Source organism: Patiria miniata, unplaced genomic scaffold (assembly GCF_015706575.1).
Source record: "Patiria miniata isolate m_02_andy unplaced genomic scaffold, ASM1570657v1 HiC_scaffold_8, whole genome shotgun sequence".
Lineage (NCBI taxonomy): Eukaryota > Metazoa > Echinodermata > Asteroidea > Valvatida > Asterinidae > Patiria > Patiria miniata.
The window spans coordinates 9,155,626-9,223,130 of record NW_024037075.1 but is presented as its reverse complement, the minus strand read 5'-3'; the positions used below and the strand labels follow the sequence as shown (position 1 = coordinate 9,223,130).

Sequence of the window (67,505 nt, the reverse complement as noted above, 5' to 3'; positions counted from 1 at the left end):
CACCCCAACCAACCAACAAACAAACAAACAACCTCAACACCCCAAACAGACAAACACCCCAACAACCTAACAAACAACTGTTGACCTATAGTAATTAAGGTTGGGAATACGTGTACGGTCGAACACCCTTATAACAAGGTCTCTGTATGGGACTGCACAAATCACCTTGCTACAACGGGTACCCTGCATCAACAGCAATGGAAAGCAAGGAAAACAAAAGACCCGGGACCTAAAAGCTTGCAGGATGCCGTGCCAACAGTGCTCTTCACATGCATCATGATTCGACTGTAGGGCACATGTAAATAAGGAATCAAGAAAGCATGGGAGAAAGGGTCTAAAGAGGCAAAGAATGAAGTCCTTTGGAGAGGGTTCTAGACAGAGATTTTGGAGGTCACACGGAAGTGAATAAAAAAATCTTGGAAAGAGGGTAAATGAAGAACATGTCACACAGTTGGTTCGGCAATATTGATGTTTGAAAAGCAGGTTGTCCGTCTTCCGTGTGTTTGGCTGTGGGAGAAAATGTGATGGGATGTGAATATACACGTATTTATAAAGGCATTTGATAACCTAAAGAAATACTAAGTAGATGAGTCTGTTGTAGAGAGGGTGAAGTTGAAGTTTAGATAAGCGTTCTTCATAATAAGGGACTGAGTAGCAACATTGTAAGGAAGGCAAGATTTTGTGAAGCGCCGTTGAATTGTCTCAATACATCGGATGTGGTTTTTCTGATGACGTGTACATGTACGTACGTACATGTACACGTACGTACTGGTGATCCATATTCTAAAACAATGGTGTTCCATATGTGCCAACGGCCTCGCATTTTATTATTTGTTTGGCGTCGCATTTTTTTTTTTTGGTCGCATTTTTTTGGTTGGTCGCATTTTTTTTTTTTTTTTGGCGTCGCATTTTTTTTTTGGCGTCGCAATTTTTTTTTGGCGGCGCTTTTTTTTTGGCGGCGCATTTTGTTTTTTTGGTCGCATTTTTTTGGGGGTCGCATTTTTTTTTTGGCGTCGCACTTTTTTTTGGGCTGCGCATTTTTTTTGGGGCGGCGCATTGTTTTTTTTTTGGCGTCCCCTGAAGAAAATATAACAAGCAACTGTTTCAGCTCGGCTCAGCTTACTTCAACAAAACTAATGAAAGTAGACAAAATAATACTGAAGCTTTCAAAAAGTATTACTGTAACTGTTGCTTTACAGAAAATAGCCTGCTGAGCTAAATGTTGCAGTATTCTAATGGAAAGTGATTGTACACAGGGGCAGGTACATAGTTTGCATAGTGGCTGGTTTTGAATAGTGCCCCTATTTTGAAAGATGGTACCAGCCTCCCCCCCCCCCCCCCCCCCCCCCCCACTATTTGATTTTACGGAGGCAAGGTGTACGGTGAAAAAAAAGTGCCAACATCAACAGAAAATGTAGCCCCCCCCAAAAAAAAAGTGTCCCTTTTGGTGATGCCCCCACCCCCTTTTCAATTACGAGAGCCTTAGAATTTTGAATTCCTCCCCCGCACCTGAGTTAAACATTTTGCAAGTGGTTACAGCTGCTTTCATGATCATTCCAACCTCTAATTCTTCTAAAGCATAGCAGGCTCTGTCTGTGGGCACAGGCGTATTAATAATTGTTTTGGGGTGTCAGAGTAGGGGGGGGCGGAGTTAGCGTTATTTTTTTTTCAGGCATTTCTTTGGAAATGGACATATAGCCCCACTGGTGTGGCATCCGTATTGCTGAGCTGTACGTTTAGGCCAAACGTCTGGTTTTCCAACCTACTGAGGAGTTTAGTCCGAACACCGGCGCACCCTTTTTTGGCTTTTTTTTTTGCATACCACTTTATATAGTTGTATTCTATGATTTCTCAGCTTTTGCCCTCCGGGTAGATTAGGTAATCTTTGTGCCAATTTTTCTGGAAATTTGGGCATCTTTCTGGAGTCCATATGCGCCAGTTTGGACTAAACTCCTCAGTAGGTTGGGAAACCAGACGTGTGGCCTAACGTACATCGCAGCAATACCAAGGCCACACAAGTGGGGCTAGAAATGGACAGAGATGTGGAGTTTGTTACCCCCCCCCCCCCCAGCCACGCCTTGAACAAAAGGAAATAATGTTGCAACCTGACGCTGCTTTTTTTTTTATTCATAATCATCTCAATGAAGGCCACTCATTGCAAAATAAATGATGATATGACATGAATCTGGGACTGAGAAATATTTCCAATTTTGTTAGGAAATAATTAAAACAAATTCTTGACTCTCCAAACACTTTGTACACAATAACTGCTGAAGTAGCGTCACTGCAGGTTGCAGCAGTCTTTCCCATTGCGCGAGTCTGCGGTTCTGCGCGATCAGTCGATAGACGCGATATTATCAGTGGATCCATCGCATCACCGGCTGTCGATTGATCATGATGTATCAGTCGAACCCGCTGCCTCAAGCCGAATACAACCACAACCCACCACTACCTGCTCTCTCATTCAAATGAGCTTCGTGTTGATATGCGTGATTGGATTTCTATCATTTTCGCACAAGATGGGCAGAAGAGTGTCCTCTGTCATTTGCATTATGGATATTGTTGAAATCGTGCATTTCTATTTCATTAGTTAAGAATAATTTTTTGGGGAACTTAGGACTTGTGATACATGTATAGTGTGAATGAGTTTAGGATTTTATTGGCGCTCCCCATTGAAAATATGGCAAAATATGCCCCCCCCCCCGACGCCCCCCAAAAAATGCGCCCCCCAAAAAATGCGCCGCCAAAAAAAAACAATGCGACGCCAAAACAAAAATGCGACGCCAAAACAAAAATGCGACGCCCCCCCCAAAAAATGCGACGCCAAAACAAAAATGCGACCAAAAAAAAAAAATGCGCCGCCAAAAAAAAAATGCGACGCCCAAAAAAAATGCGACCAAATAAAAAAATGCGACCCAAAAAAAAAATGCGACCCAAAAAAAAAATGCGACCAAAAAAAAAAATGCGACGCAAAAAAAATTAATGCGACGCCAAAAAAAATTAATGCGCCGCAAAAAAAAAATGCGACCAAAAAAAAAAAAATGCGACCAAAAAAAAAAACATGCGACGCCAAAAAAAATAATAAAATGCGAGGCCGTTGGCACATATGGAACACCATATAAAACAGGTCTTGAAAGCGATTGGAACAGTTTCAGTAGTACTCCTGTACGTCGAATGAAACCTGCCGCAAGTTTTGAACATTTAGAACAAATCATGTTTACATGTTTTGTCCAGGTAAGATCTCTAGAAAAAAAATAACACCTGTATGTACTGGTAAGAGCTGACAACTTGTAGAGGTTCGTGGTCCTGGAGTAGTAAGTAATAATTTATTTACACGTGGCGCCTCATACCTACTGTTGAAACACTGGATATTTCAATAAAAATGCGAAGAGGCGACGGTACGACGCGACTATGCGACGGCACGACGCGACTATGCGACGACACGACGCGACGACGCGACAATGCGACGGCCCTATACGAACAGTACAAAACTATGCGGCGGTACGACGCGACTATGCGACGGCACGACGCGACAATGCGACGGTACGACGCGACTATGCGCCGTTGACGGCGTAAACGGCTACGGCCCCAAGCACCATTGCCCCACTTGCGACGCGGAAATAGAATTCCATAACATTGTGTCCTTGCAAGGTGGCCGGGGTCAGAATTAAGGGCTGCCACACGGTCCTGGATGGACAGTCCACAGACATGTACTCATCAGGGTGAGTGGACACGGGGGAGCTCAGCTAGCCTGGTTAGAGTGTCTCTAAAGGGTCCACCGAACCGAACAAATTCAAGCCCCATTGAAAACAGTGTAAAATCAACCAAGTTCCGCAGGGCCAAATAACATGCAAGCCGACATCACTGGAGTTTCTCAATCAAAAATTAAATTATTGTCCTGTCCTTCATCGTTTCGTTTCTTTTCAATTTTGGATAGATTAGTCAATTACATTTTTAAATATTCACGCCAAAGCAAAATCACATCACAAAAAGTGATACTTCCCCAAGGCTGCATGTAGCCATTTTACAAGTGGCATCCTTCCACTTTCTCAGGCAAATAGGACCCATTATCAACCGTAAATTTATCAAGCCTGCCCTCAGATGGAAGCCCAAAACCAGGGAGTTGATCCTTGGCTATATTTACACAATTCCACCGTTTTTAAACCCAAACGGTCTCCGTTTTCAAAAGAAATTGTGGGGGGGGGGTACGTTTTATGATAATGAGCTCGCGTAAAATTCTCACTTGAATTAGTGCACTGCACCATTACCATACCAAGTTACTGAGTGTTAATGTTTCATTGGAGGCAAGGGCCAGACTTAAAACCTGTTGCTATAGAAACAGCAGTGGTGGCTAAAGGGTGCAACCCTGCAATAAAATTCCCATAGACACTAGTGCTAAATGCCCATATTTCAAAATTCTTTTAAAAATACTCTCAGAACTCGCACAGGTATTCAAGCTGCACAGAAAAATGATGATCAACATGTCATCTTTCATTTTCCTTTCATTTTTTGGTGGGTTGACTATTGACTTTTTGAGATATTCTCACCCAAAGAAGACGACCCCTGTTTTCCCCAAAGCGGAAAAGTAGCCATCTTGAAAAACGATCCCTCCACAACATGGCAAAATAGCGCTACTTTCGAGCCCAGTTGCATCCAAAATGCTCAGAATTGGAAGCCCCAAGTCTGGACAAGAGGTTCATTACCATATCTCTTCAATTCCCAAATTTTATGGCTCTCAGAACTCTCTAAAATAGAATATTTTGAGGGTAAAACTTTTATTCATGAGCTCGGCGAACGGATTTTTGGCCTACTTTAATACAGGCGTGCATCCCTTGCAAGGATTTTAAGTACTACTTCTAGTGGATTTTGTGGCCACTAAAATTCTATGTTGTTTTTCTAGTGAACTCTATATTTCTATTGTGTCTTGTCACACTTGTGGAGTACTGCACGGATTTAGTTTATTCGTTGATTGCAATGACCTGTATTTATATTATGTCAGCAAGTTGATTTATTAATTAGAGATCCATGGCAGTATATGCATTGAGTAACCAGCATATTTAACATAGTTCCCCGGCAGTGGCGTAAATCATGCCGGCGAGTGGGGGCGGGGGCGGGGGGGGGGGAATGGGGAATGATCAAAATAAAAAAATTGCCAAGTCGTGGAAATTCAAAAAGCGCGGGGGGGGGGGGGGGCTGGATACCACATTACACTAGGGGCGCGCGATGTAATGATCATACCTGCATGCGCTTACATCAAAACGGCACATTTTAAAAGCGTTTGTACGTTGTTTCCCCACTATTTAATTGAATACATTTTGGTCGGGATGTTCGACAAATACCTCGAAATCCGCATTTTTGTTGCACATCACGGAAAAGTGCTGGGGAATGATTCAATACCCCCCCCCGGTCAAAAAGTGGGGGATACCCTAAGTTCCCCCTCTACCATTCCTTTTCAGAATACAGACCAGAGTAGTCCTTATACAAAAGTCATTGTCGAGAAGGCGTTTGATTGGCCAGCTTCTGACCCCCTACCAAGGACCCATGGTTACCGTTCTTACACTGATACTGAACGCATGGGCGTCAATCGGTCTCCCCCACACTTTTTTTTTAAAGTGGGCGATATAATATCGTTTGGTCCCCCCCAAATTTTTCCGTCCACGAATATAAATTGTAGCCTCGGCCTATATTGATTATGTAGCTGAGAATAGCTGATTCAAAGACTCCAAACTCGAACCGGCGTATCTCGATTTTTGGCCAAATTGAGTTTTTGTCATTAACGTTATTATGTTATCAAAGTGCTCATTATCAGAAAGTTTTATTCCGATCGGAGTTCTTATTAACTAAGAACGCTAATTAGACTGTGTGGCGTATCTCTAAAAAAAAAAATGGAAAACGCTGCACCACGAAGTGGCGTATCCCGATACGCCACTTCACACGCTAATTCCCATAGTGCTATGATGTCACAAAGGAGCGTCGACATGAAAAATTGGAAGTTTCACGAACCGACGTACATGTATCTCCGTATCTGGCACACGGCCACTATTTCGCGCGTTGTACGACATACGATAAACATGATAAAAATCTGTTTCACGAAGTGACGAATAACTTTGGAACTGAATTTCTCAAAAACTAAGCAACTCAGATGCACACGGATTGCATACAATAAAGTTCAATCTATAATTTAATAGCAAAAGCGAAACAGTTTGAATTCTTACACAGTGAGTATATGGAATGAGCCTACAAAATAATGACTAACTTTAAATCGGTTTTTCTCGAAACACAAAAAAATGCGATACGTCGGTTCGTGGAGCAACTGACGTTTTGTTCAAAATAATTGGGTTAAAGTGGTCAAAAATCGCCACACTGAGCATCTAGAATCCAGTTTTTCGGGGACCTCAATAGCGGGCCCGAACCCCACGCCGTATATTATAAGGGCTTCGCGCTTGCCTTAGTTCTGACAAAGGTATTCCCTCCCCCCTTTTTTGAGAAGCGATTGAGGTTCTTGACCGTAAGATTATCAGGTAAAGATTCAGATACGGTATCAGGGAGAGACGTCTTTCCCGCATAGTGAGGAATCCAGAAAAGACGTCTTAAATATCTCAGCATTCCATTTTTCCGCGATAATTTATTATAATAAGGGAAACGCGGAAATGCGGATAGTCACTGTAACCTAATGACTGTTACCATTATAACAGTCTTTCCATTACCTAGATACATTTAATGTGGATTTGAAAGCTGGATGCATTTATACATGTATCACACGAAGCAAAAATTGCGGCCATTTTCAATATGGCTGCCATCGCATGTTATGATATTTTTTTCACATGACTAGTCTGCGATTGCCCTATATAGTTGAGTATGTATGGGGGACCCCCGTGCACCCCCCCCCCCAGAACTAACTTTCACCAATTGTTTTGGGTGCCTTTTAGGGTCCTAAAACACATTTTGGATGTTAACAGGAAAAAAAATCCGATGCGAAGGAGATATCCAAGATGGCGGCCAATATGGCCGCCAAAAATGGTAAAATCTTGAAAAAAGGCATAAATCAGCCAAATTATCTGATAAAAGCACAAATAAAATGGTTAGTTATATGTTTTAGACCCTCAACAACTCATTTCTGGTATCGAATTCTGCTTTTATGCTTCAAATTCAAGATGGCGGCCAATTTGTTGGCCAATATGGCCGCCATATTGGTAAAAAATGGAAAAAGTCACATATCAGCCTTATAGTATGATAAAATCATAAATAAAATTGTAAAACATGATTTTGACCCTCTCAAATTCATTTCAGGTATCTCAAATTCAAAATGGCGGCCAAAATGGCATAATCTCAACTTTCACTCATACATATCATTAACATATATGGCTTTTCTTAAATTTGACAATTTTTGGCAGCCATATTGGAAGCCATCTTGAATTTGGTTCATGGTAGCAAAACGAAAGAATGCTTGAAATGAACTTGTAAGGGTGAAGAGCATGTATCTAATGATTAAATGTATCCATTTATCATATTATTTGGCTAATATGTATCATTTTTCTCACATTTGACAGATTTTGGAGGCCATTTTTGCGGGCATCCTGGCCGCCATCTTGAATTTGAAGCATGATAGCAAAAAGTGGGATACCAGAAATGAATTTGTGAGGGTCAAAAACATAACTAATAATTTAATTGATGCTTTTATCACACTATTTGGCTAAAATATGATTTTTCTTCTTCATTTTTCCCCATTTTGGCGGCCATATTGGCCGCCATCATGCATTTGAAGCATGATAGGAAAAAAAAGATACCAGAAATGAATTTGTGAGGGTAAAACGTATAACTAACAATTTCACTTTTGATTGTATCATAATATTAGGCGGATATGTAACTTTTTCCATATTTTACCAATATGGCGGCCATTTTGGCCACCAAATTGGCCGCCATCTTGAATTTGAAGCATAATAGCAAAACAAGGATACCACAAATGAGTTGTTGAGGGTTTAAAACATAAAACTAACCATTTTATTTATGCTTTTATCACATAGTTTGACTGATTTATGCCTTTTTTCAAGATTTTACCATTTTGGGCGGCCATATTGAATATCTTCTTCGCATCGGATTTGTTTCCCCTGTTAACATCCGAAATGTGTTTTAGAACCCTAAAAGGCACCCCAAAAAATCGGCGAAAGTTAGTTCGGGGGGGGGGGGGCACGGGGGGGTCCCCCATACATACTTCCCTAATAGCCAAACATGTTTCTATATAGGACTTACTCTCTCTGACTGTGTGCAAAATGACATGCTTGTATCATCAAAGGCACAATTCTCCCAAATATTTCACCTATCCAGGCGCGGATCCCCGGGGGTCTGACATCAAAAAATAAATAGCAATATAATTACCTATACGTTCGCCTGTCCGCAACAAGCGGACATAAACAAATCTGACGGGCCTGAACCCCCCTGCAAAAATTCATGGATCCGCCCCTGCTATCTGCCACTATCAAATCTGAATCCTGACATCGAATCCAAAGCTCTGTAGAAATTCAAAGGGACATACAGAGTTTAATTTATTAAGTTATCCTGGTGCATCTTGTTCATTAATCAATTTGCATAAAAACGGCAAGCGTTTTACCACTCGGTTCAATTTGGCGAAAGTTCAAGATATTCCAGGGTGTCAGTATGCATTGCACCTTTAAATAGCGGCAGCAAGTTATAAATACGTAACTTTTGCATTTTTTTTCGTGAGCTTTGGATTTCATTCCTTCCGTGGAATTCAATTTGGTGTAAAGTTGAACACAATGCTAAGTGGAATTGGGCAGTTACGAAAGCAACATAAACAGAAACTATAAACTCTGACATGCGTTTTGAGAAAGTGAAAAAAGAGGAATGTACAGGTATTCTAAAGAAGAAAAAAAATGAAATTGCGTAACAGAACTATAAAAATGCGAAGTGTCGAAGTGATTAAAATATTATGTGTTGGGTGCAGACCATGCCGCGCACGAAGAAGTGTTACCTCGGCATAATTAATGCGTGGTGTGATTCCTGGCGTAACCCTGACCCCCATCTTCTGAGACTAATTGGTGGGGCTTAAAGAGTTGCAAGCAAAAATGGCGCTGGAAAATTTCAAGGAGGAAATTTCAGAATGGATACAGGGTGGTAAGACGTATGAAGAAGTTGCAGATATTTTGAAGGAAATTGGAGTTTGGTGCGGCTCTCCAATAGCCAATATTCGCAAATTCTGTCGTGAGAACGACATAATTGTAAGAAGGGCAACTTCCCAGGCAGTGAATCGATCACAAGGTCGACACATTAAAGGGAATATACATCATTTGCTTTTGCTGTAATTTTCCGAAATGGATGGAATTGGGGGGTTGGAAATATATAGCAAATATAGTTACACTGACTTTTTTGAGGTTTTGGGTTCGAAAATGCTATAAAACCAAGAAAAACAATCATTTTCCTGTAGTCTGGTTCCCTGACTCCATATAAGAAGAAACATAGCAGTTTACATACATTGGGGAATTGTAAGGTCAGGGAACCAGTCTAGCTGGCTTGTACCCGTTCATAGGTGTGTAATCGATTGCAAACAAGTGCGATGGTCAATTGGGGCCAGTGTTTGAAAAAAAGCCAGTTTTTTCCAACGCTGGTCGGCCGACCAGCGTTGGAAATTGATACAAAAGTACCACTTTTCTTGAAAATGACAGTAAACCAGGTGCCATGATTTTACAGGATGCTTTACACTGTCATTCACCAACAGTCCGGCAAGGTATTTCAAAATGATTTGGTGGTTTTATTTTTTGATGTTTGCAAATGTTGTATTTTCCCTTTAACATTCCAATGTGCAGTGCTTAATTGCCAAACCTGAATACAAAAATGGTCGACAAGACTATTGACCGTTTTTTCATTGTCATGTTTTTGTAAAACAACACTCTAAAAATAAAGCAACTAACCGTTTATCGCTTTTTACAATTAAAAAACAACAACACAAAAGGTCATTGTTTTTTTTGTGACTTAATACCGTCTTACCGTTTAACAAAACTGTAAAACAACAAAACGGTCAATGGTTCGTTGACTGTGTTTGTTTTTTTAGAAAATCTAAAACGGTAAAACGAACTAACAGTTTGTACCGGGATTGACAGGGCCATGCAGCCGCACCTAGTTTAGCCTTTCGTCAAGGCTATCGTGGCTTAGAGCCGCCGAGCTGCGAAAGCCCAATAGTAACTGGAGCAAAGATTAAGTCATCATGCACAAGTGGCAAAGCCACGAGGCCTTTTCGAACTTGATTTTGTAGAATTATTCATTGTTGTTATGCAAATAAGCAGAGTGCTGAAAGGTTAACCAATCACCACGCGGATTTTGCCTAGTCGCTTCCATTCGTGAAAGAAGGGTGAGTAAGGAAAACGTAAGAGCAAATAACTGTAAGTTCAGATGAAAAATAAGTTCATACACTCAAATAATTTCTTGAAATACATTTATAAGTAAAAGTAAAATAAGATGATGTAAGAACAATTGCGCGGTGACGATCTCGTGGAAAACTAGACTCTCATTTTTTAATTTTTGTGTGTGCGAGCATCCGGGCGCGTCGACGCGTCCGGGTAGTAGCCACTCAGGCACTAAAAGGCTGATGATTGGTTAGAATTTTGCTACCCTTTTGGGGAAGCAAAAAATCGGGATTGTAAAGAAAAACATAAGAAATTCTTGACAAGTTGGAAAAGGCCCTCGTGGCTTCGCCACTCGCATGTGTGGTCTCCCGCTCCAGTCGCCTGGCTTTTTCGCCGCTTTGTCTAATGCCGGCAAGTTATGCCACGATGGCCTTGGCGAAAGGCTACACCTAGTTCAGACAGCGTTGTGGACAGTTACAAATGGGTTTGCTTGCCAGTGATATGTGCGCACTGCTGTCTCGGAAAGAAATGAGACACGTTCCTTCGTTGGGGGCGCCCAACCGGCATGGACCCTTCCGTTTCCCCCTGGTCCAGTGGCGTAATTAAGGGGGTACGTGTTCGTTTCCCCCATTTAAAATCTTGGGAATTGCGTTCAGTTCACCCCTTGAAAAATTGGTGCTACCCCAGGTGTCCCCCCCCCCCCCCCCGACCATGGGCGTCGCGAGGGGGGAGGCAAGGGGGAACTTGCCCCCCCCCCCCGGAAAAAGCAAAAAAAAAAAAAAAAAAGGAAGAAAAAGAAAAGAAAAAAAAAAGAACAGAAAAAGAGGCGCGAAGACAAAGTGGTGTAAATTTAATGAGGTGGGGGGGGGGGGGGGGGGGGGCGGCAAAATGTCCCTGCCCCCCTCTAAAACTGATCAATCGAGAATGTGTTGAGAAATACAAGCATTTTTTGGCAAACAAATTTTTGCCCCCCTCTAGAAAAAATCATGCCCCCGACGTTTAACCGTAGTTTACGCTGCTGGATGTAACTGTAAGTAAGGTTTTACTTTTAAGACCGAAACATTACGCCTACATCTAATTTTGTTGATATAAAACCTCACGAAATGGAATGACATGCATGAAGTTGCGAAATTCGGCGGGAACACATTTACTGATAATGTAGTAACGCCATTTGAAGGCTTTTGGTCTTCTGTAATTCGTCTATAATTTTGGTCTTCTCGTGCGTCCAAGTGTAAACATGCTACCAGAAAATATATAACAGACCTATAGCTGTGAAACCGTGATGGCTTTGTAAACAACCGTACCCCATTTATTTCGCTCAATTGGTGTTATTACATGTGAACGACATAGTATTGTAATACAATACTATGTCGTTCACAATAACACCAATTGAGAGAAATTAAACTAGCATCTACTTTCGCTCAATATTCAAACATCTCACTTAATATACTTTCTTCCTTCTCCCAAGTCTGCAAATATTAATATCCTTTCCTTCGCTTTCATCAAACACGGCAGTCAATTATAAGCGTTCCACATACAAACATAGAATACGGTGTGAACAGAATAAATGTCTGTGCCTACATCAACCACTATTAGAAAGATTTGTGTGTATATATAACACTTGGAAATAATGCTTGTTTCCACGTGTTATACACAAAAATCTGGTCTTCGGACAAAATTGGAGAATTATTTTCGCCAATTTGATGAAATTGATGAAATTGGCGAAAGATGAAATTGACTAATCATAATTCAAATGATGCGAAAAATTATTTTCGCATTCATTTCGTTTCCTTCTTTATGAATGAATCATTAAAATTAAATTCTACCTCACTATTAAACGTCACTCCAGAGATCACGTGAGATAGCGCTCTGGTACGACTGATAATATTACAACTGATAATGTAGCAACCAACGGATAACGTATCACCAACCGATAATGTCCCACAAATTGACCGATATTGTATCACTAACTGATTATGTAAACAAAATTGACCGACATTGCAGTACAATATTATTTTTATCCGATAAATCATCACGTGTCGGCGGACAATGTAATAAACAAGTGCGATTGCACAATAAGCTGTGGCCGTCTTCCATTAAATGATAGAACGAAACACTTGGTCGTGATTGTCAATTGACAGCCCCTACCCTCGTTTTTTTTAATGGGACAAAATGAGAAAAACAAAAACAAAACCATCAATATTATTACTACCGTACCTTTTACCCTTGACTACACGCATAACGCCCCCATATGATCGGACACAAATAAAAATGATGGTTCAGAGCGTTCTTTTGATAGAGCCTTTAAGATTTTGGGTGATTTTGCAAGTATTTCTGGTCTTAAAGTAAATATTGTTAAAACCAATGCTGTGTGGATTGGTTGTAATAAGGGTCGACAGAAAGGTCTATGTGATCATATTAATGTGAATTGGGTTGGTCCTCAAGATTATTTTAGGGCACTTGGTATTGATTTTTCTACCAACCTTGATAATATTACGACTGTGAGTTATGATGTTTTTTTTAAATTCTATTTGTTTAATTGAACAGTGGCCTAGAAGAAATTTAACCGTTCTTCAAGTTGGCCACGTCGCAATAGTATGGTGGCTTTAAAGGGACATCGCACATATATATTGACGCCAATATTGACGCCAATATTCACGACATGGTCTCCAAGTCGCAAATATTGACGCCAATATTGACGCCAATATTCACTCAGGCGTGAATATTCTTCTTTTTTTTTAGCAACCTAGGTATGCAATTCAAGCAACTTGTCTGGCGCACCCTACTCTACAGCACACACGTTTTAATATTGTGTTTGTGTTAGCGCAAACTTCCTTCGCTGCAAGGACACGGATGTCCAATCAGTGTGACCGTAAGGTCGGAGCCAAATTGTGCTAAATGCACACAAAAAATCTGTCAGATATATCAAAAAACTGCCAAATTTCCCAGAATTACTCGAAATACACTATAAACACTTAAAATCACATGTAGATTGGTAGTATTACCTTAATTAAGGTTCAACTCACATTATATACAATCTATAGTCACATAAAGATGTTGTGAAATTATCCCGTAAATTTCGGGCAAAACGTGGATCCGGCCACGACGACGTTTCCAGTGAACTTCAGCACCTAGACCCAGAGTTGTAACGAGTCACTGATTTTTGTGACTCGAGTCAATTCGAGTCATTTTAAAGTGACTCGAGTAGAGTCGAGTAATTTTAAAGAAGTGACTCAAATCGAGTCGAGTCATTAGGTCAAAAGGTCGAGTCAAGTCGAGTCGAGTCAAATATTTAGCTCGAATCAGTCCGAATCAAGATTATTTGAACCCAAATTTATAAAAGGAGGCCATAACTTTAGCGAGCGTTCAAATCCAAAAGCTTTATAAGAAATCGCCCAAAACCAACGATGAAACAGCGAATTAGTAAATGTGTTTAAAAATCTGGTTCCCGGATAGCCTTGGTCATTGCTCTCGTCGTTATTCGTCCCGTACGCGGTCAATCGTCGGCATATTTATATTTCCTCACGCGCTATGCACACGCATGTAAAAATACAGCGCGAACAGCGACCTCATGCGGCCACTATTTTTTTATGCAAATCAGTTGGGGACGATCTCGAGCCTTGGTTCAATCGTCGGCAAAAGCTTATGTTTTTCTTTATTTTGCGCTGGATTTCTAGCGCACGACCCCGTATGCGAATACAGATAAGTGTAGGCGGGGCTAATATGTGGAGTGTCCAATCACACCTTGGTAAATCCGGACGTCATCAAATTATTTGCAGCTATTCGCCTTTTGCGGACGTGACAGGAACCACAGTTTTTATGCAATGGTGCCGTGTGCAGAGACACACAACGTGTACGTGTACGGATTATGTACGGTGCCACGTTTCACTATGCAGGTTTCCACGCAATGATCGTCCAATAAGAAAACGACATTTAAAATCAGCTAAGGCTATTAACATAATGAGCACCACGCGTGACCCCCAAAACCTCACATGGATGATTGAACCAAGGCTCTGGATCGTCCCCAACTGATTTGCATATAAAAATAGTGGCCGCGTGAGGTCGCTGTTCGCGCTGTATTTTTACATGCATGTGCATAGCGCGTGAGGATATACAGTCGAATCTTGTTAGTACAAACTCTGTTAATACAAAATTCTGGTTATAACAATTATAAAGCCTTAGTCCCGACTGTGCATTTATGTGCACAATGAATGGGACTGATTTTCCTCTTAATACAAAATTCTGATATAACAAACAATTTGGCTAGGTCCGAACGAGTTTGTATTAACGAGACTCGACTGTACATGTATGCCGACGATTGACTGCGTACAGGAGGAATAACAACGAGAGCATTGACCAAGGCTAGTTTCCGGATAGTATTTTGTGCATTCTAGAACCAAATTAGGTGGGATTCTGTGACACTCTTATATTTGTACATGACTGCTATTCGCAAAGTAAAGTGAGCATAAAGTTTGCACCGTCATTGCAAATACTTTTCGCAAAGTTGCGCTTTTTATTTTTGGGACTTGATCGAGTCTTATTAGCCTTCGCTTGAGTCGAGTCGAGTCTTCTGATGAGGGACTCTGAAGTGAGATGAATCAATGAAGAACTCAGAGGAGATTATTCTCAGGTTCTGTGCCACTGCAGCTTTATTCATCAGACATAATGTAAGAGTGAGCGCGGGCGAACTGTTCACCTAATGTGCTTGCGCGCATACAAAGTAGTGCTCATGAAGTATCACAACATCCCTCCCCTTTTGAAAGTACAATTTCAGGAATAATTATTGGTGTACACATAAAACTGGAATTTACTTAATTAGCAAGCATTTACATGAAATGTGTAGTGATGGCTTTTCAATTGACAGGCATATGAAACATTGGTGGTCATATCTTACTGACAACTACAACTTTTGTTTCTCTGCAATATGTGGCACACAGTCTTAGTACCTTTTTTTCGAACGGTAACAAATTTAACTTTAGTACTTTCTTTCTTTCTTTCTTTCTTTTTTTTCTTTTTTTTTTTGAACAGTAACAAAGTGAACTTTAGTACTTTCTTTTTTTTGAAATTTGACTTTGGTACTTTCTTGCTTTCTTCCTTTTTGAACGGTTAACAAATTTAACTTTAAACAACAATAAATGTACTGAAACGGGTTTAATAAACATATGAAACTTTGAGTTCTGTTTCAAATCGTGTGGGTTATTTTTTGTTTCCATATGAAATTAAATGTGAAATATCGTTTCTGAACCAAATTGTTTGAGGTATCTGCTATGTATAATCTGGGTGTGTGATATTATTCAGTGTATCTGGCTGGTTTTCGGATTGTGCGTCCAGATTTTGTTTTGCGAGTGACAGTCGGAGACTTGTTTCGATCTGTGTTGTTTCGGTCTGTTTGTTTCACAGCTTCTGTGTCTAGCTTCTTGTTGGACAGTGGAAGTGATTCATCAGCGAATCGAACCCGTTTGGGCGTAGCCAGGGATTTCATCTGGCTGGGCATTTCACGTAGGTGCGACCGGTTGCGACGTAGTCTGTGTCCATTGGGTGTGGTGACTTCATATGATCTAGGTTCTTTACAGACTGTTGTGACTTCACCAGGCAACCAAGTGTGGTTCTGCTGGTCCAGGATTTGCACTCGTTGGCCAACATAGAGTTGTGGGAGTTCTTTTACTGCTTGTTTGGCATCATGGTCGGTCTTCATCTTTTGTCGTCTTGCCTCTAGCTGGTCTCTGATATCCTCAGCTTTCTGGGGGTTTGCTTGCAGGTGGTTGTTTGGCAAGGTAGTTTGTATCGGTCTGCCGAAGAGAATTTCAGCTGGTGATTGTAGTTTGGAGTCCACAGGGGTTGCACGGAGGTTCAAGAGTGCTATGTCAACATTTTGTCCAGACTTCTGGCATTTCTTGATCACTGACTTGACAGTTCTGACTGAACGTTCCACGAAACCGTTTGAACGTGGATAACGTGGAGACGAAGTTGTGTGCTTGATGCCCCATGTGTTACACATGTCTTCGTAGTGTTTGCCTACGAATTGGGGGCTGTTGTCTGATATAACCTCAGCTGGTGCTCCAAGGAGGCTGAATGTGTGTGAGGTGATGCCAGCAACTGCTGCACTGGTTGTGCTGTTCAACTTGTGAACGACAGGGTACTTCGAATGATAGTCAACTATCAGTAGATAGTTGTCTCCGTGGATTTCAAACAGATCAGTGCCAAGTTTGGTCCAGGGGGTCGAAGGTACTTGATGTGGCTCCAATGGTTCCTTTTGCTGTTTGGGTTGGGATTCCTGGCAGTAGGAACACGCTTTGACAAGTTCATCAATATGGCGATTGATGTTGGGCCAGTAGACCGACTCTCTGGCTAGACGTCTTGTCTTCTCTATACCCATATGGCCTGTATGGAGCTGTTGTAAGATATCCGTCTGAAGTGAGTCTGGAATGATGACCTGTCTTCCTTTGAAGATTATTCCCCAGGAGATACCAAGCTCATCCCTGTATGGCCAGTAGACCCGTAGGTCTCGAGGTAGTTCCTTGACGGAGTCTGGCCAGCCACTGTATATTATCTGACACAGTGCACTTAGTACAGGGTCTCTTGCTGTTTCTCTCTGCAGTTGCTCTTGCTTAGACTGCCCAAAATGCACAAGGTCCATGCACATGGCGTCTTGGCCTTCATAGACATCAAAACTGCCGACCAGTCTGTCTAGGGGTATGTCATCACTCTTTGTCGGGTTTGGCAATCTGCTCAGGGCATCTGATAGGGTCATTGTTTTCCCTGGTCTGTACTGTACGTCAAAGTTGTATCCTTGCACCTTAATTAGCAAGCGTTGCAGACGAGGTGGTGCACTCGAGAGGGGTTTCTTCCAGATCATCTCAAGTGGCTTGTGATCAGTGTGGAGTGTAAACTCTTTCCCGAAGAGATAGCTATGGAACCTGGTGATGCCGAACACTAGGGCTAGTGTTTCTCTCTCTATGTTAGAGTAGTTGGCTTGTGCCGGGGAAAGACTCTTCGACGCAAATGCTATCGGCCTGTTGTTTTGAAGGAGGCAGGCTCCCAGACCCTTCTGTGATGCGTCGACTTCCAGCACAGTGTGTATCTCTGGGTTGTAGTACTGGAGACACGCTTCAGTGGTGATGGAATATTTCAAGGCTTCGAATGCTGCTTGATGGTCATCCTGCCACAGATATGGCACATTCTTCTTCAGGAGATCCCTGAGGGTCGCTGCTTTGTCTGCCAGGTTAGGGATATATGCAGAGACGTATGTGATCAGGCCTAGGAATTTTTGCAGGTCTTCCTTGTCCTGAGGTGTTGGAATGCTGTGGATCTCCTCAATTCTGCCTGGGTCCGGCCGGATGCCAGTGTCGGAGTACAGTGACCCAAAGAAGTTGATTTGGTTGGTCTTGATGTGGCATTTGTTGCTGTTAAAAACTAAGCCTTCACGGCTGGCTGTTTGAAGTAGATTCAGGAGGTTGGCATCGTGTTCTTCCTCAGTACGGCCATAAACAGCAACATCGTCAGCATGCCGACGCATCCTGGAACCTGTTCTATGATGTCGTCCATGCACTGCTGGAAGATGTCTTGGCTGATGGAGAGACCAAATGGAAGGCGCTGGAAACAGTACCGGCCAAATGGCGTTCGAAAGGTGGTCAGCTCTTGGGATTCTTCCTCGAGCTTGACGGCCCAATACCCAGCTTTAGCATCAAGCTTCGAGAAGAATTTGGCTTGAGAAAATGCTGGGTTGAGTTCCTCCAGTGTGGGTATTTTGTGCGGACATCTCTTGAGGCTCTGGTTCAGCCGCTTAGGATCCAGACAGACCCTAAGTGTCCCATCTTGTTTCAAGCTCGTGGTTATCGAACTACACCAGTCGGTGTGATGGGTGACCTTTCTAATTACACCTTGCTGTTCCATCTTGTTGATCTCTATTTTGAGCTTCGGCTTCAGGTGTATGCTACACTTCCTGGGTGCGTCAATGCTCGGTTTAACATCCTCCTTTAGATGAAGATTTGCTCTGGCTTTGAAGTTTCCAATTGTGTCAAATTGGTTGGGGTACAACCTCACGAGGTCGTTGACCGACTTGATGGTGTCACGTGACAGATTTTGGGGTTCACCGACTCCTGGTTGTTTGGGTGATGCAGGGGGTTGAGGTGACGATTCAGTGGAGTGGATGGTGACCACTTCAAGCTCGCAGCACATGGGCAGGCCGGCTATGGCTGGTCCAGGGACATCTACGACGTAGAATCTGTTCTTTGTCCACTTCGGTGTCTTGTAGCGGCATAAAAGCTCAATGCACCCTAGGCATACAATCTCTGTACCGTTGTACGCCGTCAGCTTGGTCTTCACAGGCTGGACGAAAGACTTCCATCGACTTCCATACATCTGTTTGATCGTACGGAGTGGCAACGTGTTTCCTCCGGCTCCAGTGTCAACTTTTGTGATTAGTCGGTGTGTGCCGACGAGGTCGGGGCAGATAACGTCAAGCGTTGTGTATGCCTCCCTGTTGTTGTCTATCGAGCTCATGCAGAGGTTCGAGGCAGTAACTGTGTGGAATACTGTTTCATATTCCTCTGAAGCTTCTGCTGAATGGATGGGTTGTTCATCTCTGTTGGTGTCATTTGGCTTCTGCTTGCCGGCATTGAATCGACTTTATGGATCTTGGTCTGCGAGTTGTATTTCCTCGCGATGGGCTGCGGCCACGTCTGGACGGAGATTTGCCCTTGCGTTTACCCTGGCTTCGGGTCTTTCTGCAGAATTTGGCCCAATGGCCCTTGGAACCACATGATTTACATGTGTCCCGGTAGGCAGGACACCGTCTTGGTGGGTGGGATAGACCACAGTTGCCACAGGTTCTGCCAGTGGGTCGGAAAGCATGGACAGCTGTATGTGACGCCTCCAACGTCTCAAGGCACTTTTTGCCAGCAAGGATGGCTTCGTACTTCCGTCCCGCTTGTAGCATGTCATCGATGCTAAAACCAATGGGTTTGCTAGAAGATCTTTCTGGAAAGATTCAGATGTGGTAGACGCAATCACTAATTCCATGATGCGTTCCGTCATTTCCTCTGGTCCGAAGTTACATTCGTGTGCCTTTGCTCGGCATCTGTTGACGAAGTTGTCCAGGGATTCATCTGGTTTCTGGCGATACCGCATAAGCTCCAGGCGATGTATGCGGAAGTTCACTTTGATGTGTAGCTGCTTCTCGAACAACTCCCATAACTGGTTGGGGATCAGTTGTTCTTCTGCTGACAGGCTTGAAGAATTTATCATTTTGAGGCCTCCAGTTCCGACTGCTATTTGTATCTTAACAGCACGCTTGGCAGGATCGGTGATTTCCTGGTCCCTGAAGCTCAGGTCCATCCGTTGTTTAAAAAGCTTTAACTCTTCTGCGATGTCTGTGGCACCCCAGTTTATTTCTGGGAACTTGCAATGGCCATGATGCAGGGCTGTGGGATAGAAATCTCTGGGATACAATTCAATATGCTACAGCAAACGAAATTGTAAACAATAGCAACTGCAATGTAGCTTAAAGGTAAGTGCTACGATTAGTGATCACAATAAATCACAACAATATAATTATTTCAATAATAATTTTGACTATTCAACAATATATTTGTCAAAACACATATTATTGTTCATATATGAAATGTCCAGAGTTCTTTTGGTGAGCAGTCCTTTCTCCAAGAATGTCCAAACACAGTTTGTCCTGCTTTTCCACAGAAATGAGCGATGTACTTTCAGATTTCCAACTTGACTTGATGTCCCGTACAGGCCTCCGTAGATATGATTGATGCACAGTTCCGGTGTCACATGAAAATCCGACTCCTATGAAAATCGGACCCCTTTTCCCTTTTATTGGTTAATCCCTCTCACGTGACCGGTCACTTTCCTAATTATCATACTTACGCATGCGCAGTATTACCAATGAGTCCGATTTTCATAGAAACGTAAATTCACACTACACCTGCACTGGCGGATGAATACGGCGAATGTTCACTGTGATGAGCGGGAAGCGCACAGTTCCGGCGATGATGCGGAGTGATAGGGTCAAAGGTCACACTTGACGTAAAGATGCGTGATGTTCACGGAACTATTTGTTCATACGCACAGCTACAAGAATGTGTGCACGATAGCGAAACAATGTTAACAATATGAAGGTGATTCAAAGGTGTTGTTACGTGAACTGGCTGGGGGGGGGGGGGGCTGATGATCACTCCCGGCCCGTAGATCAGACTTTTGACAAAGTTATTGTAGTGACTTGACTTGGTCACGCGATGGTGCGACGGGCTGGTCCCTGACCGGTCGACCGTGTGTACGGGTCGAGTAAGCTCGGTCGAGTCCCGGTGCGGTCGCGTCAAATCGGAGCTCGATCAGCTTTCACTCAGCTCCACGAAAAAGACGAAAAAGTCCTCTGTCGCTATGATGCCGATGGTCGACTCGGGGCGAGGGGTTTTCTCTTGTCCGTGCTGTCCACAGCACGGTATAGCGGTCCGTCTCAGCGTTGGCTCGGTGATGGCTTAGGCTTGGCTCAGTCCGGCGATGACTCCGGGCTAGGCTACGCACGCAGCTGAGTTTCAGTTACGTTGCGTGCGGTGTGCAGTGGGCTTGGCGACGGTGGGTGTGCGGCATACAGTGTGTGATGTGGTGCGCTGAATCTACGCACGCGGCGAGTACACATATGGATATGTACAGTTCACACTGGCGATCACAGCGGAAACGTTGTTGACGCGGAGACAATTTCTGCTACTTTCCGGTAGTTTTCAGTTACTCTGCTTAGTTGAGAGTGATGGGTGTTCTCTGGCCTTTTTCACCACCGCTGCCACCATGAAGTGAGATGAATCAATGAAGAACTCAGATGGAGATTATTCTCAGGTTCTGTGCCACTGCAGCTTTATTCATCAGACATAATGTAAGAGTGAGCGCGGGCGAACTGTTCACCTAATGTGCTTGCGCGCATACAAAGTAGTGCTCATGAAGTATCACGACAGATTCGAGTCGACTCGAGTCATTTGCTCGCAGTGACTCGAGTCAATTAGTCATTTACCCTTAGGGACTCAAGTCGAGTCGAATCACCAAAAATTGTGACTTGAGTCGGACTCGAGTCGAGTCATTGGTCTCGGGTCAATGACTCGACTGGAGTCCGACTCGAGTCACAATTTTTGGTTACTAGACTCGAGTCCGACTCGAGTCAAAATATTTGGTTACTCGACTCAAGTCCCTAAAGGTAAATGACTCGACTCGACTCGAGTCACTGCGAGCAAATGACTCGACTCGAGTCCCTCATCAGAAGACACGACTCGACTCGAGCAAAGGCTAATAAGACTCGATAGAGTCCCAAAAATAAAAAGCGCAACTTTGCGAAAAGTATTTGCTTAGACCAGCCAACCTGTCCCATTATGCCAGGGTTTGTTTGAAAAGATTGAAGCTTTTTTAAACATATGTACCATTTTTTTTTCAAATTTGCTGTTCAAATTTCCTGTTAATTTTTTGTTCAAATTTGCTGTTCTCAGTCATCAAATCAAATTGACAACCATTTTTGCAGAATTGTGCCAGAAATCTGCCCCCCCCCCCCGGCCCCCCCAAATCCATTCTGTCAAATTTTCTGTCAAACTCTCGTTTTTTACAACAATTCTGTCAAAGTTAGCCGAAAATCGGCTAAAACGGTCACCTTGCGTCCAATGTACTTGTACATCCATGGTTCGCGCTGCGCCAACCTCGTCCCCAGTGCTTACTTTATTTCCAACACGGTTTCCAATAGTAAACCCTGGATAGGAAACTTTCTTCCTGTATCCTGATTGGATACTGCAATTGGCTAGTAATGGATTTTTATCGTGTACTTGGTGCTATTATTCACAACGTGCAGTACGTGTTTTCGCGATCATTCGTCCACGCCTTCTCGAAAATACTAATTTCCTTTCCAATTTGCTCATAATAATATAAAATATGATACTACATGTTGTCTCGATAAGATCGTAACAGTTTGATTTCAAAAATCGTGTTTTCGTAACTCACGCCGTGCTCGCGCTGCTACGAATTGACTCTGTTTTTACCCCAGACACCGCATACAAAAACAAATGCTAATGTGTAACGCATATCCAGACACCAGACTGTTCTTCATTTGCATACGTGTGCAAAAATCTTGCACATATGCAAATGATCCAAAACCAGGGTGAGAGAGCAGGTAGTGATGGGCGCGTACTGCTCGACACCCTGGGTACGAGGTTGGCACTGCGCCTCACGACGAACGTTCAGCCAGAGATAGGTGGGACTGGGTGCCAGACTGTGTGGGTAACGGACACCCCAAGTTGCTGTGAAAAAAAATCACGCCTGAGTGGGTTTGCGACTTGGGCCATGTCGTGAATATTGGCGTCAATATTGGCGTCAATATTTGCAACTTGGAGACCATGTCGTGAATATTGGCGTCAGTATTGGCGTCAATATTTGCGACTTGGGTTCATGTCGTGAATATTAATTGGTGTCAATATTGGCGTCAATATTTGCGACATGGAGACCATGTCGTGAATATTGGCGTCAATATTGGCGTCAATATTTGCGACATGGGGGCCATGTCGTGAATATTGGCGTCAATATATATGTGCGATGTCCCTTTAAAGCCACCATACAATAGTGAAGTCGCTTATTTTATCCAAATGTACTTTCCTTATTCACTCCTTGACCCACCGTCGTATTTAATTAAGAATCTGAATGTTATGTTGTATAAATTTATTTGGAAAAGTGGCGATAGAGTTGCTAGAAATCAGATGATTCAGAATTATGGTCATGGGGGAGTTAAGATGGTTGATTTGCGGTCCTATTAGCGTTCTTAAGTGTACTTGGATCCGTAGATTATTGAACACAAAGGCCTCAGGTTGGCCCCATTTGTTTTATAAGATTACTGAAATTGAGAATGTGCTTTTTGTGGAAGGCGGTCACCCTGGCATTGTCCATTCACTTAAGAGGGCAGTAATCAGAATGATCCTCTTAGCAAGGTTTTGTGGAAGAACCACAGAATTACGATTTGTAACAATTGCATTTTTTACAACTACTGGGCCAACAAGGGGGCTGTGTCTGACCTACTTGACAATAAAGGGGCTTTTTTCTTCTTCTTTTTTAGCTTAGAGGGCTTTATGTTACAATTTAGTATTATGACTAACTTTCTATAGTATGGTGGTGTCGTCAAGGCCGTAATAAATATTTTCGTAATTTATTCAAATATTTGCTTTTCTTCTAATTTTGAGATACTCTTTGGTAGATAAAAAAAGGTTCTACCCGTAGGGCCAATCAATCATATTTTTACTTCAGTGAAAAAGGTTGCAAGTAAGTTTATTGATAAATGGGAAGCAATATTGAGTATCAATTTCCCTGCAACTAAATAGTCGGTTTCTGCAGTATGCTGTTTGCGATAACTTTTGATACAAAATTACGGTGGTTTCATTACAGATTAGTTCATAGAATCTTATGCGTCAATTCTTATAGCAAAGATGAGCAAAGGGGAGAATGAATTATGTTCCTTCTGTCATGTAGAAAATGAAACTCTGATTCACTTATTTTGTACTTGTGATTTTTTTTTGTATCGTTCTGGACCCACATCAGTGAATGGATTAAGAAGGCCTTCAATATTAAAGGCCTACGAGATGATTTTATTCGGCATACTTAACAAAAATTGGAGCGCCCTTAACTTAAGTTTTCTCCTATGCCGTTACCACATTTACAAAATGAAGATGAATGGTAGTAGACCGTCTTTTTTTAATATTTAAGAATGAGCTAAAACGATACTATGTATTAGAAAAAAAATCACATTTTCTACAAATGGTAATTTTGCTAAATTTAATGCGAAATGGGACTCATTCTCTCTTTTATGTAATGATTAGTTTCTTATTTGTTTTTACTTATTGTAAAACGCAAGAGAAACGTTTCTTCTAAATAAATAAGTTTCCTCCGAGGGAAAAAAATGGAATGAGGTTGCAAAATTAAAAGGCCTAAACCGATGTTACTCTTCAAAATCGACTATAATGCCCTTTTTCATAATTGTTTACCCCTGTAAATTATGTACAAAACTATTATATGCAGATTATATGTCAATAATTTGTTTGAAATCATTGAATTGAATACTAATACTGGCAAGTTTTACCCTGTTAATTTCCTAAAGAGTTTCAGAAGAAGGTGCTGTCCTTACCGCGTGTAGAGCCTGAAGTAGGCGAGAGTCTTGAGTACTACCATAAGGGAATATGCGTGTCCAGAGGGGTGCCTAAAGAAGTCTTTGTAGAACTGGAATCATTTGAAGTTCGAAAGGATGACATCTACCTTGTTACCTACCCTAAAGCTGGTAAGGGTTACCAGCTAACATGGTGTATGGAAAATGTGTTTGTTTGTTGGTTTGTTGGTTTGTTTAATTGTTTGTTTGTTGGTTGGGGTGTTGGGTTATTTGTTGGGTTATTGGGTTATTTGTTTGTTGGGTTGTTGGGCTGTTGTGTTCGTACTTCGTTGGTTGGTTGTTTTTCATTAATCCTGAAATTTTGTTTTGTCATTTATTATGAAATGAATTCGAAATACTGAGATATCAAATATTTTGTATCACTCTTAAAAGGTACAACGTGGATGCAACAAATAATCAGTTTGATTATGGACGGTCTTAAGGCCGAGCACCATAAGGACTTACACGTCTTTTTTCGATTTCCTTTTCTGGAGAACACCTGGATAAGTCATTACTCCCAGGTTAGTTAGAAATTATGGGTGTTTAGTATCGATATTAAATCACCCATGACCCATGTCGTTTCTTCCTATATCATTTCATATATGTGATAATAATTATGTCTTAACATTTTTAGTTGTTCCCAATAAAGCGTGGACCAATTTTATCGTTCAATGTCTCATTGGAAAGTTCATCCTGCAATGTTTACATTTGACACGGAATTCAGGCCCAATTCAAAAAATGACTCAGCAACTTTTGATTTGAAATCTAGATCGTAGAATATTGTTTTCTCGGAATATACAGCATTATACAGCATTCACTGAGCTGAAACTTCATCCGGTTATTAGTGGTTCAGCACTCTTCTTTAGATTTTGAGCACTTTTGTTGCTTCAAACGAACATAATGCACAAATTACAAATGATGGACGCTACCTTTAAAATCAATATGTTTCGTTTATGTCTTGGAAATCAAGGAATTGCTAGGTGCACCCATTTGAGCTGAATATTCCTTCAAAATATGGAGCAGTCTTCATTGCCAATCACTATGCATTTGTGTGCTCGCTGCTCTGTTCAAAATATATAACATAGGGTTTCCCTAGTCCGAGTAACTAGCTCCCCTTGAGGCACGCGAGACGATGAAGCGGTCTTGCACTTGCACACCGTTCATTGCAGCATTTAACTATCGTAGGCCTATAGGCTAAATGTAAACTTAATACATTTGTAAGGTGGATAAGGACAATGTAAACGTGTCTTTTCATGGAGAAACAACAAACATGACTTGGCACTTATTATATCCGTTGTATATCCATCTTTTAGGTCGGTTTGATCCCACCAACGCACACACTGTTGGACAAGATGCAACAAGACACACCGAGAAAGATTAAGACGCATCTCTCACCACTCCTCCTACCCAAGCAGATTTTCGACAAGAGGCCAAAAGTTGTGTACGTAGCTCGAAACCCAAAAGACGTGGCTGTATCGTACTACCACATGCATCAATTCGATACCAGCTTACAGACATACCCCGGCTGGGAGAAGTTCTTTGAAAGATTTATAAATAAGGATGGTAAGTCGTGAAAACTTTACGGTATCTTGTATAGGAAAACCGGTTCAGATGGCGAATTTTATTTTCCCTAACGACGTTAGCGAATGGGGTGTGTGCTATGAGGTTTGGGACATTACTTCCTTAATAACATGAGAAAATATATACCGGTGCATATGTATATACCGACCACCGTTGGACATTTATACAAAAATACCACTTTTCTTGAAAACGACTTCACACCAGGTGTTATAATTTAACAGGATGCTTTAGACTGTTATTTACCAACATCCTAGTAAGGTATTTCGTAAAAAAAAATTGGTAGTTTTGTTTTTCGATGTTTGCAAATGTTGTATATTTCCTTTAAGTGGAACTCGGTCTACTACATAGGAAAGTGCATATGTAAACAAAGCCAGCACGTCACGTCACGTCACTAACAAATTTTTTTTCACAACTACGCGATGCCTGTAAGATATGGATTATGGTAGCGTTGTTTTTCGCCCAAAAGAACGGGAGTTGTAAAGGAACGAAAGAGTAAATCCTTGCTAAACAACCAACGTCGAAAAACCTTATGTTTGAAAGTATACGTGCCTATTTATGGGCCTTTCTAAAGTTCACTTTAAGGCTCCCAAAGATTTTCACGTTCATTTGGCGGACAGGAACGGGCCTAGTAAAGTTTCCAACGCTTCAATCCGGCTCATAAGAAAAAACACAAGCTCACACAATGTTCAATTCAAGGCCCTCGGATCAGTTCTATTTCCTTCAATAATGCCTTGCCTACTGTGTTCTTACAGTTTATGTGAAGCTCCTGTTATCCTCCAATAGCTCCAAAACACACAATAATATCCATAAGTCGAGAATAAGCTTGTCAAAAGTGTCTAAAAGGTGATACAAAACTGTTACAAAGGTTGAAAAAACTTATGTCCTCCACGCTCCTATCGATCGCTATCCCATAATGATATCTACAAACTTTTTCTGTCAACAGAGGGCGCTATAACTGTTTCATGCGGTGAATTCGGCACTAACATACCGGCCCCTTAATTGTACAAGCTCCTGTGGTACAATTACCTCTCTTTCAAACAAAACCAAACTATTGAACAACAATACTGGAACATTTGTTTTGCTAACAACAATAAACAACATGGCTAACATGCGTAACTTCTGGGCTTTGAACAATACAGGTTTCTCAAACAAGTCTGCACAAACTCTTAAACAACATTTCCTCTTAAAGGGAATGTACATCATTGGCAATTGTTGTAATTATCAGAAATGAACTATTTGAGGGGTTAGTATAATAGATCAAATATTGTTACACTGACATGTTTGAAGTTTTGTGTTCGAAAATGCTGGAAAAACTAAGAAAAACAAAAATGTTCGAGGAGTCTGGTTCCCTGACTCCACTAAAGATGAAATGGATCAATTTATAGATGCCAGAAAATTGTAAGGTAATGGAACCACTCTAGCTGGCCTGCACCCGTTCATGAACATGTAACCAATAGCAAACAAAATTTGGATTGAACAAAAATGGTAAATTAGAGCAGTAGTTGAGAAATAGTCAGGTTTTTCCTACGGTGGTCGGCCGACCACCGTTGGAAATTTATACAAAATACCAAGTTTCTTGAAAATGACTTCACACCTGGTGCCATAATTTTACAGGATGCTTTAAACTGTCATTTACCAACATCCTAGTAAGGTTTTTCGTAAAAAAAAAGGGTAGTTTTGTTTTCCGATGTTTGCAAATGTTGTATATTCCGTTTAAGATTCAGAACTTACTTACATGTGTACAATATCCTGGTGATAACCTTTCACCTAGACCAATGGCAAATCTGCATGATACATTGTCCAACTTACTCTTCTGACATAAGTCCAAGTCGAATTTGTCTGACATTTTTACAAATCCAAACTCAATACAAAACGTAGTTACATTACACACTGTACTGGTAACCACTGAACACATTCTGAGCGAATACAAAATAGTGACAACTGGTTATTACAAAAGGAGTCCTAAATTTCTCTGCACTTCTATCAAACTACAGGGAACTGAAATTGAATACACTTGATCCAATAAACCAAATTTCGATACACAACCTACTTGCAACTTGCAATATATGCTACAACTATGAGTCTTAAACATACACTTCCACAATTCTAAAGAAAGGAACTAGCCTAAACTTATATGCATTTGCATAACCTCCATTTGTACTAGACACTGTATAACTTATAAGAATATCACACTAGCAAATATTCTAGTCAATTATCCAACCATCTAGAGTACTACAATGAGTCCAAAACAAAAAGACATACTGAAATCTGCCTCTTGCATTTTTAAATAACAGTGATAACGAATCTTGTAAATTCATCCTATTTACATTGTTATTTTCCTAAAATACACAATGCCTTCAATGATAATCATGTCTAAAGACCTAAAGGAAAATTGCTCATGATCGGGAATTACATATACTGGACAAATCCATGGGTATTCTATGTAGTGAGCACAATTAATACCGAATCTTTGGTTTACAATTATTCAAACTGAAATCACATGAACAATCAGCTTATTTACATAATTTACATAGTACATGTGTCATGAAATATACTAGCAAACAATTTCCACTGTACAATTAATCCTGTTAGAAGTACGTGTCGATTCAAATACTTTAACAATCCACATCTCATACTCAACTTGTACATTTAATGGCAATGTTGCAAGAAATAAATACACTCGACATTTGGCAAAACTGAGCTTCTGAATTATTAGACTGGTCACCTGAACAATCTTTAGCTTTAACTTCACACATACTGCCAACTGTTTTGGGGGTCCAATTTTCTAACCAATATACTGAATCAAAATATGAACACTCATTGACAATCAGATTTTAACTTACATATCCCAAATCAATCAATACAAGAGCTCTGTTCTCAATTAATGACTTGTGATCATACATGCACAAATATTTTTTACGTGTAAAAGCTGAGCACAAAAAGTACTTAACACAATGATTCATCTTTATATTACAAATAAGCTGCAAGTGTCACTGAATCAAGAGTATTTTTGAAGTTCCACTCCAAGTATTTCAACTGTCAATTGCAAAGTTCAATGTCACTGCAAACTTGATCCTTGAAACAGATTTTCGCGACAGTCAAGTCAATGTCTCGTCCTTGTTCCTGAATCGCGAACATGAATGCAACTAGCTGGCTTGAGGGTTCCATTTGCAATTTTGCACGTTTCAAACAAAGGCACAAAGGTAGAGGTGGCGCTTGGCTCGCACCTCATTTGAAATCACAACATATGCAAATCAAATTCCCATTCATCCACTGCAACTTTGGCTTGAACTCTGCGAATATATCCTGCCTCAACTGCTCCTTGTAAGGTGTAACATCATCAAACAAACTGAGGCGGCGCTAGGCTCGCACCTCTTACAAACATATTTACAAAGAGAAGAGTTTCACTTCTTTGCTGTGAAACTCTACTGTAGACTGGAGCCGCGATTCACGGGTTGCACAGATCTTCATGTCTTGTCTTGTCAAACTGCGCTTAAGGGTCTGCTTCCAAAAGCAAGCACAACTTGGTGATCGGCCTCCTGTAGACATTCGTTCTGGTCTTCACCTCCACGCTTCAAACGAATCCATCCTTGTCTGGCATAGTGCGTACCACTCTCCCAAGCGGCCAGAGATTCCTTGGCACAGATGTATCCACCACCAACACTAGATCTCCAACACCGACGTTAGGCTGGGGACGCACCCACTTCTGTCTCTCCTGTAACTGAGGTAAAGTAAAGTACTCCTGTACCCATCTGCGCCAAAACTCATCGGATAGGTACTGGACTTGTCGCCATCTGCGTCGAGCGTAGACGTCGGTCTCCTGGGTGACTACTGGGGGTAGTTGGGGGGAATGGGGGGTAGACTTCAGCAGAAGCAAATGATTTGGGGTCAATGCTTCTAGGTCGTTCACGTCATCAGATACCCTGGTAAAGGGCCTGCTGTTGATGATACTCTCCACCTCGCACAGTAGAGTGTGCAAGCTCTCATCAGTCAATGTCTGCTGCTTCATCAGGGAGAAAAGCAGTTTTCTCACAGTTCTTATCTGCCTTTCCCATACACCACCGTGATGGGACCTTCCAGGTGGATTGAAGGTCCACTGAATGTTCCTCTGCAGCAATGCTTTGTTCAGTTGAGCCTGGTTCCACTTGTTGATTTCTGTTCTAAGTTCTCTTTCAGCACCCACAAGATTGGTGCCATTATCCGATCTCATCTCTGTCACATTTCCCCGGCAAGCAATGAATCGCCGCATAGCATCAATGCATGAGTCCGTGTCTAGGGAGTCAGCCTTCTCAAGGTGCACAGCTCGTGAAGATAGACAGGTGAAAATCACACCATACCGTTTTAGCACACTGCGACCTCTTTTCACCTCTAGTGGCCCAAAGTAGTCCATTCCTACTCTGGTGAAGGGGGGCTCATCAGGTTTGATCCTGTCTGCTGGGAGGTCAGCCATCTTCTGCTCCATGACTTTGGCTGTACCGTCTGCACATCACACATTTGCCAACTACTTTTCTGATTGTGGAGTTAGCACCAGAAATCCAATATTTCTGTTGAAGACTTGCAAGCACATGGTTCCTTCCACTATGTCCGGATGTCTCATGAATGCGTCTTATGATCAAGGTTGACACGTGGCTGGCTTTGGGAAGGATGATGGGGTGTTTAGCATCAACTGGCAGTGAGGCCCTGCTCAATCTTCCTCCAACTCTTAACAGCTCACCATTTATGACTGGGTCAACTCTGTAGATGTAACTGGTTTTCTTCACTCCTTTGATCTTTTGTCTGCTCCCTCCATCATCTTCTGTACTCTGGGCAAGTGCTCTGATCTCATCTGCATATGCTTGGCTTTGTACATGCTGCAAGATTTTCTTCTCTGCTGCTTGTAGTTCTTTCAGAGTTAGTCCACCCTGCAGAGTTTGTTCAGCTTTCTGGGACTCGGGCTGGCCTTTCAACCATCTTCTGAATCTTAGCAACCAGCAGACTGCCTTCTTCAGTCGCACCCAGTCTGAGTAGTGCTCGATTACTCGATCCAGGCCCTGTCTCTCCATCTCACTTGGCTTGATGGTACACGCAAGAACATTCTTCTTAACCTCCGAGTCTTCTGCCACTTCAACTGCACCAAGCTCTGGTGTTGTGGGCCACTCATCTTCTGGCTGAAGTAAGAACCCTGGGACATTCTTCCAGTCATCCATCCGTAGGAATTGCTCAACTCTCCTTCCCCTTGAACAGACATCAGCAGGATTGAGTGCTGATTCAATGTGATGCCACTGCATTGGACTTGAGCCGTCAAGAATAATTGCCAACCTGTTGGCAACGAATGTCTTAAATCTGGTTGTTCTACTGTTGGTTGTTCTACGGTACGTAGCACAGACATGCTATCGGTCCAGAAGTAGGTGTCATCTACTTCGATCTCCAGCTCCTTCCTGATCATATGGTCAACTCTCACTGCTACTGTCGCTGCTGTTAACTCCATTCTTGGAATTGTCACCTGCTTGAGTGGGGCGACCCTCTATTTACTCATCAGGAATGAACACTTGGCTCCGCCTTCATCATTCACCAATCTCAGAAAAGATATGGTGCCATAACCCAGCTCGCTGGCATCAGCAAAGTGGTGCAAGGTGACTGACTTTGGTTCCTCAAATCCATCTGGCTTCAGGCATCTTGCCATCTTGAACTCCGCCAGTCTTGGGAGTTCCAACTGCCAATTCTGCCATTTCTTACTCAGATCTGGTGGAATTTCTTCATCCCATCCCAACTTCATCCGACACGCGGCTTGCAGTAATTGCTTGGCTGGAAGCACAACTGGTGAGACACATCCCAATGGGTCGAAGACAGAGCTCACGGTAGATAAAATACCTCTTCTTGTCAGTGGTCTCTCTCTCATCTCAATTTTGTACCCGAACTCATCATCTTCAATGGACCACATCATGCCAAGTGCATGCTCTCTGAACAGGCAACTTCTCTCCGTCGATGTTCAAGTCTTTACAGTTTCTGCCTCTTTCATCTTCAGGAATGTTCTCTAGGACTTCCTTCTTGTTGCTCACCCACTTTGTGAGGTGGAATCCTCCCTTGCTGCATGTTTCAGTCAAACCTTTGACAAGCTGGACTGCCTTAGACACTGTCAGGGTTGAGCACAAACAATCGTCAACATAGAAATTGAGATGGATGATGTGCAAAATTTCCTCACTTCCTGCATGACCATCTGCTGTCTTTTTCAAAGCGTAGTTTGCACATGAAGGAGAAGAGACCGCACCAAAGACATGTAATTTCATGCGGTACTCTTTCAAGGGTTTTTTGATGTCACCATTGTCCCACCATAACAACCTCAGCAGATCTCTGTCATCCCTGGGCACCAAGACTTGGGAAAACATGCCTTCAATGTCAGACATGAGGGCAACCTGGTCCTGCCTGAACCTAGTCAAGACACCAATTAGGCTGTTTGTCAGATCCGGCCCCTGTATCAACTGTTTATTGAGGGAGACACCTCTGTAGTCGGCTGTGCAGTCGTACACCACCCTTATCTTGTTTTTCTGTAGATGCATGACACCATGATGAGGAAGATACCATAATCTGCCGTCATCCCTTCTTGCCTCTCCATCGGGAACTTTCTCCATGTAACCCTTGCTAAGCATGGACTCCATGTAGCCTGTATATTCCTTCTGGAATTCTGGTTGTCTCTGGAACTTTCTTTATTATTATTATTATTATTATTTATTCGGCATTAAAAACACAAACAACAAACATTCACATATAGAGAAAACCAAAAACCAAGAAAACAAAAACGAACATGACGAAAGCCAGGGGCATATGCCCGGAATTAAAAAAGTTTACCTAAAAACTGTGGCCCGAAGGCCTTCAATTCCAATACCTCTGGCTACACAAAGAATATATATAAATCTATAACAATCTATAAAAATGTGTTAACAAAAAAAAGCATATATTAAAAATGGCAGAGGTATAAATGCTAAAAAGTTATCGTCCCCTAAAATTAACATCAAAATACCACGTTGAGAAAAAAACAAGATAAAAAGCAAAAAAAAATAAATAAATAGCCCCACAAAAAGAACGGGTAAAAAAAAGTCCCCCCCCCCCCCCATTATAGTTCAAAGACCCAATTATTGTGGATGTCCACATTAAACATTAAAAAAGTTAAAAAGTTTCAATACATGCAATAAAAAAAACAAATATTAGAAAAAATAAGGAAAATAATTCAACAAAACATGAGAAAAATGCCACCCCCCCCCCCAGTAAAAAGAGTTTCGTTGCAAGTAAAAAGACGTAATATTACCCTGGAGAAAAAAAATCAGTTGAGAATTAGCAAAAAAACCTCAAAAACAAGCACGACAAGTTCTTTTCAGAACTAAACATCTGCAGAGCAGCAGTTATCACCACATGGTGTTACTGCAAACCGAAATGATACAAAAAAACCTATAAAACAAACGATATACGCCTTGAAGCTATGCATGGCAGCTGGCATTAAAGTGGACAGAATCACGGGCAATGCCATGTGGAAAGAAATCTCTTCCTGGAAGAAGTATGGTTCTGAAAAGAACCGGTTTTTCAAGAAGAGATCTCCCTCCACACTGCACCATCCGAAACCCTTTTCACTTTTAAGCAAGAGATGAGAAAAATGTCAACCCTCCCCCCCCCCCAAGTTAAAAATACACAAAGAACTAAAAGGACCCAGTACAGTTACTGTGGTCGGCAGAGGTGGCATCTTAGGGAATTGATCCAGCTATTTAACGACATTTCAACGACGCCAGACCTCAGAGATTCCGGTAGCTCGTCCCATTCACGAGCAAACACATTCACTGCAGAGCCGTGAAGTCTTTGTGTGCGAGTTCTAAGATGACAAAAGCGCACTGTTTCTGTGTGTCGACCGTTGACCACAATGCCTTGTCTAACAATGTTACAAGTAATGAGGCCATACAGTGCTTTCATGACATATGAGATTAAAAGGAACTTGCGTCGTGCCACAAGAGAGGACCAATTTAAAAGATTCAGTCGGTCAGTGTAGTTCATTTCCATTCTTCTCTGTTGTAGGATCATTCTTGTAGCGCGACGCTGAACACTTTCAATCTTATCACTGAGATTATTATTATGAATGTGCCACCATGGCTGACCATATTCTAAAATGGGTAAAACCAAGGCCTTGTAGAGTGCTAATTTGGCCTCCTGAGATATGTCCTTGGCAACACTAAATATGAAGCCCAGCATTTTGTTGGCCTTAGAAACAACATAGTTCACGTGATCATTCCAAGTTAATTTACTGTTTAAAAAAACACCCATATATTTGTAATTTGCGACAACATCAAGAGGAGAATTATTAATAATATACGTAGGAACACCGGGATTTCTAGAACAAGTTATACGCATAACTTTCGTTTTCTTAATATTTAGATTCATCCTGTTGTCTACACACCACCTGTGGATTTGATTAAGATCCTCCTGTAAAATATGTTCCTCCTGTTGGCAAGATATAGGTCTGAATAATAATGTATCATCTGCAAACAACAGACAGGCAGAAGAAGTACATGAGGGAAGGTCATTAATAAACAAGTTGAACAAAAGCGGCCCTAAGACACTACCCTGGGGTACTCCTGATGATACTGGAAGCCAGGGTGAAAAGCTACCTTTGTACAGAACCCGCTGATAACGACCTGAGATGAAAGACTTAATCCACTTCCAAACATTGCCAGTAATATTGTATTGACAAGCTAGCTTTTGAAGTAGAATGTCATGAGGCATTACATCAAAGGCCTTTGCAAAATCGAGAAAAACGGCATCCATTTTGGGTGGACTAGGTTTATCAAGAATGGTTAGCCAATTGTTGGTAACATTCAGAAGCTGAGTCACACAGGATCGCCCTTTTACAAACCCATGCTGCTTGGATGACAAAAGCAAATGATTTGTGACATGGGAAGTTATGGCATTGGCAATAGTGGATTCCATGATTTTACAAACCACCGAAGTCAATGCGATGGGACGGTAGTTACAGATCAAGCCTGTGTCACCAGACTTAAAAATTGGGGTGATATTTGCCCTTTTCCAAAGAGTAGGAAGCTTGCCTTGTGACAAGGATATACAAAACAGGTCACGAAGAATAGGTGAGATTATCGCCGAGCATGATTTTAACAGCCGGGGTGTGATATTGTCAGGTCCCCGGGATTTATCATTGGACAAATCATCGATAATTCGTTGAATATCGCCACTTCTGATTGTGGCACTGACAGGTGGGAGTGGGAATTGACACGTGGGAGGAGTACCAGGAAGCTCTGAATGTCCTGGAACAAAAACGGAGTTAAAGTAATCCCCAAACATTGTGGAAATCACTTCAGGCTTATGCACAATCTCACCATGATTATTCATGACAGAGGGACACGGTGTTTTCCTCTGGCTACGAACAAAGGAGAAGAATCTTTTTTTGTTATCATTCTCAGAACGAAAAAGCTGGTCAACATGTCTGGTATAGGAAATATTAACAGCACTTTTAACCTCATTCCGAATTTTCTTATAGGCATGCCAGTGCTCATCCGACCCAGTTCGCTTGGCAAGCTTAAAGGCCCTACGTTTTTTAATAACCATACTTTTAATGTGGTCATCAATCCAGGGACTAGATCTCCTTGAACGCTGTCTTTTACATGGAATTGCATCTCGTACTGCAGCTTCAAAGAGATCTAGGAACCCATCCCATGCAGAATTTATGTCAGGCATGCTGTTCATAAAAAGGTCCCATGGCGCCAAATCAAGCAATGTATTAAAATGGGCAGATGGGCCGTTCTCTGTTCTGCTTGTGGTCTGTTGTTCGGCATTCTAACTTCTGTCTGTTTCAGTGGGAGTGCAATCTCCTAATGGTCGCCAACCATTCTGATGGAGTTCTCCACCATCTGGGTGAAGAGTAAATCCTGTCTGGACTTCTCTGGCTTGTCTTCTATGATCCTCTCATTGAAGTCATGATTGAAAAGCTTCTCCAGCTGATCATCAATGTCTGATTTGGCTTTCACTGTTACTTTATGGGAGATGATTCTCTGTTGACCTTGATTTCTCTTTGACCCATAAACCTGCCAACCAAGGACTGATTGGCAAGCAAAGGGGCCACCGTCCTTGCTGTTTATGACTTCAAGTGGTTCCATCGCCTTGGGGACATTGTTTCCAATCAAGCGCCCCACCTCTGTATCAACATTTGGCAGCTCAACTCTGTCCAAGTACTGCCATTCCTTCAAGTCATCTTTGGTGAGGATGTCTTCTCTGACTACCGGGATTTGTGTCTGGGTGTAGACTTCTGGAAGACTGATGACTGTTTGGCTCTTTAGGTCCATTATCTCAAGATCCGACAAAACACGACCCTTCACCACCTTCTCGTCCGTCAAAGTTTGTACTTGTATGTTGACTGTCTTTCCTTTCTCACCAAGCCGGATCACCACTGCATCAGCACAGAAGACTGCATTACTGCTGGAGTCCAAGAATGCATAGGTTTTGGTCTGCATTCCTGTCTTTCTTGACCTCAGGATGACTGGAACCACCCCTGGCAGCAATTCAGTAGGACACACATTGACGGAGTTTGTTAAACTGCATTTAACATTGTCCTTTACGTCTGTTTCTTCATTAAGCCGTGTTTGCTTTCCATTGACGGCACTGACTGGTGTAGCATCAGGCTGCTGGGGGCTTTTCCATTCTCTGTGTAGCACTGTAGGATGCCACCGTCGACAAATACTGCACTTCTGTCTTTTCTTACAGTCTCTTGCAAGATGTGATGATGCACGCATGCACCCAAAGCATAGCCCCTTGGCACGCCAGAACTCAATTCTCTCTTCATATGGCTTGCTGGCCAGCGCTGCACAGTTCTCTATGCAATGGCTAGCATCACTGCAATAAATGCAGGCTCCACTGCTTCCAGTTTGTTCTGATTCACCACTGACAGTTGTGCTGAAACTGGTCTTGGCGGGAGACTTTGTTGCTCTTGGGCTTGGCTTGTTACTGTTTCCTTTTCCCCAGTCGATTGTCTTGGTTATGTCTCCATAGATTGGGTTGCATGCAATGCGTGTCTGTTTGTTGATGAAGGTGACGACGTCATCAAACACAACATTTCTGTTCTTCTCTTCTTGGATATCATCAGCCTTATTCCTCCACCTATCTCTCAGCTTGTATGGCAACTTTGCTGTGATCATCCGAATGTTCTGCGAATGATTGATCTCCTGCTCCATGCTGAGATCCTTGGCTAAGTTGTACAGCTCTGTGATGAACACTGAATAGCGATGGAGCTCATCTTTATCCTCTGGCTTGATGTCCGGCCACCCAACTGCCTTTGCCACCATGTTGTCAATGATGCGATGCTTGTCACCGAATTTCTTCTTCAGCAGAAGTTTGGCTTTGGCGAGAGCGTCTGCCGAGTCTTCACCATACACATGCAGCTTTTCACAATGGCATTAGCTTCGCCCCTGGTGTACTGCTCCAAAAAGTACAGTTTGTCCTTGTCATTGTTAGTCTTGGATTCAATGGTGTGCTCGAAGGCCCTCACAAATGCATGGTAATCAAGCGGGTTTCCACTGAATGGCTGTATCTGTCTTTGGGGGAGGGATGATCTCATGTGACACTCAACCAACAACTTCATCAGTTGGTTTTGCTGTTTCATTGATTCCCCCTGTTGCTGAAGAAAGGATGTTAAGGCACCGGCACTCTCTTCATTTGGTTCTTCTCCACCACCCGCAGCACCACCCGGACTGGCTTCGGGTGTTGGTAACCATGGGTCAACTGTGGACAACATGACTTGATCCTTATCTAGTTCATCCATTCTGGCAATTCATGCAGGGTAGGCCTATACTCTATACTCAGCTCTATTCTAAGCTCCGTGTGTACTCGTAACTGAGTCTATGGAACAGTCATGACAGTATTCCTCCCGTAAAACTGGACTTTTTTCCAACTAATATACGTGCCTATTTATGGGCCTTTCTAAAGTTCATTTTAAGGCTCCAAAAGATTTTCACGTTCATTTGGCGGACAGGAATGGGCCTAGTAAAGTTTCCAACGCTTCAATCCGGCTCATAAGAAAAAAACCTTGAGACAACTCGACTCGGGACAAGTCGACCGTTGAGACAACTCGACCGTTACGACAACTCGACCGTTGAGACAACTCGACCGTTGAGACAACTCGACCGTATGTGCGATAAATGGAAAGACAAGTCGACCGTTGAGACAAGTCGCCTCGCATGTTTTGGGGCCTAGTTTTGGGGATGGTACCGGGGATTTGTGACGGCGGCCGATCGCCGTTTGGGAGTGATGACACATGAGGTTTTTTTGTTGCTACAGAGCCGATATAGCACAGCGTGATTGTTTTTGCCGGGCCTGTGCGCCCACTTGCCGCGCCGGTTGACATGCCCGCGTGCCGGGCCGGGCCCGATCCTCGCGGGCAGGGCGCGCCGGCCCAACGCGACGGCAACCGGATCGGATCGCCCTCTGTGCATCGAGTATTCCCGCGCCGCGCCCGGGACCGGTCCTGCCACAGATTTTTGCAGCTTTTTCCGCTCCACGTGTATACATTTCCATTAAGTCGAGCTGTCTCAACGGTCGAGTTGTCCCGAGTCGAGTTGTCTCAACGGTTGACTTGTCTCAACGGTTGACTTGTCTCAACGGTCGAGTTGTCTCAACGGTCGACTTGTCCCGAGTCGAGTCGAGTTGTCTCAACGGTCGACTTGTCTGACATTCAGAAAAAAACACAAGCTCACAGTCACACAATGTTCAATTCAAGGCCCTCGGATCAGTTCTATTTCCTTCAATAATGCCTTGCCTACTGTGTTCTTACAGTTTATGTGAAGCTCCTGTTATCCTCCAATAGCTCCAAAACACACAAAAATATCCATAAGTCGAGAATAAGCTTGTCAAAAGTGTCTAAAAAGGTGATACAAAACTGTTACAAAGGTTGAAAAAACCTATGTCCTCCACGCTCCTATCGATAGCTATCCCATAATGATATCTACAAACTTTTTCTGTCAACAGAGGGCGCTATAATTGTTTCATGCGGTGAATTCGGCACTAACAGAAAGGATTGATTCTTTAAAAAAAACTTTGACATTTTAAACATTGTCCGAAGAGTGCCCCCATCAAAGCCGGATCATATTTCACGCGAATGGAAATGCTAATCGCCAGAGTTGATCTGTTCAACTTTTGTAAATTCGCAGCGGGAAAACTGGCCATGATGTTGTAAAAGTGGGAAGATAGAAAACGCTGTTTATGGAGCCGACAGATAAGTGGTATTATTCAAAATGGTTGCTCTTGCCATGTGCTTCACAAGTGATCAATTGAGGGCGCTATACATTTGAACCAGTCGCCTAATATACAACGACGTAATAATTTCGCGCTCTCGTTCCCTTTTTCAACGAGTATACGAACCGGTGGGGCAGGTAATTCTGTCCCCCGGTAAACGTGTCCGGGGGGACAGAATTACCTAGGTAAAAGTGTCTCCCTGGCCCGTTAATTCTGTCCCCCCCCAGGTAATTCTGTCCCCCTCTTTTAAAACCCGGAAGGTTATTGTTTTGATGAATTCACTCTACAAGGTATACATTTTGGACTTTTAGTCTGCCCTTCATGAATAAAAATATTTAATTTAGTCTATTAGATGATATGTAAGGGAACACAATGTTTCGATTCGGAATACGGTGATTAAGAGTCTATCGCGATTCTACCGCGATAGTTCAACACAGCGGCGATGCATGGCCCGGCGATGGCCCTCGTCTCATTGATAGTATGATACAACGTCTACTTGGATTGGTCTGTGTTCCCATCATAGCGCGTAACGAAATTTCCTTGTTAATAGGGAGACGCATATGTACACATGTGATAATCACTGCCTCAAATCTTGCAGCATGTACGGGCGCGCGCGACACGCTGCTGCTCTCATTACATACTGTATGGGGACACATTTTCCAGGGGGACACTTTCACCGTCGGGCAGGGGTAAATTTTTACCTGGAGGGGGACAAATTTACCTAGGTAAAAGTGTCCCCCCGGACACATTTACCGGGCCACGATCCGGTAAATGTGTCCGGGGGGACACATTTACCAGGGGGGACAGAATTACCTGTCACACCGGCCTTGTCAGATGGCGTGTACCCTCAAGCGCGTGCATTACCTTGCATTATCGCACATTAAATATAGGCATAGGCTCGGCACTTCCTAGGTAGCGTTGCCGATGTTCCCAAGGCTGGATTTGATAAAGACCCCTACTGCCGCGGCGGCTTTACAGAGACTGGCTGCATTAGAAGAATACAAAATTTTGGGCAATTCCACACTAATGGGCCAATCATGGGCGTCGCCAGGATTTTTTTCTAGAGGGGGGCGAAACATTTTTGGGCCAAAAATGCTTGCATTTCTCAACATATTCTCGATTTATCAGTTTTAGAGGGGGGAAGGGACATTCCCCCCCCCCCAACTTATTAAATTTACACCACTTTGTCTTCGCGCCTCTTTTTCTTTTCTTTGTTCTCTTTTTTCTTCTTCTTTTTCTTCTTTGTTTTTTTGCTTTTCCAGGGGGGGGGGGCAAGTGCCCCCCTTGCCCCCCACTTGCGACGCCCATGGGGCCAATTAGAAAAGTTAATGGATGTTGCATAAAGGGTAAAAGATGAGGTAATATTTTCTTCAGTTTTTTCCTTTACCTTGCTAAGTTGAAATTGACCAGGACAAGACGAGACAAAAGATGATATTTTTTTTATTTGAGAAAATAACTAGCGTCTTTTCCGTGTGATACCTATGTAAAGCCCGGTTCATACTCTGCGCGAAAGCGAACGCGAATTTGTGACGTCGTGGCAAGTATTCGCGCTGCGAATTCGTAAAAGTTGAACATCTTTCAACTCGGGCGAATTTCGCAGCGAATGTTTTATGACGTCAAATTCGCTTTCGCATGAAGTATGAACCGGGCTTAACGTGGACAGACACACTGCAAGGAAAAGGGTGCTTAGGATAAATTCAGTTTCTAATAGGCACTTCCAGTGACCCTTTATATGCAATTTTACACTGTTATCAAGCGAAAATATAAGTTTTCAAACTGGCTTTAGATTTATGATTAGGTCACGTACGTACAGGGACAGACATTTTGTAACAAATGTCCAGTCTGTTTGTACGAATAAAATCCTGATTATAAAATATCAAATATTTCTTCACGTTGACTCTGACTTTTCTAGGTTTTGACTGAAAGCATTTCTCCAGGGTACATCTTCTTAAATCAGACAGCATTAGGGGATCATTAAATGTTATGCTTACTTTGTGAATTTATCTAATATGTCCGTCCTTCGTTACCTACCTAACACTTTTAAAAACAATATCCTCCATATTTTCTTAAATACAAAACCAGTTATATCCTTTGCAGGTGAGGATATTTGTTCAAAGCTTGCAATGTTTACAGCAAAAATTGAGGGCCCAAGAACCTAGTTTTATCATCAAAGCTTAACGGTCTTCTCAAATGTGACACTTTTGGGCCCATTATTGTGGAAATCCGAACTTAGACCAACACTAAGTGCGGCCTCGCTTTTCCACACTGGGAGAGAATATCACGTAATGAATCATTATCAGGGAAGTTTCATGTTAAATTCACAGCAACTTGTATTTATTTTCAGTTTCCGGAGGTGACTGGTTCCAGCATAACCTCTTCTGGTGGGAAAAGCGACATGATGCAAATGTTCTTTTCATCAAATTTGAAGACATGAAAAAGGCAAGAGTATTAGTGAAAATGTATGATCTTGTGTAAGACAATTGTTTGTGACCCCAAGTAAATGTTTGGAATTGTATAGCCATGTATCGTTTATTTTGTTACATAATTTCTACATTTGGGGGGGGGGGATTGTAAGAACTTGAGGTGACAAATGTACATACCAATTAATGTGCATATACATGTACTAATCTTCTGCCAAGGATCTGAAGAATGCTGTACAAGTTACTGCTGATTTTCTGGAACGAACCGTGACGCAGGACGACTTACAGAAAATCGTGGAAAAGTGCAGTTTTGAAAACATGAAGAAGGACCCCAAAGTAAATCCAGACATGGTGTTGGAGTTTTGTAGTGACAGTGACGTAGTGAATCAGCCACCGAAGGAAAATATTATGTCATTCATGCGAAAAGGTAAGTAAAAAAACCAATAAAAAGTTTCTAGTGTGTACTGCATTTGGTAGTGGGGAATCTATTGTTCTTGTTGCCGTATTAGGCCATTGTCCAAAACCCGTATCAAGTCTAGAAGTTGAGGTTCGTCTTAACTTTCTGGTGTCAACTTACAAGTTGACACCAGAAAGTTAAGACGAAACTCAACTTCTAGACCAGCACTATCGAATTAGTGAAGATGACCTTATTACAATAAGGTCATCTTCACTAATTCGATAGTGCTGAATCTGAACATGATTGTTCACATTGGACCAAACTACCTATTTACCTCATGCCGATATTTTTTTCTTTGTTATTTTGCCCATTTTTGGTCAAAAAAGTATTTTTGCCATAACTTCTACGTTTTAAGTTCAAATGCTTTCAAAGTTGACACCACAAATAAATAGGAAGTCGTCATGAATAATATAAGTCATTATTCGAATAATACATTGCCTTTGAATGTTGCATTGCACTTGCTTGTAAGGAGCACTTCATCTTAATCAAACTAGAACATCCCCACACCTTTCAACTGTTAGACACCAGCGACCCATCCTTTGAAACAAAATTCGATGTTCCTGCCTACTGACTGCAATAGACCTGAGACGTAATGACGTAATGGCTTTGTTTACATATGCGCTTTCCTATGGGAGCAAAGTCGGGACGCGTGGGGACCGTCTACTACATAGGAAAGCGCACATGTAAACAAAGTGTGACACCATATGTCTCAGGCTTATTACAATGCAGGGTGAGTCAAATATAAAGTGACCGAATTGCGAAAAATATTGTTTAAAATATTTGGCTCTCTCCATTTCATTAAAAAAATACCAAAGGGATAAACTTTACATCTTATTGACTTTTAACTGTGAACAGCACGTAATTTGCATTCCCAAGTTATGTCTATTTCAACAAAAAGATCACAAAACCCGGCTGACAACCACTGATAAGATACCGTCCTACGAACTGATGAATAATATGAAACATAGACGTTTTCTCACCTCCATGAATTAACGAGAACGTACAATAATCGCCATCAATATTTCCGTTAAAAGAGTTGACTTGGTCCTCATATTCAAAACTCGGAATCTGACAGTAAAAATAAGATTTCCGTCTTGATCTCAATTATTAAAATCTCCACTTTAGCAGGGGGTGGTAAAGTCCAATGTCAAAATTTGAAGACTCCTATCTGGGAAATGGTTAACGCCATCAATACAAGACTTTTGACATCAAAACTAACACTGTATCTCTTAAATAACCCCCACCCCTTGAAATTCAAAATTAACCCCAAAATGGCCTTTTCTGGCTATAATGCCGATTATCCTGTTGTAGTAATGATGAATAAAGACTTATTATTTCATATTGGAAACATTCAGGCACAATAGCATATGGAAAGAACTCAGAAAGATGCTTAGCTTGAGGTGCTGCCTTGAACGTTTAACCCCTGAAAGAGGCAACAGGAGCATATATCAAGGGCATTTACATGTATATTGGGGGGGGGGGGCGGATAACAATGTCTTGAAAAGGGCACTTGCACATCCATGCTGAAAGGTATATAATGTATATATAGACACATTTTTTTCCAGTACACTTGGCCTCTGTAAAATCAAATGGGGGGGGGGGGGCTGGTACCATCTGTCGATGGGCGTGCTGTTCTAACCAAAAATTATGCGCACTAGTATAACGGATGTGTGGTGCTTTTCAGGGCGAAACATGCATACAATTCTTACGAAGGCGCCCACACAGCCGATGGTACAATGGCATGACCTTTTGTAAAGTTACAATTTATAGACATTCCTGTATAATCCGTTATTAAAGATGAAAAGACGGACATGGATGGGCATTCTTGAATCATACTACTTTCATTCTTATGATTAATCCAGCTCTTGTTGAGTGGTTGGGCAAAACCCGACCACCACCTATTATTGTTACGATTAATTGAGTGGTCGGGCACAACCCGACCACTCTCTATTAATGTTACGATTAATCTTTCTTTTTTTTCCGTACAGCACGTTTCCGCGGGTTTTCTCCTAAACGGTTTTTATGAACTTGTAACTTTCAATATATATCGACCCTTACTCTGATGTCATTATGACGTCATCGGGTGTCAAATTACAAGCGATTGTCGTTAAAAAAATGACGATCTTCAGTCACCTATAACTCTTGAACAAAATTATCAATTATGTTCCAACCTTGTATCCAGATAGACCATTAATTGATTAACATTTTATGTCGTACGTGAACTCGCTTGACCTTGTCTTCCGGTTCTACCGGAAGGTCAAAGTAAGGTGAATTCAAATTGTAGACATTAGCCTGAAATCAAAACAAAGCACAGTTTCTTCTGAACGGTTTTCGGTATGATCATAAAACCTAGTGTGGACTTGTACCATGTTACGAAGATGTTATTGAGTGGTCGGGCACAACCTGACCACTCTTTGGATTTATTGCGATTAATCTTTCTTTCTTCCTTTCTTTCTTTCTTTCTTTTTTTCCTTCTGCATAGCACGTTTCTGTGGGTTTTCTCCTAAACGGCATATGATATGAACTTGTAACTTCTAACATATATTGACCCTCATTCCGAGTGGTGCATATTACACTGACGTCATTATGACGTCATCGGGTGTCAAATTACAAGCGATTTTCGTTAAAAAAATGACGATCTTCTTTCATCTATAACTCTTCAACAAAATGATAAATTATGCTCCAACCTTGTAATCAGATAGATCAAAAATTGATAAACATTTTTTGTCGTGTACGTGAACTCACTTGACCTTTACTTCCGGGTCTACCAGAAGGTCAAAGTTAGGTGAATTCAAAATGAAGACTTTAGCCTGAAATCGAAACAAAGCACAATTTCTTCCAAATAGTTTACGTATGATCATAAAACCTAGTGTGAACTTGTAACATGTTAAGAAGATGTTATAACTGTCGTTACGTAATCATGACGTCATCAGGTATCAAATTACAAGCGATTTGATTGCATGATTTGACAAAATACTTTGACCTATATCTCTTGAACTAAATAGAGTATCGTGTTCGTTTTTTTGTGAGGTTGTAGACGGTGCCTTGAGCACCGTTTCTTATTCCCGGGTACAAAACTGCTTTACCTTTACTTCCGGTGTTACCGGAAGTGCAATACAAACTTAATATAACTCTAAAACAAAAGCATTTTACTACAGACAAATACTTTATGGAAGTGTTAAGTGAGGAATACCAATCACAAACCACATTATCTTGACGTCATCCACGAAAGGGCCCTCCAGCGGCACATAGAAAGTAGTTTAATCTTTTAAAATGTTAAAACCCTCAATCAAATTTTTATGATATATTGCGCCTATTAGGCTATATCCCGTGAGCAACCACAAATGAATTTGCAAGGTTTCATAATCATGACGTCATCAGACCAGAAGTTACTGTAGGGAGAATTCAACAATGACCATTTTATTTTTAATTTAAATCCATCATTGGATCCCTGTCTCATGCCTTTGTTTTTTGCCCCCGCAAAATGACATCTGTTACACTTAATATTGACCTTTTACTTCCAAAAAACTGTGACGTCATCAAACTTGAAGTTAGCTGTTATTATTACATACACTTAATTTCCATATTTCCATGCGTTATTTTTACTTAATGATAAACAATTGTCCTCCCTTCCCTGTTTGACTGATGACGCCATCAAACCGGAAATAATTAACTTGTACGTGTACCCTACTGTTAACTGAAATTTATCATACCTTAAAAAGATGCATTCTTTTTGAACAAAATAATTGGTACTGGAAAAGTTGAAGTTCTTGGTCCTTTTTTTCTGACATAAACATATTCATAACTTAACTGGACAATGTCTAATGAAATGGTTGTCTACCCGACCACTCTGCGTTTGTAACAACAAACGCGAACCTCTAGTAAATTTTGTAACGTCATCATGACGTCATCAGGTATCAAATTACGAGCGATTTGATGGCACGATTTGACAAAATAGTTTGACCTATATCTCTTGAACAAAATAGAGTATTATGTTCATTTGATCGTAAGGTTGTAGACTATGCCGTGAGCAACATTTCATATTCTCGAGCACAACACAGCTTGACCTTCACTTCCGGTGTTACCGGTGTTACCAGAAGTGCAATGAAAATTGAATACTAGAGTTTCGCGTTTGTTGAGTTACAAATGCATAGTGGTCGGGCGGACAGCCTTTTCATTATACACTGCCCAGTTAAGTTAGGAATATATGTTTATATAGAAAAAAGGATCATGAAATTAAATCCCTTCAAGTACAATCAATGTTTCAAAAAGGTATCTTTAACGGTGTGATTAATTTCAGTAAACATTCTATGTGCACAAAAAGTTATTTCTGGTTTGATGACATCATCAGTCAAAAATGGTTAGTGAATACTGATAAAGTTTTACTGATAATTTTTCATTGTAAAGTTAAAATAACGTATGAAAACATGGGAAATATAATTGTTTGTATTAATAACACCTAACTTCCGCTTTGATGACGTATTGATAACACCTAACTGCCGGTTTGATGAAGTCACAGTATTAGAGATCCAAAGGTGAACACTGTAATGGATATCATTATTTGGACTTCGAAGATATGACAGGGATCAAATGATAAAATTAAATTAAAACTATGATCTTTTTCAAATTCTCCTTAATGTAACTTCCGGTCTGATGACGTCATGAATTTGAAACCTTGTCAAGTTATCTGTGGTTAATCAGAGAATATTGTAGCGGTACTGCCTCGGACGACTGCCCCGGCGAGTAGCGGCGAACGGCCTAGCCTCTACGGTCGGGTACGCAGATCTGTTTCGGCGGAGATTTACCGCCAGGCCCGCAGCAGACTACCAAAGGATCACCCTCACACGCACTCTCGCTCACACAACCCAAGTGGACTAACTAGGGGGACTGGGGAAGGATGGGGACCTGACACCAGATATGTCTTTCGTAAGATTATTTTATTCGCCTACCCAGGCGCCTCGCCTACGTGATCTTATACTCAATCACTTCCCTTACAAACTCAGAGATTACATAATTATCTTGATTATAATGCAGGAATCATTAATTAACTACACTCACACAAAGTATGAGGCTCCCTCCACTGTGACTATAGGTGATTGGTGATTGGTTAATTGTGGGAGATTAGAACAGTGCAACTTTTCCTGAGACCGCGCACGGGTTCCGGCCACAGCAGAAAGAGAGCGAAGCTGAGCGCATGGCCGCTTATATGCACTGGCGCTATTAGCTGGTGCCCCCATAAACCTGGGTGAGTGCACGCGCACCCCGCTGGCTACCAGTAAAGAACTAAAGTGCGCCCTCCATAAAATGCATTGCGCTACACAGGCGCCTTCCAAGTTTCGGTCAGTCCCTGACCTCAAAACTGATTACTTAAATAAAAGCAATGCCTAATCTCTAAATCAAATTACTTCCAAAAGTCTGCTGCACTTTACAGTGATAATCCTAGTGACACCAACATGACTATCGCCTTAGAACATTGGAAGGTGATTCTCCTCAACAAGTTTAAACCTCTTAAACTTTGGCATCCTTATAAACTGAACTTAAAGAACAAGGTTACAACTCTGAGATAAACTTTAACATCTTTTTAAATTGTACAAGCTTAAAACTGTTTGATAAACCTTAACAGCATCATAAATCCAACAACTTCAAAACTCTTATATAAACCTTAACGAGAACTTTGAGGCTCAAAACTTAGGTGCAACATGACGTAAGGTTTAACGAGAGGCGCAAATATCTCTTCTATTTGCCCGCCTAAAGTTTTATTTAACTATAGCTTGGCTTTAGGTTTAACAAAAGGCGCAAATATCTCTTCTATTTGCCCGCCTAAAGTTCAATGTTCATGTTCATCTTAGCGAACTCCTGCCAGGAAATTAACATTGAAGGACCATTGGTCCTTGGTCACCAGCATTCCTTCTTGGTAAACACTGCGCGTCTCCGTTTCCGTTATCTTGGTGATGTTTCCAATCATGCTCCTCTCGAGCTCCTCGTTAATCATCGGGGGTCCGGCGCCTATGATACCGGCGTCTTCATTCCCCATCAGCCTGCAGATCCTTGTAGGTTGTTTGTCCTCAGTGGCTCCTTCCTGCTTCCTCTTCCTCTCAGGGGAAGCTCGCCTTGTCTCCCTTACGTCGCCACGGTCAAGGCTCTCAGGAGTCTCCATGCGCCTTGGCTCACCTTCACCTCGACTCCTGTCTCGCCTGCCGGACTCGGGCGCTTCACTCTGGATGTTTGCCACCTCATCAACATGTTCCGGGTGGCAATCACGATAGTGTGCTTTGAGATTGTCTCGCCTGTTGTTTCTGTGGGAACACCTACGGCACAAGAAAACCTGTTTCTCTCCATGTTCGCCTGCCAGATGTTCTCCAGACTTCTTTTGTGCAGCTGCAGACCACACTTTGGACACTCCGTCTTCTCCCCATCAGAATGTCTACGAGGTGTACTCTTCTCCTCCCTGTCTTTCCCTATTCTCCTTGCTGTCTGTTTCTTGGGCTGCTGCAGTGGCGCCTTCCAAGCCTTGGCCGTGGATTTTAACTTCGCACAGACACTACATTGTCTAACTGTCGACTCCTCTTTGGCCTTAAGCACCCTGCTATTTGATGTGTCCTCCATCTGCGCCTCTCTCATCTCCGTGCAGGTGATGGTAGGCGAAATTGTCACACTCCTCACTTCACCTACAGGTGTCGTCAGCGTTGGCACTTCTGCCTGTTCATCGCTTTTTGGCTTCCGTGACAAGCCGTCTGTGCACTTAATTATCTCCCCGTTTAATTTCAGCTTTAGCGTCCGGAAGTCTAGGGTGCCCTGAGTTTGAAGCAGGAAATCCATTCCTAATATGCCTTGCATCTGTCCTGTGTTGCCAAAGACTACGTTGATGGAGTTAATTGTTCTGCCGACTTGAATGTCTACGTAGGCGCTACCGAGTGTCTCCATCTTACTCTCATCAGCATTCCGTACTCCTGCGCCTATGGTTGTAAGTCTGGGTCTGCGGTCCCTGGAAATGTTGAAATAAAGTTGAGACGACAACACAGTGTGTGTTGCCCCTGTGTCAACAAGAAGTCTAACTTTGACCCCTCTCACAATAGCCTGCACGAATAGGCCATTGCCCGCTACTTTACTTGTCCTTGTTGAGGTTTCTTTGTCGCCTTCGATTTTCTCGCCTAAATTCTCTCCAGCGCGGTACTCTACGGCGCCTTCTGGCCCTGCTGTTCCTCCAGCTGTCCCACGGGCCTCTGGGGCAGCTGCTGGTCGTTGCCCGATCTTCATTTTCTTCTCTGCGCTGGGTTGTTTGCAACTCCTTGCAAAATGTCCTTTTCGTTTGCACTTGAAGCAAATGTCCTCTGGGGTTGGTTTTCGCCTCTGGTAGGCGACACGCGAACGATCGCTCTTCTCTTGAGGCCGGAGGGTGTCAAGTCGCTGTGTCATCTTCTCCAGCCACTCCCTCACCTTGCGCTGATTTTTCTCAGCCGACTCTTTCATCTCCCGCTTGATTTCTTCCAAGGGGTACTCGGCATCGCCCTCTACTACTCGGGCGTACTTGGGCCGCTGGCCAGCCCGCTGTTCCTCTATCTTAAGGAACCCTTCAGTGTTTAGTGCACCTACGTGATCTTATACTCAATCACTTCCCTTACAAACTCAGAGATTACATAATTATCTGGATTATAATGCAGGAATCATTAATTAACTACACTCACACAAAGTATGAGGCTCCCTCCACTGTGACTATAGGTGATTGGTGATTGGTTAATTGTGGGAGATTAGAACAGTGCAACTTTTCCTGAGACCGCGCACGGGTTCCGGCCACAAGCGCGCCCTCCATAAAATGCATTGCGCTACAATATCAAGGGGCGATTTGGTAAAATTTGGACGGATGGTTTTACAATTAAAGAAGGGAAACTCTATTTTATGTGCCGATAGGGGGCGCCCTTTCAGATGATGAAGTCATCACACAGTTTTTTGCGTCTTGCATTCCTTACTAAACACTTTCATAATATATACGTCTGTAGTAAAATGCTTCCGCTTTTGAGTTATATTCAGTTTTTATTGCACTTCCGGTAACACCGGAAGTAAAGGTCAAGCGGTTTTGTGTCCGGGAACACGAAATGTTTCTCACGGCATAGTCTACAACGTCACGAAAAAACGAACACGATACTCTATTTAGTTCAAAAGATATAACGCAAACTATTTTGTCAAAATTTGCCGTAAAATCGCTTGTAATTTGATACCTGATAACGTCATGATGACGTAACAAAATTTATAACATCTTCGTAACACGGTACAAGTTCGCACAAGGTTTTGTGATCATACCGTGACCCGTTCGGAAGAAATGCTGCTTTGTTTTGATGTCAGGCTAACGTCTTCCTTTTGAATTCACCTAACTTTGACCTTCCGGTAGACCTGGAAGTAGAGGTCAAGCGAGTTCACGTACATGACAAAAACTGTTTAGCGATTAGTGGTCTATCTGATTACAGAATACAAACATCATTGATTGTTTAGTTCAAGAGTTATAGGTGAAAGTAATTGGTCACTTTTTCAGATAAAATCACTTGTAATTTGACACCTGATGACGTAATCATGACGTCAGAGTAATATGCATCACTCTTTGGATCTGTTACAATTAATCTTTCTTTCTTTGAGTGGTCGGGCACAACCCGACCACTCTCTGTTATTGTTCTGGTAAACTTTCTTTCTTTTTCCGGACAATACTTCTCCGCGGCTTTTCTCCTAAACGGTATATGGTATGAACTTGTAACTTTCAATATATATCGACCCTCATCCGAAGTGGTGCATATTACTCTGACGTCATGATTACGTCATCAGGTGTCAAATTACAAGTGATTTTATCTGAAAAAGTGACCAATTACTTTCACCTATAACTTTTGAACTAAACAATCAATGATGTTTGTATTCTGTAAATCAGATAGACCATTAATCGCTTAACAGTTTTTGTCGTGTACGTGAACTCGCTTGACCTTTACTTCCGGGTTTACCGGAAGGTCAAAGTTAGGTGAATTCAAAATGAAGACGTTAGCCTGAAATCAAAACAAAGCAACATTTCTTCTGAACGGTTCACGGTATGATTATTAAACCTTGTGTGAACTTGTACCGTGTTAAGAAGATGTTATAAATTTTGTTACGTCATCATGACGTCATCAGGTATCAAATTACAAGCGATTTTACGGCAAATTTTGACAAAATAGTTTGCTTTATATCTTTTGAACTAAATAGAGTATCGTGTTCGTTTTTTCGTGAGGTTGTAGACTATGCCGTGAGAAACATTTCGTGTTCCCGGACGCAAAACCGCTTGAGCTTTACTTCCGGTGTTACCGGAAGTGCAATAAAAACTGAATATAACTCAAAAGCGGAAACATTTTACTACAGACATATATATTATGAAAGTGTTTAGTGAGGAATGCAAGATGCAAAAAACAGTGTGATGACGTCATCATCCAAAAGGGCGCCCCCTATCGGCACATAAAATAGAGTTTCCCTTCTTTAATTGTAAAACCATCCGTCCAAATTTTACCAAATCGCTCCTTGACATTCTCTGATTAACCACTGATAACTTGGCAAGGTTTCAAATTCATGACGTCATCGAACCGGAAGTTGCCTTAAGCAGAATTTGAAAAAGATCATAGTTTTAATTTAATTCTATCATTTGATCCCTGTCATATCTTCGAAGTCCAAATAATGATATCCATTACAATGTTCACCTTTGGATCTCTAATGCTGTGACGTCATCAAACCGGAAGTTAGGTGTTATCAATACGTCATCAAACCGGAAGTTAGGTGTTATTAATACAAACAATTATATTTCCCATATTTTCATACGTTATTTTAACTTTACAATGAGAAATTATCCTCTCCGAACTTCATCAGTATTCACTCACCATTTTTGACTGATGACGTCATCAAACCAGAAATAACTTTTTGTGCACATAGAATGTTTACTGCAATTTATTACACCGTTAAAGATACCTTTTTGAAACATTGATTGTGCTTGAAGGGATTTAATGTCCTGACCCTTTTTTCTACATAAACTTATATTCTTAACTTAACTGGGCAGTGTATAATTATGAAAAGGCTGTCTGCCCGACCACTCTGCGTTTGTAACTAAACAAACGCGAAACTCTAGTTTCTTTCTATCTTTCTTTCTTTTTTCCGGACAATAAGTTTCCGCGGGTTTTCTCTTAAACGGTATATCTTAGAAGTTACAAGTTCATACCAATGAACTTGTAACTTTCAGCATATATCTACCCTCGTCCCTAGTGGTGCATATTACTCTGACGTCATGATGACGTCATTGGGTGTCAAATTACAAGCGATCTTGGAGGAAAAAGTGGCCACATACTTTCACCTATAACTCTTAAACAAAATGATCAATTACGTTCCAACTTTGCAATCAGATAGACCATTAGTTGATAAACATTTTTTTGTCGTGTACGTGAATTTGCTTTACCTTTACTTCCAGGTCTACCGGAAGGTCAAAGTTACGTGAATTCAAAATGAAGACTTTAGCCTAAATCAAAACAAGCAAAATTTCTTCCAAATGGTTCACGCTATGATCATCAAACCTAGTGTGAACTTGTAACATGTTACGAAAATGTTATAATCTTTGTAACGGCATCATGACGTCACCAGGTATCAAATTACAAACGATTTAAGGGCAAATTTAGGCAAATAGTTTGCGCTATATCTTTTGAACTAAATAGAGTATCGTGTTCGTTTTTTTCCGTGAGGTTGTAGACTATGCTTAGAGAAACATTTCTTTTCCCGGACACAACACCGCTTGACCTTCACTTCTGGTGTTACCGGAAGTGCAATAAAATCCGAATATAACTCAAAAGCGGAAGCATTTTACTACACACATATAAATTATGAAAGTGTTAAGTGAGGAATACCGGACACACACAAAAGTTTGATGACGTCATCATCTGAAAGGGCGCCCCCTAGTGGCACATAAAAAGAGAGTTTGCTTTCTTTAATTTTTAAACCATCCTTCCAAATTTTACCAAATCGCTCCTTAATATTCTCTGATTAACCACTGATAACTTGCCAAGGTTTCATGACGTCATCAGACCGGAAGTTACTTTCAAGGAGAATTTGAAAAGGATCATATTTTTAATTTATTTCTATCATTTGATCCCTGTCATATCTTCGTAGGCTAAATAATGATATCCATTACAATGTTCACCTTTGGATCTCTAATGCTGTGACGTCATCAAACCGGAAGTTAGGTGTTATAATACAAACAATTATATTCCCCAAATATTTTCATACGTTATTTTAACTTCACAATGAAAATGTATCCTCTCCGAAATTAATCATTATTCACTAACCGTTTTGACTGATGACGTCATCAAAGCAGAAAGATTTTTTTTTGCGCACATAAAATGTTTACTGAAATTTATCACAACGTTAAAGATACAGTAACAAAATAATCAATTGTACTGGAAAAGATTTAATTTCGTGATCCTGGTTCTACACAAACATATATTCCTAGCTTAACTGGGTAGTGTATAATGAAAAGGCTGTCCGCCCGACCACTCTGCATTTGTAACTCAAACAAACGCGAACCTCTAGTTTACATGTATATCTATGCCCCGACTGTCTGTGATATTTAGTGATTTTAGTGCATTAATAATGTTCTTAATATATTAAATTGTCAGTTATGTGCTCATCTATGAAAGTCTTACTGACTTCAGTGGTTTGTTCAATATAAACTATGTCAAAGCTATTAAAATGGGCAAAAAAAGGCATTCATTTTGCAATAATACCCACTGTCCACTGTGCCAGCAGTGCAGATTTAGTTTTTTGGGCGGGTGTTTTTTTTTTTCATGCTACATACCCACTTCCTATACAAAATATCCCTCAAATGACCCAATGCATCTCCTCTGAAATGGGCGCAATCATATTCCAAAGTATTGATTTTCATTCCCATTATCACCCCTCGCTACCAACGGGCGTCGCTAGACCATTTTGAATGGGGGTGCCATCATGAAATTTGCAGACGGACCGTCACGCAAAATGAGTGTAAATTTTTGCCCAAAATAATCCCTTAATTCCAAAAAATTCCTCCAAAAATAATATATGAATGGTAAATTATGTTGATTACTTTGATTACATTTGAGTTTTCAGTGGGATAAGTTCAACTTCAAAAGTAAATCGTCAAAATTTGGGCCTACCACATTGAACATTGTTTCACATTTGCTGGTCGCAAAACTGCGCGTACACGCTCAGTACGTGTGCGCGTTCCTCACCTTTAGCCCGTTCCCAGACTGCAGGAGGGTTCTTTAAATCCTTCAAAATTGGAACTTTTTATATGCGAGCGCGGAATCAAAATGTTTCCCAAGACGATATAATTATACCACCTGTACTCACGGAGATAGTTGAAAATAATTTCTCCAATTTTGACCTTAAATTGCTTATAATTTGATATTATGATGACGTCATAATGACGCCCTAAATCAATTCACATATTTGAATAAGGGTTAAGTTGTGCAAGGTTTTATCTTCGTTCCCTGAACCTTTATTGATTCAGTATGTTTGTTTCACTTGAATATTGACGCTTTGTTTGGTATTTTGAACTCACGTAAATTGACCAGGCTTCTGGTAACCCAGGAAGTAAAGGTCAATACCTTCATGTACATACAAGATATTTATCAAGACCAGGTCTATCAGATCCTCAAGTTTGAACTTGTCTGAACAAATCATTCACTTTTCAGCAAAAAAAAAATAATCTTAAATCTCTGTATGCGGGGTTGATATGGTTTATGGTTTATTTAAAAACATATAGAAACTGAATTGCATGACATTTACAACATTTAAAAAAAAACAATTAGAAAGCACAAATAGATATTAAAAGTATTTTAGACTTTGAACTTCAAAAAAAAGCCTCCTCTGTATTCTGTACGAGGATAGACTCTCGGCCTTACGTTTTTGTAAAGAAAACATGAAAAGGACTTACATTGTACATTATTTTTTAAATAAAAAAATGATATTGGCGCAGAAATGTGCGCTAAAAGTGCGATATCGCAGAAATCTGCGCAGAAATGTGCGATATCACAGAAATCTGCTCAGAAATCTCGATATGTGATGTTTCTTCAGGGCAACCATACTAGACTGTGGGCCAAATTGAAAAATCATTCTACTTTGCCGCCCCCCCAAAAAAACATGCACAACTCTTCCCGAAACTTTGAACTGTATGAAAGTCACATAAAAATATATCATTAGAAAAAAAACGACTGAAGGTTGTTCGTCACGAGTGTCGTTTTGATTGCTAGACTGTATGGAGTTTATTCAAATAACTAGTTATAATTTATGAATCTAGATGTATATGCCGTCGTCTCATACCAGTTTGTGTTTTTCTAGGTTGTGTCTTTGTGTGTCTCACTCAGTGGCGTAGCCAGGAATTTTTCGGGGGGGGGGGGGGGGGGGGGGCGCTGGGGGCTGGAACATTTCATGGGGGGGGCGTCATGTAGATCAATGATAATTTTTTTAGAAACTAAAAATCTCAGTGGGGGGCGACTGGGGGTGCGACAAGGTTTCATGTTGAGGGCCGCCCCCCCCCCTTAATTGGTCATTTATGAAACAAAGTTTTGATTATACAGACAGGAGTCGAGTACGAGCAAGCAATGTTTGTCCGGCGATGGATCCGATCATGACCAAGTTTTACAGTCAATGCTTTGTTGTGTGGTTTCTCACACTGACTCCAAAAATGCAATGGGCCTAATGACAACTTGGCATATTTATGAACATTTAGATATGGCCACTAAGATGGCAGCTTTTATTATGATTATGCACGGGCCTAATATTTTCCCACAAGTAGACTCTTACAACTATGAAAATTAATCCATTGTCTAGCAGCGACCAGATTCTAACTGTTCGAACAATGTTTTTGGCCTTTGAGTCTGAGATCTGCTGTTTCCAAAACAACAAAGGCTTATACAAGACAACGCCACTTTGGCTGTCGATAGTTATTATGCATCATGTGCGCATAAGTTGGCATATGTGCGCATTAAGTTTTTCTGTATGTAATTGACTTACCAAATATGTATTGTGGTGCACTATACGGCTAAAAAAAAAACCCGGCAAATTTAAGGTGGCCTTTAGCGTATCCTGCCTGTAAAACTTCTTGAAGTATCCTTGATGCCTATGCAGCTTTTTCCTGATATATGGCTCGTCCAGTTTTGATGCAACATACATTGGACATAAATATGGTCGCCAGAACATTTCACCCGTATTAATAAACCTAAAACATGAGTTTCCAAATTATTTTTGCTTGTACTCTCCTCATCAAATTGCAGTTGTGCATGCTCACCAAAAACTTCAGACGTTGAAAGAGGCTTTAGGAGTTGACTGCAATGTTGAATTTCCTGTCAGATTTGTTGATTTGTCTACGTTTTTTGTATGATGGTCATATTTCATAGTAAACGACAGAAATACTATTCACATTGCTTGGCCAACACGCCGCTAAAAGGTCCACACCGTGAAGCACCAAATCAGCCTTAAACGTTCTTCAATGTTGACAGTGTCAGTTACAATTTTAACGTGTTTTTAGATGGGGTTACGATCGAGAATAAGCTTTATGTGGCCTCTCCGGACTCCCATATAATTGCGTGGAAGTTCAGTCGGGCACCATTTGCAGTCATCAGCCGACACTGAAAACGGTAAAAAAAAAAAAAAAAGCCGCGTCGCCGCATCAGTTTTTGGGCAAGCTCCATACCAGAAACCGGAGACTTTTTGGGGGGGCCAAAGCCAGAATACAAACTTTTCTCACAAACGTTATAAATTGAACAAATTTTTCGGACCACAATTTGAATATAAAACCAATAAACTTAACGGTATCTTCCTAAAATGACATTAGGCAATCTCATTTGAATTTATTGTTAACGAACTTGTTGAAGTTGTAATTAAAGTAAGTGACCTTCCTTCTCATAAGTGCTTCTCAATTTGACATTAATGGGAGATGTAATAATGAATGTACAATGTATGCATTCATCGTGTTCATCGAAATGTACCAGTAATTATGCACAGCGCCATCTTTTGACTGGTGCACACACGCATGTGACTAAGTTCTCTGAAAACTGTTTCCCGGCCCCCTTAAAATATACAATTTCACATTTTAGGTCAAGCAAATTCAAACATAATGAACTACACAATCATACATGTATTCGTCCAAGAGTTTTCGAATTCGTCTCGTCTACGCCAAAACAAACCGTGTCATTCAGAAAACAAAATTTGTCTGATGCAGCATGCCACACAATATTTTGATATTAAATCGATTTTGATTTTTTTTCAATATTTTGCATTAAAACCATTGTTTTAATGCAAAATATTGAAGAAAAAAATCAACATCGAAAAAAAATTGACATTGACCACTTGACATGTTCCTGTAAGCAAAATATCATTAATTTCGAAGTTACATTAATGTTGCAAGGGGCAGAAATCTCAATAAATGCATTTATTTTTGCGTTTTCGCGAAGAGCCACATACAGGCTGACTGTAAGGTCATGGCCAAATTCTGCTCAATGCACTAAAAAATCTGTCAGCTTTATCAAAACCTGCCAAATTTCCCAGAATTACTCGAAATACACTCTAAACACTTAAAATCACATGCAAGTTCAAATCACATTCTAAACAATCTATGGTCTATGGAAAAATGCGATTGCGTCACGACGAAGTCCGGTTCCCAGTGAACCTCAGTACAGGCCTAGACCACCAACCTGTCCCATTATGCAAGGGTTTGTTTGCAAAGACTGAAGCTTTTTTTTTTTTAAAAACGAATGTACCCATTTTTTTCAAATTTGCTAGGTTTTTCTGTCAAATAACCATTTTTGCAGAATTCTGCTAGAAATCTGCCAAAACAATCCATTCTGTCGAACTTAGGTTTCTATGAAATTCAGACTCATTGGTAATGCCACGCATGCGTAAGTATGATAATTAGGAGAGTGACCGGTCACATGAGAAGTAACGCAGTACTTGGAGTTCGCAATTCAAACAACCACGGCGACGCGTGATTGGCCGGTACCCCCGCGTGTATTCATTTCACAGGGACGGGTATATCCTGCTAGCTACGGCGCCGTTTGTTTACATTCAGTATTTAATAGCTACATACGTGGCTCCATCAGGGTTTGCTCCCAAAAGTCTTCTACAACGGTATTGTCCCTTATTAGTGTTTCCAATGATACTTTTTTTGATTCGGACTTGCCTTATTGTTCTAGCTTACCCTGACCACGAAAACTCCCACGAAATGTGAATGTTATTTTCGTTCCGATTGAGACATTTTATAAACGTCCCAATGCAAAATAATTTTTCAATGTTTTCTAATAAAATGACTTGCCGGAAAAATTAATATAGGTTTTCCTGTACAATTTCGGAAAATGTGTACACGAATTTGTAAAAAAAGCATTCGTTTTCGTGCGAAATAGAATGAACGTTCCAAATCTCTGTTTCTATTTAACAAATGATAAGTCTTTTTCCGTGAAGGTGCATTCAGTCGTAAAAAATCAGCGAATGATTTCCCGAATGTGCACTGCATTTAGTGTATTGACAATTCATTTTAGCGCGAAATCGAAGGCACATCCGCAATCCTATTTTCCTTTTAATTTATCATCAATCTTTTTCGCTAAATGTGCAGCCGATTTCCCTTGCAGTGTTATTTAACGTATGCCTGGTCAAGCATTGGAATTCATTTATGTGTTAAAGTAACATTTGAGGAATGGTTGATTGAATGATTGCATTTTTGAATATTCATGATGATTGAGCTAAAACCTAGTGGTGTAGTCTTTTGAAACAAACCAACTATTGTAATAAATCCTATATAAAAACAAAACTGAAGAAAATCACTTTTTTTTCTGCTCAGAATTTGCCACAATCGCATCATATAGCCTAGTGTCTCAGTTCACATAGTCCTAAAATATCCAATAATGGCTGCAAGAGGGAGATACAGACAAATCTCGGACGTTGACCGAAATCGCCTCATCGATGCCTTTGAGGCTGACGACGCTGACTGCAGGTAGCAGATACGCTGGGTATCAAGCACTCAGCGGCCAGATCAATCGTTGGCGTAGGCCTTTATCTCCGGGATGGTCGTCGTAACAAGCTGCCGAAAGGAGGACCCATAAACCAGAAGGTTGACGACGACATGAGAGATGCCCTTCAAGGATATCTAGATGACAACCCCCTTCTAACTTTGCGTCAACTCTATACTCAACTGCATGCGAGCTGATCTTCCCGATAAGCCCTTCGTGACCACTAGTACCATCACTAGAACTCTAGATGGTATGCTTGTAACTCTTAAACTAGCGGAAGATGTTCCAGAACAGAGGAATGAGCCACGCATATTAGATGCACGAGTCATATTTGGAAATTGGTTTCTTTAGGTTGGTGTCCTTGGCCACACTGTGTACATTGATGAGACCGGGTACAACGTATGGACCCGTCGGTCTGTAATATGGTCGCGCTCCTCGTGGAGAGCCAGCAGGCGTGTCGTCCATGGCCAGAGAGGCAAGCAAGTCAACATCACGTTTGCCATTTTTTTTCTGGTGAGGTTGGACTTGTGGCTCACAGAATATCATCAGAGACTGTGACGAGAGCGACTTTTGAGGAGTTCTTAACGACGACTGTACACGAATGTGGTATGTTATTCCCGGCAGGCGAACGCATGATCTGATATATGACAACGCTCGTCCTCATATCCGAGCCCAACTACCCCCTGATGCCAGCAATTTCACCATCAAGCTGCTGCCACCATACTCGCCATTCTTAAATCCTACGGAAATGGCGCACTCGGCTTTCAAGGCGGGAGTGAAGCGCACGCTGGTGCTTCCTGAATGGCAGGACAGATTGGAGACCAAGACGCAAGAGTCCAAGCTGGTGTGAACCTGCAAGTCTGGAGATCCCTCTGTCTCCAGGAGGTGGCTGCACTCAACATTGGAGGTGACACCTGCGAAATGCACCGCCTGTTACAACCATTCTCAGACATATCTCCCTCGATGTCTTGGTAGACAGGTCATTGAAGGATAGACAATCGAACTGATAAAACGAGAGAGAAGCTTAAGAAATACATAAAGAAATTAAAATACAATTAAGGTAAAGAACCAACAAAAAGTCCTCATGCAGATCCCATGTATCATGACACGTGATGTGTCCCTTTATCGTTTCAATAAAATGGCTACAAGATAATTTTGATTGATTTCATATTGGTCATATTTATATCATTTTCACATTTCATTTGCCTACATTTCGCATAGGCCTTTGTGTTTATAAGAAAAATACATTAATGATCAATAAGGCATACCTTGATTAATAAATGAATCAAAGTTGTATCATGATTTGTAAAGGCCCGTATAATTTATTTAAATTGAATGCAGAAAATGCGAATTTAAATTGTAACAAATGAAAAAGAATGTTCAATTCAGCCCGTGTCACAATAGACAATCGATTTTTTGCGAATTGGATTGCACATTCGAAATAATCGGCAACACATCCGTCAATCCGAAAACCTAATCACGTATTTGAAATCCCTTAAATGAAACGTTATGCACATTCATTCATTGTGAATGCAAAATGAAATCGAATGCTAGTTATTGTGAAAATGAAACCAGGATGTACGTCGTTCTCAAACTCAGCGCCAAATTGAATTTATGATTTTCTAATTAAAACGCACAATTTTCCGAAATTGTCCGGGAAAACCTATAGTCTATCTGATGAGAATTATTGTCCTTTTTAAAAATGCGATTGAAAAGACGTCCTCCGGTGAGCTGTTTTACGCAAAACGAGACTGGAGACAATTCGGTCACAAGAGGGCGTTTTATTCGATCTGAAGCACGGACATGCACTCTGAACCAATCAGAGTGCTCGCATAGAAATTGCTAGCGATTCAAAAAAGTTTTCCCCAAGTCGGTAATTTTATCAGAAATAGTCAGCATCATTTGGTCTGGGAACCAGACTACGCACATTGCAGAGATCTTTTGCGTGCATGGAGCCAGAAACCGTACGTAAAACAATTACCGACTTGGCACTAAGTCTAGCTCTGCGTTATTCTGTGGGTGCAGACCAGATAAACTGCCATATACCCCAATGATAAATGCCCCCACTTCAGATATTCAGGAAAAATACTTTGTAATGTGATGACTTTTGGGAGACACTTTCATCCGAAAATGATTACCCCTTGAAATAATCCTGAAGCCCATCGCCATTTTGAAAAACGCTGGATATACTCCATTGCAAAATAGAGCGCTTTTAGGGCCCCAAATTCATCCAAATTGCACAGAAATACAAGCTTACGGTCCTGGGAGGGTGCTTATTCACAAAGCACCCGTAAATGTTTGCGTTGTGGGGACCCGTAAGTGGATGTTAAGGGCACGTAAGACTTGCGTTAAGTGGTATTCACGAAGCACCCTTAGAGTTCCCTTAGTGAACCCGCATGTTGCGGGCACCCGCAACTAATTGGTTGAACATAAAAAAACACATGCCAAGACATTTTATCCTACTTCAGAGTTCTTGCTCGTTGTAAAAATTACAGGCAGAGTCGATTAATCTTTGTCTTCTTAGCAAACAATCAACACCAATCAAGCATGTCTTTAAGAGCATGTTCTTCCACTCATTTATAGAAAAAAAAATAAATCACTAAAATTTACCAATGCTTTCAGAAGTTATGCATGTGTTACAAACGTAGCCCATTTTTATAGCTGTCCTTGAATGTCATTAGAAGCTATTGAGTTTAGTGAGAATCATATTACAGACAAACTTTAAAATACCAACAAGACTTTAAAGGAAACATGCATTGGAAATTCAGCTCATCTTGTTCTCTTGCACTTTATTATGTGTCGCAACAATACATACAAGATCGTAATACTTGTTTTCGTTGGAAGTGACAAGAAAGTGGTAGTTTTTCAATTGTTAGCAAATCCTTTCATCAATACAATCGCATGTAATGGGCTCTATTTTGCTTTTGTCGCACAAGGAACTCCTTGTCAAAAGTGCATATGAACAGTACAAACATAACTCCTTAAAAGTTACCCACAAACAAAGCTTCGAAAAAACTAGTGGCGACTGCTAGTGTCCAAACAAGCTGTTTAACATGATAAGCAAGTAAAAAGTGGAACTTACTGCAAGAAAATAAAGAAAAGTTTGATATATATTTGTACACAAAGCTGTAGACACACTTTTGTTCTGCTTTGAATGACATCATGCTTTGGCTCATGAATATGGAAATTTTCAATGGCATAAAAATTGAAATGTTGAAATTTCTCCCTTTTACTACTACAAAAGAAGGTTGAAAGTCATAGTAACATGGCAAGAAAGCTGTTTTAAAACTATTTAAGTCATACAAATCCTTTTGCAGGTTCCCTTTAATAATTGAACTCAAGACAGAAACCACTGTCAGAATGTGTGCTTTCAATATATAAGAAACAAGTTAGCTCTACTTTAAAAAAAAAAAATGGATGGGATTTTTGTATCCTTTCCCATGCTCTTCATTCAGTGGAGGTGGGAAAGTCCACGTTTCATTGCAATCAATGGGTGTTCAGTTTGCATCACGTGATGAGTGGTAAACAAGTTTGTGATCGTTTTATTGAAATAGACATAACTTAGGATTGGACTGTGCAATTTAAGTGAAACGTTCACACTTAAAAGCCCATAAGATGTACTTCGTCCCATAAAAAAACAAAGGGCGGCAGTCGCTTCCCAAAAGTGGAGGACATACCTATTACGGCATGGAGCGGGCCCCGAAAATTTTTGGATTCTAGATGCTTGCTCTGTGGTGCGATCTGAGGCAATTTCTGAGCACTCAAACCACTTTTGTGAGCAAAAGATAATCTTTTAAACATAATTTTTTGAGTTTATTCGGGGATAGAAAAAGTGTGGGGGGGGGGGGCAACGACATGATATCCGCCACTTAAAAAAAAAAGTGGGGGAGGACTTGTCCCCCACCGATTGACGCCCATGAAAATGGAACACGCCAAATATTTTAAACATATTTTTCAAATACGGTCACTGTTTTGTTAACTCATCCTATAGTTGGTTCAACCGGTCACGGAAGATGAACCGGCACGTCGATTCAGTTCGTAGATCCAAAATACATGCCAAGAGTGCCGCCATTGTGACAATCGAGATGATCCACGCAAGTTGTGGTCTGGAGGTCCCGCAAATTTACGGGTGGTTTACGGGCACACGCAGATTTAAGGGAGCTTCGTGAATAACCCGCAAGTGCTTAAGTGAGGGTTGCGGGGAAGTTGCGCGCCCGCAAGCATTTACGGGTGCTTTGTGAATAAGGACCCTGCACCCCTCCCTATAGGTAGATTCGGCAGTTTATCTCTTGAGAATGTAAGGATGACATGCAACATTTTTGGTTATTTAATGAAAAATGTATATTTTATTCAGGACAGGTTGGCGATTGGAAGAACCAATTCACGGTAGCTCAGAGTGAGTTGTTTGATGAGCTATTCCGGAAGGAAATGATGGGCACACAGCTGACATTCGACTTCGAGTAAATATATCTTTGTGGAAGCGTTTGTGGAGACACGGCTACAATAGGCTTATAAGTACTGTAGGTTTTATCTGATATGACAATGTTAAAAAGAGCAGCAGTTATTACTAAACAGGGTGTTGGGTTGATGTAGAGATCTCGATCTTATTGACCCGTTCCGTATTCAAAATCCAAAATATAGCAGATATACTCGGAGACAGCATTTTACACTGAAACAATCTAGGCTGGATTTCTTTCTTTTTATAATTATATCTTCTGAACTTTGGTTTTAACTTTGTTTCATCTGAAATCGCCAGTCAGGTTATCAGATAGCCCCATAAATGTGGCCTATTTACTGGACTGCCTCCGTAAACATAGGCCACACATCCACATGTACAAAAACGTGTCGCATTTTGCCAAATTTTGATTTTCCCATTTAGGCTTAGTTTGTAGGTTTTTTTTGCTTTAGAAGTATACTCACCCTCTTTATAGGATAATCAGAAAGTGCTGCCTTTTTCAGGTGTCTATTTTTCGTGAAATTTCAAGATTCATTTGCACACGTTTGCGTATCAAAATTTCAACATAAAATTTCACAAAAATTAGACATCTGAAAAAGGCAGCACTTTCTGATTAGCCTATAAAGAGGGTGAGTATGCTTCTAAAGCAAAAAAAACCTACAAACTAAGCCTAAATGTGAAAATCAAAATTTGGCAAAGTGCGACACGTTTTTGTACATGTGGATGAGTGGCCTATGTTTACGGAGGAAGTCCAGTAAACTGGCCACATTTATGGGGCTAGTTATCGGACAGATCATGGGTGACATCCGTGTTGATATTAATCAGATTAAGAGGGGACCGGGCTATTGGAAATTAAAAATTTTTTTTTTAATTCTTCCTAGTTTTTTTCCACCGGGAAACTAACTTATCGAAAAATAAGCATTCATAAATACCTCAGACAGTTTAGCTATTCCTATTGGTCGAGAGCCCGTCACGTGGCCGGTCTTAAACGGATGATAAAGACATGGCTAGCTGGTCTTAAACACTTTTCCAGTGTCACAACAAAATGTGGACTCCTAAAAATCCAGTGCCTCTAACCGTTTCATTGGTTGAACGTTCACAATCCTCACGTAGGCATGCGCAACTCTACATGCGAGTCAGAATTTTATAGTTCTAAATTCAAAACGCAATGCCCCAGGTGCGTTCTGCGTGACATCGCGCAGAACATGCTACGCGCGCGTCAATCTCCATAAAAGGGTTGTTTACATCTTAATCGCCAGCTGAATACTCCATTATTTTGCTAGAGGGATGTTTCAAAAAGCATGAAGTGAACTTGTTGAACAAAATCGGGATTTTTTGAACGAATTATTTGATTTTTTTTACGGATAAGGTATTTATGAATGGGAATAAATATGTGCTCGGTCGGTATTTATCACTCTGTTTAATACCGCTTAGAGTCTGGGTGCTGATAATTACCCTCGCCTCCGGCTCGGGTAATTATCAGCACCCAGACTCTAAGCGGTATTAAACAGAGTGATAAAAACCTCTCGAGCACACATTTATTCCCTTATTAAAGAACAAAATCAGTATGATGTCAACGTAAAAACATATACTAAAACCATTATTTGTACAAACTTGTCATTTGTGGGCAATGAATGAAGGACTTAATTGGAAATTAAGTGACAATGCATCCAACAATAATTTCTGGGCTGATGCCGAAATAATTTAGAAAAAAAAAAAGAAGAACAAAAGTTTTGAAATTACAAAAACAACCAACTTTTATTGATGTATTGAAAGAGAGTGCCATTTCAGGTGATGTACCATCATAACTGTTATATTTAGGAGGCATACAATGTACCGTACCCTTCAATTGTTTAATTGTACTAATTAATGTGCTTCCATTATCAAAGCTATATTCAGTCATTATTTTAAAGAATAAGAAAGTCCTACAACATTAATTGTTGGGAACATTTGAAACAAAAGTAATGATACATGGAAAAAGTGTAGTTTGTGTTCATTCAGCAACTACATTTAACAGTTGTTGACTGATGTGATGTGGGATATGACGTTTTGAACACCCGAGGGACGCATAGCGCCCGAGGCAAAGCCGAGGGTGCTATGCGTCCCCGAGGGTGTTCAAAACGTCATATCCCACATCACATCAGTCAACAACTGTTTTGTCATACCTCTGTCTTGATGATGTGTTTTACTTGTTTTTCTAAGGGAAATTGAGGGTGGCAAACTGAAGGAATACTTTGAAAAAAATTTCTTTCAACATACATGTATATAGATGTAGGGGCATTAAAACAAGCTTAAGTTCAGGGAAATTTGGGGTAAAGGTTTTACAAGTTTAATAAAAAAAAATCTTATCCCCTGGCATATTTTATAGTGGTAGGGACAATGAATAAAAACCTGTGTCTCGAAACGAGTGTCCCTGCCCGTTTCTTCGCAGAATTCTCATACAACGCGGACTGCGTAGTCGGTACATGGTACAACGTTTGGTGTTCGATGAGTCTTGTTCAAAAGCTAAATCTTTTATTTGTTGTTTGGAGCGGCTCAAAAACCTTTTTTGGGGCGGAGAATCTGTGCCTCCGGGCTCAGCTGACATGTTGAGGCTGATGAGGATCGTATACGAAAAACTAACTGTGTCAGCTCTGCATTTCCGAAGTTCTGAAGGCCTAGCCTGGGCACCGTTACTAGAGTCAGTCAAAACGTAAACATAATCTTAATGCCGCTCGTCACTGGCCGCCAAATTATAGTAAGGATATCGTCCGCAAATGCACTGCTCCCTCACTGCTATACATTATATTGTGGAACGTGAAAGTACTGCGGGGTACCAGTGAGTACAAGTATAGTCTGGTTTAAACGCGGTCCGCGCATAATGGTTGGGACTGTGGGGCGGGGACTAGTCTACATGCATGTGATATCACAATGTGATATACAACGGGAGTGTGCCATGCATATTTATCGCCCAGTCAGGTGATCGTCCTGGGCCAATGAAAATACAGTATAAAGACAGAGGTATGACAAGTTTGGTTATTGAGATCAAATTCTTAAAAAAAACATAATGAAACCATACATATTACAAAAAAAAAGCAAAGTGTGACATATATTTACAGTAACGAAATGGAAGATTTGAGCCAGAGAGATGATCACAATTGGAAACCCTACTGATATTTGTATCACTGCAAAATACATAATAAAGAGTTTGGAGTGGAAAGAAAAACAACACAACAGCCAATGGACCTATTTACAAATAAATTCATTAAGGTTCTGGTGGTTCTGGTGCAATACTGCATAATCTCCTCAGCAGGGATGTAATATGCAGGCGCCAGGCCCATTTATGCAGCACGTGCATAAATGGGCCTGGCGGCAAGAAACGACAGCGGTCCATTGAAAATGTACAGGGGTCCAAAATAATATTCAGTACATTTTCTCTTAATTTCTCCAGGGCTTCAACGTTGCTGAATCACAAGCTGACGCAGCCACGGTGAAGCCCAGCATGATTCAGCACCGCCATTTCGCCCGACATTTGGTGGACAGGTACCCCGGAGCACACGATTATTTTTTTTCCAGTTGTGTGGAAAGTAGCCCTGCTGATTTCCTTCACCCTCGTGCGAACCAAACAAAAGCAATTTTTAAAAATTTTATTCTGTGCCCCCCCTCCCCAGGCCAGAAAGTAATGCCTATGACAATTTTGGGGCCATTTCTAAATTTAAGAACAAACTGCAAATCCTGGAGAGATTGAGAGACAAGTGGTCTGCGGACCGCATGTGTCGCCTTTTTTTCCGCTGTCAGAACTTAGG

General features: G+C 41.3%; 1 protein-coding gene across 1 annotated transcript; it reads left to right on the top strand.

Annotated features, from left to right (window-relative positions):
* Positions 1–24,049: 24,049 nt before the first annotated feature.
* On the top strand, positions 24,050–64,106 carry LOC119719709 (sulfotransferase 1C2-like). The gene is made up of 7 exons (XM_038189206.1): positions 24,050–24,062; positions 24,484–24,660; positions 24,922–25,049; positions 25,842–26,091; positions 41,708–41,802; positions 42,003–42,210; positions 63,619–64,106. Exons 1-7 carry the CDS (start codon positions 24,050–24,052, stop codon positions 63,726–63,728), a joined length of 981 nt encoding a protein of 326 aa, XP_038045134.1. The 3' UTR covers positions 63,729–64,106.
* The last annotated feature ends 3,399 nt before the right edge of the window (positions 64,107–67,505 follow it).

What these genes read in the sequence shown, in the direction of transcription:
- LOC119719709 (XM_038189206.1), top strand. An exon ending in GGATAAGTCATTACTCCCAG is followed by an intron (nt 25,050 to 25,841) that starts GTTAGTTAGAAA and finishes TCCATCTTTTAG; the next exon opens with GTCGGTTTGATCCCACCAAC. An exon ending in TATGTCATTCATGCGAAAAG is followed by an intron (nt 42,211 to 63,618) that starts GTAAGTAAAAAA and finishes TATTTTATTCAG; the next exon opens with GACAGGTTGGCGATTGGAAG.